At 41.1% G+C, this 53866-nt stretch overlaps 4 protein-coding genes across 6 annotated transcripts; 1 reads left to right on the top strand and 3 right to left on the bottom strand.

Moving 5' to 3' along the window:
* Window positions 1-12820: 12820 nt before the first annotated feature.
* aqp10a (aquaporin 10a) lies at window positions 12821-19589 on the bottom strand. Its single transcript, XM_086311756.1, has 6 exons — window positions 19407-19589; window positions 17676-17802; window positions 17162-17299; window positions 16961-17079; window positions 16665-16882; window positions 12821-15053 (listed from the first exon to the last, which is right to left on the bottom strand). Exons 1-6 carry the CDS (start codon window positions 19488-19490, stop codon window positions 14888-14890), a joined length of 852 nt encoding a protein of 283 aa, XP_086167882.1. The 5' UTR covers window positions 19491-19589; the 3' UTR covers window positions 12821-14887.
* Window positions 19590-20664: 1075 nt separating this feature from the next.
* LOC147319275 (uncharacterized) lies at window positions 20665-32479 on the bottom strand. 3 transcript variants are annotated; one of them, XM_086311753.1, is made up of 7 exons: window positions 31363-32479; window positions 27556-30334; window positions 27263-27458; window positions 26886-26984; window positions 26537-26783; window positions 26320-26436; window positions 20665-21364 (listed from the first exon to the last, which is right to left on the bottom strand). In XM_086311753.1, the coding sequence occupies exons 2-7, from the start codon at window positions 29976-29978 to the stop codon at window positions 21201-21203; spliced, it is 3246 nt and encodes a 1081-aa protein (XP_086167879.1). In that variant the 5' UTR covers window positions 29979-30334; window positions 31363-32479; the 3' UTR covers window positions 20665-21200. The 3 variants fall into 3 exon arrangements, with proteins under 3 accessions (XP_086167879.1, XP_086167880.1, XP_086167877.1); XM_086311754.1 differs by having other exon boundaries at window positions 32233-32479; XM_086311751.1 differs by having other exon boundaries at window positions 27556-32479.
* A 777-nt stretch (window positions 32480-33256) lies between these two features.
* On the top strand, window positions 33257-38217 carry ltap1 (lipid transport auxiliary protein 1). Its single transcript, XM_086311750.1, has 7 exons — window positions 33257-33535; window positions 35404-35505; window positions 35585-35693; window positions 35805-35858; window positions 35954-36120; window positions 36984-37042; window positions 37155-38217. Exons 1-7 carry the CDS (start codon window positions 33473-33475, stop codon window positions 37369-37371), a joined length of 771 nt encoding a protein of 256 aa, XP_086167876.1. The 5' UTR covers window positions 33257-33472; the 3' UTR covers window positions 37372-38217.
* A 3288-nt stretch (window positions 38218-41505) lies between these two features.
* On the bottom strand, window positions 41506-51862 carry tuft1a (tuftelin 1a). Its single transcript, XM_086311749.1, has 12 exons — window positions 51674-51862; window positions 46139-46219; window positions 45181-45282; window positions 44993-45079; window positions 44677-44727; window positions 44484-44567; window positions 43695-43805; window positions 43356-43579; window positions 43139-43244; window positions 42955-43038; window positions 42687-42781; window positions 41506-42573 (listed from the first exon to the last, which is right to left on the bottom strand). The coding sequence occupies exons 1-12, from the start codon at window positions 51731-51733 to the stop codon at window positions 42501-42503; spliced, it is 1158 nt and encodes a 385-aa protein (XP_086167875.1). The 5' UTR covers window positions 51734-51862; the 3' UTR covers window positions 41506-42500.
* Between the last annotated feature and the right edge of the window lie 2004 nt (window positions 51863-53866).

The raw sequence follows: 53866 nt of genomic DNA, 5'->3' as shown, positions 1-53866 counted from the left end.
CTGAAATCCATGTCAGTGCACCTCACTGAAGGACGTCTCAGCTCCTAAAATGCATCTGGAGGACTGAGGAGAGAGGAGGCTTGCCAGGAAAGATGTATCCTTTACAGGAGCGCTTTATAAAAGCGGTGTCACACAGCTGGAATATATGCAACAAACTCTACAGTCCTTTCAGTCCATACGCCGTTCAGTTATTTAACTGTGTGATCAAACTTTCAGGCCTTCACAGTTTGTGTGGGTTTGATTAAAAATCTTTTCACATTGGGTTACGGCTCCAGAATGTCTCATTTTGTTAAAGTGCTCTCTCTCCCTTGCCTCCTCTGTTCATCTTTCTGATGGGAAGGACCAAGATGAGAGGAAATGAGAATGCAGGAAATGAGAAATGAGAAAAGGGGACAATATGACTTGTTTGGAGATCCTTTGTTAGTGTTCACTAGCTTGAACTAGTACTCTGGTTCTGTGCGGACTTAGCACATACCTGAGACACTTGGCCTTTTCCCAATTACTTTTTTGAGGTCTGAAAAGTGACTTCTCATGGCTAAAATGCCTCTCGGTGCTTGGAGCCTGAGTCAGGCATTACCATACATCTACATCAATGCCACACACACAAAAGTCAGGTTTAAGAATGTTATTCCCAAGTGTTTGTTTTTTTTAACATCTATCCAGTTCACAGAGCAGTTCAGGGTCGAGAGGCTGGGAGCCTATTCCAGCTGATGCAGGGCAAGGTATATCCTGGACAGGTTGCCAGTCTATTGCAGGGCTAACAACCATTCACACCTACAGCCATATTTATAACCCCACAGTAACCAAACTAGAACATTACTACGATAGATTCTTTATTGTCATTGTGCAGCTTGTACAATGAAAGTCTTTTCGATGGCAGTCTTTCTCACAGCAGCGTATAGAACAAATAAAATTACTAGACAACAAGACAATAAATACCAGGAGAGAGTCCGTACTGGTACAGCGATAACATGCGAAGTCCACACACAAAGCAACCAATGTGCTGCCCCACCGGGTTTAAGAGCAATCAGTAAGCTATAAATAACTTATATAGTTAATTTAGTAATAATTTGGAAACCTCCTTTGTTTTATTAACCACAGAAGCATTCAATGATACTGTCAAACGATGTAAAACAAGTTGTGGCAGATGGATCCCCCAATCTGAGCCTGGTTCTGCTGCAGGTTTCTTCCTGTTTAAAGGGAGTTTTTCCTTCCCACTCTCTCCAAGTACTTACTCAGAAGGGGTTGTCTGACTGTTGGGATTTCTCTCTATTATTTTAGGGTCTTTACCTTACAATATAAAGTCATTTGAGTCAACTGTTATTGTGATTTGGTGAAATATAAACAAAATTGAATTGAACTGAAGGCTAAAGCTGTGTTCGGCCAGTGTTTGTAAAAACTTCTATCTTTCAGACATTTCCATCTGGCTGTTTTAGAGCCCCCACCCTCCCCTCCAGAGAACTGGTGTCATAATACATTGTCTGTCTGGGAATCTGCAGATGAGCTTCAGTAATAAGTGCTGTTTAATACATTATGATAGTCTGAAATGTATTGAATGTTTGTTTTCCAGCATATTGTTTCTGCCTGTAGATAAATATGTGAATGCATTCTTGCTATCGAGCAGCATGCATCACACCTTCCATGTCTACGTTGTCATTTGGTTAACTGCATTTCTCATTGTCAAGCCACACTGGATGAAACTAGTTTAACTGCAGATGTGATTAATGTACTGACCTGGGGGAGGCCTCTTTCTGAACATCTCCACTCTGCTGGCGTCCTTCTGCTCTGGCCCATGGGACTGTCTGCCAAGGGAAAGAAGGGAGGTGGGTGAGACTGAGGAGGATACAGGGGAGACTACAGAGCTGACCGTCTACAGAGCACGAGCAGGAAAAAAAAGTGAAATGGGAGCCATAAAAATGTGATTGTGCGTGGAAGGGAAATAGCTTTTTCAGTTTCAAGCCAAACCACGGCCAGGTGATGCAACCTACTTACTGTAATGTTTCTTTTTTTTTTCTTTTCACAGCTTTGCCCTCCCATTTAGACAGTGAAAATCAGTCGAGCATTAAAACCACTGCACAACACGACACACACACACACACACACACACACACACACACACACACACACACACACACACACACACACACACACACACACCAGGCTCTCTCTGGTCTCTTTTGAGCCATAACGAGGATGTGACATTCAACAGAGAGCTGCATCTGTCTCTGTAGCACACTGTCTCTGGTGGCTGGGGCCAGATCCACTGTCAGCCTCTCCCTATAGTGGATCAAAGAGAGTAATGGAGCAGCATTTTTTGCATGCATAGCACAGTTAAGCATCTTCTCTTCTCTCCTGTCATCATTTATGCTGACCTATTAATATCACACACCTCACTGCTTTTATTCACTCTTTTGCCACAGCTAAGTACATAGGCTAAAAGGCATGACAGGTGAGGCATTATAATCTTTGCCTTGCCTTTGTTGTGGATACTACAAGATACACACAATATGACAGTCAGGGGTAGCTGACTGGGAGCCAGGATCTAATCAATACTCCTGAGAAAGAGCTGCTTTGTTTTTCTCCATGTGAGCTGAGCTGATCAGTTTTCAGCTAGAGTTCCCAACATTATCTCTCAGCCTGACGTACAGTCCCCTTTTTCCATGTCCTCTGCTCACTTTCCACCCTATATATACCACCCATTTATAATTCTAACAGGTACTAATGAGTGAGAGTGTTTGCCATGTTCTTGCACATCTCTCCACAAACATGCACACACACACACTCTCCATCTGTGAGTGGCATCTTCTATAACCCACAGGACCCAAGAAATGCCATTATGAAATAACGCTGGCAGCCAGGGGAGTGAGGGCACAGTAAATATCCAAACACCTTTCTTGGCCTCTGAGCAGAATTCCTTTCTTTGCTCCTGCTGGATTTAGGCTGATGTATTAGAGGATTTGAAGCTCGGAAATTCATTATTACGCTATTTTACAGTGTTGTTAATCACCTAAAAAGCTAAAACTTGAGATACAGCAGGATAATAACTCAGCCTGCTGGGATGTAATTAGGGAAATGGTCAGAAGGGACCTGCTAGGTTCAATTTGATCCATGCTATAGAACAGATTTTACAGTTCTTTTCAATAATGTATTGCAATCACTTATTTTTCTATAGCTGCATGCAAGCCTGCTGAAATAAATCTCAAGAGCACCACTTTCACGTCACAACTTTCGTAAGGAAGCCCAGAACATGAAACCGAAACAGCAAAAGATTAAAAGATAACTAACAAAGTTAGGTTATTATGCAATGAGCCTGCTAACAGACCAGGCTATATATTTCCTGAGGCAAAATTAAATGACTTGGTTTTTCCTCGTGTCTTGTAGGCGGTGCATCGCTTTGAAATGATCTGCTCCCAGTATGTGCTATAGTCCCCGTGCCTCCTCTACACATGGTCACATCAAAGCATTCTGCAGGCAAAGCACTGGCACCGCTATAGCACACCTTACGCACATGAAATCTGCATTATGTTCTATCACAGTAATGTTACAAACACCACAAAGCTGCCTTTTATTAACAATGTCATCAGGAAGCCAACAAAGTGGAACACTTTCAGAGTTAAACCAGCATACACTTGATGTTCTGATAACAGGCTGTGCAGGCTGTAACCTTCTTTTACACAATGCCTGTCTGATTCAACACCATTATAAGACTAATCTGTTTGATACCATAATAAATACTAACTTGCTAATAACATGTTGCGCTGTCTACTGACAATGCAATCTGTTCAAAGAAAAAGCAACAACACTGCTGTATGCCACTGAGGCAACTTCCAGAAGGAATAAAAAGCACAGCATTGGTTTAATATCCTCCACTGTATGCTTACGCACTCAGGACATTATCTGTGTGCTTTAGGATATTTGCTCCTCTCCACAAGTATGTAAATAAACACTGATGTAGCTTTAAGTATAGCTGCACAGCATCCCATTAAAAATAATGCTATCATAGGTAAAAGCCATCAGGCTCTGCCTTGGATGTAGTCGTTTATTAAGTAAGCTTAGTGTACCACAAAGCTCACGGCCCTGGTTTAAGTAACCTTAAGAGCGAATGCTTTCAGTCTAGTGATGCTCGCCACAGTGGCGGGACTGAGTTTCACTTTGAGTTTGGAAATGTTATTATGACTAATACCGACATACAGGAACTCTACTGCAGAGGTGTGAGGGTGAAACTAGCCGTACCTACTGTACAGGATGAGCCTGGTCACACTGGAGCAGCAATGAGAGCTGAACGCTTCACAAGAAAAGCGAGACTCGCGTCAATATTTGCAGAGGATAAAGAGACTGCATAGCAAATCCTCATGACCATGTTAGAAGAAGAAGATGATGATAGGGAGCAGCTACCCAAAGCTAAGAGAGACCAGCATAGGGATCTTACCTTGGCAACTTTGCGTTATAAACAGGGTTTTGGAGACGTCCTCGCTGCTCCTGTCGCTGAGGTCATGATGAGGTCTGGGGGATGAAGAGGCGACGCTATGTGATATATGATAAAGGCCAGTGAGGTGGGAGGGGGGAGACAGGCACCGTGCAGAGGTAAGGGAGGGTTTGGCTTCAGCTGCCGGAGAGGAGAAGAAGGAGCAGGAGGAGGGGTTGCACCTCCTTCACTTTCTCCTCTCTCTGAACTTCCTGCAATCAGGAAGCCAACATCACACCGGACAACCCATAGGTGTTTTACTTCTGTATTTAATGTGGCAGCACAGTCTTGCGGCATTTCACTCATGCTGTTTGCACGTGCTGACGGCACGCTACCCGTTTTTAACACTTTAAACTTGATAAACAGTCGCTCCTTCCCTCAGCAGCCTGAACACACCTCATCGCCTTTCAAGCGTTTTATTTGGTCTCTGTGTTATATCGCCCTCTACAGGTCTGTCAGCGCCATCTCCTCCAACATCTTTGTAAGCCTCCACTCATTCATACTACCAGGTGTGGGAAGTCGGATTTTCTGATGAATTATTTATAGTGAAGATTTGTGGCTGCTTTGCTACAAGTTGCTCCAACTTATTTTGGAAAACTCTGGTCAACATTACTGAGACTTTGCCTCGGGTTTAATCATTTAAGGGTTCAGCCTAAAAGTGGTGCATTACATTGAAACGTATAACTATTCATTCTGAATTATTCTTGGACACTTTTGAAGTTAACATTGTAATGTGTGCCCGACTCAGTTGAGCTTCACAAAGGCGAAAAGAACAGCATATTCCATTAAGTTGGCTCATTTTTGCCTATGAGGTCTAAAACTTCTGCTTACATTTAAACATGAATGTACTACTACTTTCTACTTAGTACCCGAGTAATCCAGCAGAACAGCTCCAAGATGGTGGTGGTGTAAAGGCAGCCCTCTCTATGATATAGAGGAAATATATTTCATTTGAGGGTCAAATATTACAAGCTCCATTTAAAACAAACAGCACTATCAAAATACCAGGAAAAACTTAATTGCCTTTATAAAAAACAATGTGTGCAGACCAGCTTTAATTGTGGACAAATTGAAATTCAAACTTCAGTCAGGTATAAATATACCCAAACGGTATATTTTTTTTCTTCTTTCCACCAAAGTAAATATGATTCAATAGATTTTTGTAATTCCACGAAAAATCACCTTGCCCGGTGGGCCAATGGCCAGTCCAGCTATGGTCATTACGAGGGAAATTTCTTTTGCAGTTTGTCTGAAAAGATGGACTTGCGCTTCGGGATCCTTTAAACATCATCAGGCGCGTTGCTACGCGCTGTCTGTCCTGTCTGTGAGCTCACAAAGCAGCAGTACGGGGATGAATGACGTCACACACATGGATCCTCTGTCGGAATATAGTAAAACCGAGGACGGTTGGTTAGTTGGCTTAGTCCTCCTTTGATCGAATCAAAGGATCAAAGGATCGAAGAGAGCTGACGTCATGGCTGACGTCACGGTCGCTGCCAGAAAAATCTATAAATAGACCCCAGTTTCTTTAACTCGGCATTTCAAGAAACACCTTGTTGTTTTCACAAGCCAGGAATCCTTGGGAAAGAGAACAGTTTAACACTGAAATTATTCAGTTAGCGGTTTTGTTTTGTTTTTTGCGAAACTTTTATAGAAATGTCACAGGAACCGTCCAGCAATTCAGTGTCTCACAGAGAAACGAGAGAGGAAGGACCGTCCAACTCAGGGGAGAGAGGAATAGTCCAGGGCATGGAGCCCAAAAAGAAAATTCGCATAAGCGAGATAGAGGGGGTGCCCGTAAAGATAACACTGCAGATTGGAGCACTTGAGCAAAATGTGCATGAACTTGAGGAAACGCAAGAGTTTCTCCTTGAACAGAACAACACCATTGTTGTTCAGCTGTCCAAGGCTGAAAGCGAGAGAAATGAACTAAAGAAACGGAATGCAGATCTCGAGAAAGCTTTGAAAACTATTCAGTGTCAAGTGGAAGAATTACAGTTTTCAAAAACCAAAAATGCTGCTGAACCTGAGGGACTTGAGACTCCTGTTGCTCAACCACCTCAGGATGAGGTTCAGGGTACTGGTATGTGGCATCGTGGTGCCAAATGCCTACTTAAAGTAGGTTTAGGTCTTGCCACAGCGGCCCTTATTGTTCCTGCAGCTTTCTGGGTCTTCTCAAAGATGTCCACCTGACGTGAATGACCCAGCTGCTCCCTGTGGCATTGTGTTTATAACTGATGCGCACCTGCGGACCACTTATGTGCACCCCTGTTTATAATCTTGTGAAAGACGCACGACAGACCTGACCATATAGGCATGATTGCAGATTGGCGCTCAGGTGCGTCCACCTCCCCTGCTTTCCAACCACGGTCCACCAACTACACCAACCTCCGATAACTATGCAGTGCTCTCCTTTAAGTTTTATTTTGCCCCTCACCCCCCAACCAGTCGCAGCAGATGACTGCCCCTTCTTGAACCTGGTTCTGCCTCAGGTTTCTTCCTGTGAAAGGGAGTTTTTCCTGGCCACCGTTGCCCAGTGCTTGTTCATAGGGGATCATTTGATTGTTGGGGTTTATTCTTTAAAATGTCATTTTATTTAAATTATTTCAGGTGAGGGGTTCACTTGATAGGGAGCACAAAAAGCTGCAAATAAAAAAAATTAAAAAAAAAAGGTGTATTTAGCTGCAAATCAAAAATAAAAAAAAACCAAATATTAAATTTCCCTACTGCTTCGTTTATTTACTTAAAAGAACAGCTTTAAATTTTGTGTGATAGTGTCATGGCCCTTGGTCAAGTGATCCAGGGTTTATCTTTTGGACTGTGTGAATCTGGTTTAATTTGTGTCCTTTGATTTAATAGTATTCATGGTTCTGTTTCTCGTCTCCCATGTGTCCATGTTGCTTTTGTATGTCGTGTCTCTTTAGCCGCCGCAGCAGTGGGCGGGCACATCCACATCATCCACGTCGCCGCCAACATACGTTGTATGTTTTGACCATTTATATCATTTGACATCCACAGGACATAGAGGTTCGAAAGACACTGAGTCATGCAATACCTTTAATGAGAATACTGTCAGTGAACACTGATGAGCTTCTGCTTCTTTAATGAGCCATAATTCTCATTAAAGAAGCAGGTTGGCTCATAAAGTGCTCTGTAGTTATCTAATGCAACTGCCATTTGTTTCAGGACATAACCACAATCTGTAATCAACACAGGGTTTATTGAACTGTCGGCTGTGCAGACAACATGGCACGCATGAAAAATGGGTAAGGACATTTTGTGAACACTCATAGTTGATGTCTTAATTATGGGAATAGCTACTATGTAATTGATGCTTCCTATTCTATCAGATAAGGTGCACCTTGTGTGGAAGTTAAGTTGGCTCATTTTTGCCTATGAGGTCTAAAACTTCTGCTTACATTTCAACATGAATGTACTACTACTTTCTACTTAGTACCCGAGTAATCCAGCAGAACAGCTCCAAGATGGTGGTGGTGTAAAGGCAGCCCTCTCTATGATATAGAGGAAATATATTTCATTTGAGGGTCAAATATTACAAGCTCCATTTAAAACAAACAGCACTATCAAAATACCAGGAAAAACGTAATTGCCTTTAAAAAAAAACAATGTGTGCAGACCAGCTTTAATTGTGGACAAATTGAAATTCAAACTTCAGTCAGGTATAAATATACCCAAACGGTATATTTTTTTTTCTTTCCACCAAAGTAAATATGATTCAATAGATTTTTGTAATTCCACGAAAAATCACCTTGCCCGGTGGGCCGATGGCCAGTCCAGCTATGGTCATTACGAGGGAAATTTCTTTTGCAGTTTGTCTGAAAAGATGGACTTGCGCTTCGGGATCCTTTAAACATCATCAGGCGCGTTGCTACGCGCTGTCTGTCCTGTCTGTGAGCTCACAAAGCAGCAGTACGGGGATGAATGACGTCACACACATGGATCCTCTGTCGGAATATAGTAAAACCGAGGACGGTTGGTTAGTTGGCTTAGTCCTCCTTTGATCGAATCAAAGGATCAAAGGATCGAAGAGAGCTGACGTCATGGCTGACGTCACGGTCGCTGCCAGAAAAATCTATAAATAGACCCCAGTTTCTTTAACTCGGCATTTCAAGAAACACCTAGTTGTTTTCGCAAGCCAGGAATCCTTGGGAAAGAGAACAGTTTAACACTGAAATTATTCAGTTAGCGGTTTTGTTTTGTTTTTTGCGAAACTTTTATAGAAATGTCACAGGAACTGTCCAGCAATTCAGTGTCTCACAGAGAAACGAGAGAGGAAGGACCGTCCAACTCAGGGGAGAGAGGAATAGTCCAGGGCATGGAGCCCAAAAAGAAAATTCGCATAAGCGAGATAGAGGGGGTGCCCGTAAAGATAACACTGCAGATTGGAGCACTTGAGCAAAATGTGCATGAACTTGAGGAAACGCAAGAGTTTCTCCTTGAACAGAACAACACCATTGTTGTTCAGCTGTCCAAGGCTGAAAGCGAGAGAAATGAACTAAAGAAACGGAATGCAGATCTCGAGAAAGCTTTGAAAACTATTCAGTGTCAAGTGGAAGAATTACAGTTTTCAAAAACCAAAAATGCTGCTGAACCTGAGGGACTTGAGACTCCTGTTGCTCAACCACCTCAGGATGAGGTTCAGGGTACTGGTATGTGGCATCGTGGTGCCAAATGCCTACTTAAAGTAGGTTTAGGTCTTGCCACAGCGGCCCTTATTGTTCCTGCAGCTTTCTGGGTCTTCTCAAAGATGTCCACCTGACGTGAATGACCCAGCTGCTCCCTGTGGCATTGTGTTTATAACTGATGCGCACCTGCGGACCACTTATGTGCACCCCTGTTTATAATCTTGTGAAAGACGCACGACAGACCTGACCATATACTCGTGTTTTTCATCATCTACTTTTATTACTACAGGTTTACCACTACAGATGGCTGCAGCTTTGCAGCTCACAGCCACACACAGAAGCAACAACAACACAGCAGGACCTAGTTCAGCCTTTAAACCAGCAAGGCATGATTGCAGATTGGCGCTCAGGTGCGTCCACCTCCCCTGCTTTCCAACCACGGTCCACCAACTACACCAACCTCCGATAACTATGCAGTGCTCTCCTTTAAGTTTTATTTTGCCCCTCACCCCCCAACCAGTCGCGGCAGATGACTGCCCCTTCTTGAACCTGGTTCTGCCTCAGGTTTCTTCCTGTGAAAGGGAGTTTTTCCTGGCCACCGTTGCCCAGTGCTTGTTCATAGGGGATCATTTGATTGTTGGGGTTTATTCTTTAAAATGTCATTTTATTTAAATTATTTCAGGTGAGGGGTTCACTTGATAGGGAGCACAAAAAGCTGCAAATAAAAAAAATTTAAAAAAAGGTGTATTTAGCTGCAAATCAAAAATAAAAAAAAACAAATATTAAATTTCCCTACTGCTTCGTTTATTTACTTAAAAGAACAGCTTTAAATTTTGTGTGATAGTGTCATGGCCCTTGGTCAAGTGATCCAGGGTTTATCTTTTGGACTGTGTGAATCTGGTTTAATTTGTGTCCTTTGATTCAGAGGTGGGACCAAGTCATTGTTTTGCAAGTCTCAAGTAAGTCTCAAGTCTTTATCCTCAAGTCTCAAGTCAAGTCTCAAGTAATGTCAGGCAAGTCAGAGTCGAGTCTCAAGTCACTGGTGTAAAAGTCCGAGTCAAGTCACAAGTCTGAAATTTTGAATTTCAAGTCCTTTCGAGTCTTAAAAAAAAAAAACGAAAAAAATAATGTTGCAGTTATATGCTAAATGTAAATATTAGACCATGTAATTTTTAAATCTGTGTTTTTCTCAACACATGACAAAATAGTGAACTTAGAAAATATACACAAATTGTGAAATTGCACCTCTTTAAAATGCAGCTCAATTAAACCTAGCTCCAAGAATAATTTTCACCGACAGTTCTGAGATAAGCTGCATGTTATTCTTGGATGCGGTTGTAGGACTGGCTTTAAAATCGCATGACAAAAATATCATACATAAATAAATGATATTTTTTTTAAAATATCATTAAAAAAAAAACTGCATCACCAACGTAGCCTGGAAAACATTTGCTAGTTAGATGAAGTCAGCTATGTATCATAAGTTTACCAGTCTCACAAATCGTCTTCATAAATACACATTAGTTAACCGTTTATTAATATAACCTTTGAGCTCAATGGTAATTAATTAGCAGTGGAAATAATTTCTGGTAGCATCACAGAAATGTAGCAGTGACAATAATACTGTATGCTGTAATCGTACTGGACAATTAGTGATACAAAACAACTGTTTTATCCTGTGAATAAAAGTATATGTTTTTGTCAATGTACCATAATAACAGAAGCGAAACGCAATATTGTGTCAGGACAATTCACTATTTATGCACAATAAACACAATAAATAAAGGAGCATAGCGCGACCATTTCTGTTCAGCGCCAGACTTGCTTGTAACCTATATCACCAATTATGTTAAGAAAAATGACGTATTAACTACAACAGCAGACTGACCTTTGTGTAAATGCTTGGAGCATTAACCTGTGAGCTGGAGTGTTCTGGGACGTTATATTTGCTCTTTGAATGGCTGCAATCCAGTCGCCTCTTTGTTACTTCGGAAACATGGCTCGAACAATTTCTCTTCAACGACGTAATCCGATAACAACCGATCTCTTTACCCGTCGGCTTCCCGTGGCTGTCATGCGACCGGCTATTGCAGTTAATAATACAACAGCTTCTTGACATTTTTGTGTTTCTTTTTATCGCTGTATAACTGATTTTAATTGAAAGCCTGCATGCGCTAGTACCGCTTGCCATGGGTTCCCAGAATCCTTTGCGGTTCTACCCGTGAATGACGTCACATTTTCAATCTCTATATAATATGCATGTTAAATTTTATATTTGGGGTAAAATATCAAGTCTTTTCAAGTAAACCGGTTCAAGTCCAATTCAAGTCCCAAGTCATTGGTGTAAAAGTCCAAGTCAAGTCACAAGTCTTAGAACATTTTTTCAAGTCAAGTCTAAAGTCATAAAATTAATGACTCGAGTCTGACTCGAGTCCAAGTCATGTGACTCGAGTCCACACCTCTGCTTTGATTTAATAGTATTCATGGTTCTGTTTCTCGTCTCCCATGTGTCCATGTTGCTTTTGTATGTCGTGTCTCTTTAGCCGCCGCAGCAGTGGGCGGGCACATCCACATCATCCACGTCGCCGCCAACATACGTTGTATGTTTAGACCATTTATATCATTTGACATCCACAGGACATAGAGGTTCGAAAGACACTGAGTCATGCAATACCTTTAATGAGAATACTGTCAGTGAACACTGATGAGCTTCTGCTTCTTTAATGAGCCATAATTCTCATTAAAGAAGCAGGTTGGCTCATAAAGTGCTCTGTAGTTATCTAATGCAACTGCCATTTGTTTCAGGACATAACCACAATCTGTAATCAACACAGGGTTTATTGAACTGTCGGCTGTGCAGACAACATGGCACGCATGAAAAATGGGTAAGGACATTTTGTGAACACTCATAGTTGATGTCTTAATATCATTGCAAGGCGTGAAATATTACAGAACAAAGTCTGCAGAGGTGTGAGGCTGTTTGATCCCAGAATCCCTCTCTGCTGATCACAGAACAGCTTTACCCTTTGCCCGAGTCCTCTTTAAATGAGCTTTGGCCCAAAGAACATGCTGGATCACGTTCAGACAGCTTCTTTGCAGTTATTGAGCTGTAACCTGCACTTGTGGACAGGAGGTTGAACTGTGTTCACAGACAGCGATTTTTGGAAGTGTTCCTGAGACCCTGCAGGGATTGTCATGACAAAAAAATATCACACCCAAAAGGGCCTGAAGATTACAGTCATCTAGTACTGAGCTTCACACTGTCACGATCCTGCGTCTCTGACCCAGCGTGTTCAGTTTGAGTTCTTAAGTTATCCCTTTATATGTTGAGTAAATCTGATTATCTTTTGGTTGCCTTTAGTTTATGTTTCACTTAGGTCTTCTGCGTTAGTCTGTCATGTTTCTTGTCTTCTTGTCCATGTTGTGAAATTGTATTGTCATGTCTGCTTTCCATTCTGTTTGCTTTATTTTGAAGGTCTGCATCCTATGTCAGTGTAGCCAGCTTTGCTTCCTTTGTGTTATGTCAGACTAGTGTCAGCTGTTTCCCCATGTGTTTCCACTTCCCCTAATCACTCTTGTGGGTATTTAGTCTTTGTGTTTCTCTTCATTCTTTGTCAGGTTGTTTGTCCTTTGTGCCACATTGTGTTTCATGCTCCAGATTCCAGGTATCTTTGTATCCACATCAGGTTTTATGTTTTGTTTTTTAATGTTTTTTTTTTTTAAGTTTCCCCAGTTTATTTTTTAGCTTCATCGCCACCTTTTGTTTCGTGTAGTTTTCACCAGCCTTAATAAACGGCTCACTTTCTGTTAACATTCAAGTTTTGTCCACGTTCCTTGATGTCTGCATTTTGGGTCCTCTTCGCAAATTCATACAGTGTGCTGCCGCATACTGTGACACACTCTCAGGCAGAGGTTTCTCTGGATTTTTTGATATTACAAATAAAAACCTGAAGTGGAGCATTATTCTGAAATTGTTCCACAAATTAATTTTTTTGCAGGTTGGTAAATCTCTGACCAACTTTGCTCCTAAGAAATTCTCCAAGATGCTCTTTTTATATATCACTCAAGTTACTGACCTCTTTCCATTTAAACCAATTAGTTACATGAGGTCGTAAGCATTATTGTGAGTCCACTGAACTAAATTAAAACCAAATTATTTTAAAAGTGACATTTACTTCAAATAAACGCCCGCAAAAAACAAACAAACCATCTACTCCGATGAGATCCCGCCCCCCAGAAAAGAAAAAACAAAACAAAAACGACACCCTCCAAAATAAGTTAAAACATCCCACCGCACTGCTGCCAATAGTCAGTTTAATTCATTCACCTGTGGGTACATACACTGCAAGCAAGTTGGGTCTCAGTCCTGCCAAGAATTAAAGATATGAGTCACCTGTAGCAGATTTAGGGAAAGACAAGTGTCAGAGAAAAAAGTTGATTTGTCTTCACAATTAGCAATCCAAGTTTTTTGTAGTACAACTCAAAAAAGAAAGAAAATTAAAAAGACAAGTCACTTCAATGAGCTCCGCAAAACATGTTTGAAAAAAAACACTTGAAACGGACGTCAGTTTAATTTTTTAAATCTTAACAAACAACCAAACCCTTAATCTCACCACCCAAATGCCCAAAGACACATGTTAAAAAATAAATAAACACTTGTCATCATTTGATCCAGCTCTAAAAGTCCTTTACTGTAGCACAAACTCACTCATGCCAGAGCGAGTCCATCGTCTCGGAGCTTCCACAGATGAGAGCTGCCTTGCCCTCCTCAGTGTGCTTTCAAGACTTCTCTGCCAATCACACGACAGAGAGCAGCAAACTTCCAGGTGGCACTCATTACAAGATTTACAAATCATTGCACTCTATTCATTTTGCACAGAATCCCAACATGTCTTGGGAGTGAGGGTTGTTTTTAATGCCATCAGCAAAAAACACTGAGGTAGCATAATTAATACACAACAGAATAAAGTGAAATGGAGAAGCAACGCAGACCTTGAAGGTCATGCTTTTTCCTCTAATGTCCTCCTAGATCCCTCAGTAGTTTGAAATGAGAATAATTTGTTCAATTTACATAAAATAATGTATATATATGTTTATTCTCTCTCTCTCTCTCTCTATAGATAGATATCTCCTTTATGAGAGCACAGAAACCTAAAAACACTGAAAAAAAACTTATCTACAGTGTCCCTCAAATACTACATGCATCTTTTGACAGACTAATGTATAAAATTCATAATTATCATCAAGGGGAAACAAGACACGGGTTAAACAAAAAAAAAACAAAAAAAAAACAAAAACATAAAACAGGGGAATAAAACATAACGGAAAAAAAATAAAAGTAAAACCTTTTCACAAATATTAAGTCATAGCTAAGTATGAATTTTTGGTGTTGTTTTCTATAAAAGTGAAATATTTGCAGGCTGAAATGCCAGAATGTGAATGCGTTAAAACAGCAGAGGGGAGTACAATAGACCAGCCAGTGGACTAAGATGGATTTCACTGTTTAAATCTACACAGTCCTCTATATCTGATTTACAACGAGGTGAACATGCTAGCAGTTTTCCCAGCTACAAAGTCAAAAAAGGACACACAGTGATTATTATACTAAACACACATTTCATTGTAAACAAACAGCTTTATCTTATGACTGACACACACCTCTGCTGGCTGTGTTTAAGGAGCAAACAGCTACATCATTTGAAAGAAGATATTCCTTTTTGTTTTTTCTAACAGTAGAAAAGTAGTTTCAGCGTTAAACTTTAAAAATTCACAGCCTTTAACTCATCTCCTTTTTTGCAAGTTTTTCACTGATGGTGGAAATCCTCTCAAGTTGGTCTGGGTCAGGCAGCTGCCAGTCGATAAAGATGAGATACATCAAACTACCGAAAACGCCTCCAACAAGCGGAGCCACCAATGGTACCCAGAACCAGTAGTTGTAACATCTGCAGAACAAAGAGCAGCAGGACATCACGGTTAAAGAGTGCAGATTCATTATTTTTAACAGGTTTTACTTCGATAGAAGAATTTATCACAGTGAAAAACCCCCAGAGAGTAGCATATTAAATATTTAAATATCAAACTTCACTCAGAGCTCTTTAGTCTAAGATCAGCAGTTTTTGTTTTGTAGGTCGACACCTTCCATCATGATCATTTCCATAGAAAACCAGGTCCGATTAATCTGTCTGCAGCCATCAGCAGTGTTGTTCAAGTTACTTGAAAAAGTAATTAGGGATTACTTCTCCAAAAAAGTAATCCCGTTACTTTAATGATTACTTCTTTTCAGAATTAATTAGTTACTTTTTAAAAAACATGATAAGGAACCTGAAAAAGTAATAAAGCAATAGGCCTTTCAGCCCAATTCTAGTTTTTTCTGCAGACTCCATCATATAAAATGTAATCAAATGAAAGTCTCTTTATAAAAATTGTTTTAATCTTTTAACTTTATGCACATTGCATCTAGCAAAAAAAAATTATATGCAACAGTCTTTGACTTGAAGAAATTTGTTTAACATTTAAACCTATTTTCTGCATATTCCAACATATAAATAAAACTATTTTTTGTGTTTACACTCACTCTTTCAAAGAGATGCAAGTAAAACATAGCAGAAAATAAATAAAATCAAAGACTACGTCGTCCTGTTGCTCTTAAATCTATTTAAACCTGTTTAGCAGGAGCGGAGCAGGCGGGGGTTTGCCCGGTGGCGTAGCGGTCATGCCAGTGGGAGGATCCGGGGGTTTCTCTGTGAATTTCACATTCCCGTGGCAGCGTGCTAGGGTACTTGCTCAGAAGTTTAGAGAGTTTTTTTCGCTGTAAAAAGAAGTTTTCTTCCCACGCATCATACAGCGTACGCTAATGTTTTTGTCACTTTTTACATAATCAAACTCAAAGTAATGTCAGTGCTTCCACCCTCTATATATTATCCATGGTTGATCATTGATCTGCACACGTCCGTTACCACGAACATCGCACGCGCTTACATCATTGTCATGAGACACTCTCGGAAAAAAAAAAAAAAAATCACGGTCTAGTAACGCAGCGTGCTTATGGGAAAGTAACAGTAATCTAATTCCTTTTTTGCAATAGTAATCCCTTCCTTTACTCGTTACTTGAAAGGGTAATCGCGTTACTGCGATCAGTAACAAAAACAATCTGTTATTTCGAATACAGCTGAACAATAAGCTGAAAGGCCTGATAATAATTAATCAAGAAGCTATAAACTCAACTCAGATGAGATGAATTCCTCTTTGTCTATTTAATAAAAGCCTTACATGTTGATCTTGTGTTAAATTTGTGTTTCTCTTGGCCTGTTTTGCTGTTTTTCTGCCCATAGTGTTATAACGCAGCTTTAAGTGTTTAAGACACTGTGCACTGAGCATTTGTGGAACCACACGTCTCAGATGATCATAAGATTATAAAGAGAAAACAGCTTTTTCATGGAAAAACCCTCAGGATAACCCTTCCATTGTCCAACAATCTTTGACATACTTTTGTGAAATTAAGACATAAACAAAGTTTCAATAAAACCAATAACTTAAGCAGATAAGATACTTACGTGAAGACCTCAGTCCCCCAGCCTGCAGCTAGGGTAAAGAGGCGAGGCCCCAGGTCCCGAGCAGGATTTATGGCAGCACCACAGTTAGCCGACATTGAAATGGAGATCCCCAGAACGACAGCTGCCACTACAACAGGAACCAGCTCAGAGGGAGCCGGGGTGTTCCTCTTTTCCTCCAAACCCAGGATACACAACAGCAACATGCCGGTGCCCACTACCTAATGAAATGTCAACTCATTACGTTGGGTACGGGAGCAGCTGCTAAAAGATCCAATCCTGTTAATAATTATACTCACTTGGTCAAAGAAACTTCTGCCCACAGAAAGGTAGTCAGAGGGGTATGTGGCAAATATTGAGGCAGTCTCATTCCTGCCGTACACAGTCAACACTCCTCCACTAAAAGTCATTAAGGCATCTGCGACCAAAACAGAGGTGTTGCAGGAAACAAAACAAACTAATTTTTTTATTTATATGTCACAAAAATTAAAAAGACAAACCATAGTAGACGAGATAGACAACCCCCGACGCCACGAAAGCCCCCACCACCTGGGAGAGGGAATAGGGCACGAGCCTCGACCAGGACACCTTCCCCAAAACACAGAAACTCAGGGTCACCGCTGGGTTCAGATGGGCACCTGCAGGGATGTAGGGTACATATTTGGAGAAGGATACAGGAAGGTGAAAGTTAAAAATGAAGGTAATTAGACACACTGGCAGGTGATCGTGTCTCTGATTATCTGTGTTATCATATAACAGTGGATTGTCATAGGTATGAGCCAAAGCAAACACTTTGCAAAAGAAAGTAGATAATTTATTATTATCTATTATCTTATTTGTAAAGAGCTCTGGTGATAAATTTTGTGTACTCATTTAATAACTGCAATAAAAGTCATAATTACCTGAGGGATTTTAGACTGTGCAGAGCATATTGTAATGAGTTTAAATGTAATACTATGTAAAAAAAAAAAAAGGAAATGTTAGTGCCCATTATGGATATCTTTTAATTTTTACCTGAGATGCCCTTGGTGAGATACATGGCTGACATAACTCCCACAGAGAAGGCCATGTTGCCAGATAGAAACTGGCCTTTAGTCTCATTGCTGGTTTTTACTTGTGCAGCAGCAGCACAGCCAAAGAGCTTTGTTGCAGATAAAGAGGACAGAGAAGGTGGAAGGTGCATGAGAAGTCAGAAGTTACTGCAAAACTCAGGTGAACAAAGAAACGAGATTTTCCACAGCTAAAAATCCCGACATCAAAACTAACTTAAATAGACGTAGAGGAAAGCACATGAGCAAATTTCAGTATATCTTTCTTGACTAACTAATTGATAAACAGAGACAAATTTGTTCTTGTTAAAGTGTAATTTAATGCCCTCCTCTTTAGACTTTGTAATGACCCGTGTTATCTGAATGACCATGTAAGGGACAGTATGGCTGTTACATTGTGATCTCACCACAGATGAGAAGATTTATGTAGAAAATTACGTAAGCTGCAAATATAACTTCTTTTTAATATTTTTTTGATCTTTTTCTTCATTTTAATCTTTTTAATATTTGATATACAAGCATAAATTATTGTAATCTGTTCTAACTCCAAGCAAAGTTCCCAATAAAATCTCAGTAGAGATTCTGCAGTCAGGTGAAAACTGTTTTAGACATGTGGCACAATTAAGGGTTTCAATTTCAACTCATATGGATTGTGCTTTCTTTAAATGCATTACATCAATTTATGTATCTAACTTCATACGCCTGCATTTTTCAGATTAGTTCATTTATGTCTTGCAGAGCTGACTTTGATTCCTACAGAAAACAAACATGCTTGAGAGAGATAAGACTGAGAACACCTTATAAATCCCATTCTAGGAAGCAATTTTTTATTTTATTTTTAAGAAAATTACCTTCACCTGGCTTCAGCCTTAGTTTTAGTGATAGATGTAAAGTCATGTGACAAGTTTTCACAAAACAGGTTCTGCAGTACTGTTTAAAACTGAAAGCTCCCAGTCTTTCAGTAGCTTGTGAGCCAGCTTTATCAGCAATAACTTGAAGTAATAATTTTCCATGACTATTAGTCATCAGTTTATGAGTCTCCCACATCATTGTGGAGGATTTTTTCCCCCAGCCTTTAAAATATTGCTTCAGCTCATTGTGGGTATTTTTTTATGCACAGCTCTCTTAAGGTCTCGCAACAGCTTGAGGTCTGCACTTTGACTTGAAATTGCAGCATGTTGATCATTTTGATTTTCAGTCATTCTGCTGTAGATTTGCTGCTGTGCTGGGATCATTGCCCTTTTGCTTGAACTGTTGAGCAGGTGGCCTCACATTTGACTCTAGAATACTTTGGTATACACAGGACCTTGTGATCTACTCAATGACTGTAGGTGTTCAGGTCCTGTGCCTGCAAAATAACCCAAATCATCCGATACAGTGGGAAAAACAATTTTAATCTGATGCTATTATGTAGTTTCATTTTTTTTTCGAGAGCTGTTTGATTCCGTAAACATTCAGTCAATGTGAGGGTATGAAATCAAACTCAAGCTACTTACACGTTTTATGCATAAATTTAGAAAATTAAAAAATAATAAACCTGAAAAATTAAAGGATAATTGTCCAGGGTTTGGGATATGCATATACACATTTCAACTCCTCTTTCTCTAAACTGTTTTCCAGCTTTGATTTTTTTTTTTTTTTTTAAAAACCCGTTTGATTGATTTTGAAAATTACAATCCAACTCAAAGTCACTCACCATTAAGACGAAAGTTCCCAAAAATTCGGCCATGCACTCTCGCACGAGGGGACACCTCACCCTCATTGCGCGTAGCTTCAACATAGCCGGAGTGAAATGAAAGGCCTCCACTTATCTCACCCCGCTGAGCACAGTGGCAACTGAGTGCTTCTGTCACTGTATCCCACCGCCCCCCTACCCTCTACCTACTGCTCTCTATTCACAGCTGGACAAACACTACTCGTTTACTCGGTCGTCTCACCTCACGATTGGCCAGCGCAGTGAGCGTGATTGGCCCAGCTAAAGACTGATACATAAACAGACACCATAAAGCCAAGAGATATTACTTAATACAGATACCTGTTGACTACTCGGAAGAAGCCGCCGAGATAGTTTTATGACAAAGTGTGTGTGTGAGAATAGTGTTTTATGCATTTCCCTAACAAAGGAAAGCTCCTCGAGGCTCGACTCTTCGCTTAATTTGGTCGCTTTATTCAGGTTGAATAAAGCTGCCCGCTGTGGCGACTCCACGTGAATAAGGGAGCAGATAAAAGTCGCTTCTGTGCAGGTGTACTGAAGCACTGCTTTAATTTGGCTTTTAACCTTTAGAAATACCATACAAATCAAAAACAAACAAAAAATATAAATATGCTTTGTGCACGAACGTAAAGTAATGAGGAATATTCTTTTGGAGAAGAAAGCTTCGTGTTTACATGCAGCTAAAGCAAGTTTCTAAGTGTGTTGATATACAAGAAAACCAAGTATCGTTAAAGGGAACATTATCAGTTAGCATGAAATGACGGCTAAATATTTTTTATTTATTTATTTGTTTTGAAAAATCGGTCTCCAAAATATGTCAAATGGTTATTTAGCAGGATTGGGAATGGATTGTCAAATCTATTAAATTAGTCTATCACGGATTTCCACAATAAAAGCACAAATTGCTGACGATAGAAGCCCCTCTCATCATCGCTGCGATGCATGTCACTGTAACCTGTGTCACTGAACTCTGGACTCTCAGAAGATTATGTAAGCTAAATATTTGCTGTATTACTGCTGATAATATCCAGAGTGATCAAGGCAGTAACATGGGATGAGGATTTGATACTATATAAAACATATAACTGCCATGAGAGATTATTGTGTTAACTTTTTCTTATCAAATTATCTGAGAAATCTCTCCAAAACAGAAACCTTGACTTTGTGATGGAAGGCTGTAAAAGTCACATAGGGATTAGGTATTATCATGTGTTCACTTTTATTAATGTTTAAAAGGAAAGAAACCTTTAACCCCGATCTAAATGAAGACGAATTACTCCCTCTGCTGGTTGTAATAATAACAAACATCAATTTGTTAGCTTTTATTAAAAACAAATATAAAGTCTCAATGGAAAAGTTATTAACTATTAACAGTATAGTACAACATAGTTTTTCACTTACAGGTACCAAATGATCTGTTTTGAACTGATCAATCTATCTGTTACAAATGTTGGTTGATTTGATGCATGTAGGAGCCACAATTACTCAATGATTCGGCTGATAAAAAGGTTTGCCAGGCCTTGAGGTAGATGTAATCCTGTTAAAAAAGAGCATGTAAGAAAAATATACACCCTTGACCTGGTCTCCAAGCTTATTTTTCTTTTTCTTTAGGATATTATAGTTATTATACTGCCTGTACATAAACGCATTTTTAACTATATCATGTCCAGATTTCAAGTTCTTGCCCACTGAAGGAGATACAGCCTCTCATAGATAGCGTTTATGTTTTTGGTCCATCCCTTTAATCTTACAAGGAGTAAACTGCTTCCTTAATCTTCATGTTTCTGGATGCTTATGGGAGCGACGTAGCACCACATCCACAGGCCCAGGAGGAAGTGCTCTGATCAAAGTCCAGGCTTCTAAGCGCCTCATCCCCACCACGCTTGTCCCTTGGACTTCTAGGACCTCATCACCGGGATATACCATGTCAACAGGACCTCCTGAGGGTGGAAAGAGGGAAAACAAGTAATCAATAATGGTTTCTCTGAATGGGAACATTCTCCCTCCCATCATCTCCAACCAGGCAGATATCTGCCTCTCCCTGACACCTGTTCTGCTGGAGGTTTCTTCCTGTTAAAAGGAAGTTTTTCTTTCCGGCTGTCCCCAAGTACTTGCTCATAGAAGGTTGTCTGCTATCTGTTTCTCTGTATTATTGTAAAATGTTTAACTTACAATGTATAACAAGGATCTTAAGATGAGTGTTATTGTGATTTGGCCGTATATTACGGTGGCCCCTAGAGACAAAGCACGTACAAACTCCAAAACACGTACAAACTCCAAAACACATGCAAATTCCAAAACACATACAAACTAAAAAACACTTGCAAACTAAAAAACACATGCAAACTCCAAAACACGTACAAACTCCAAAACGCTTGCAAAATCCAAAACACTTGCAAACTAAAAAACACATGCAAACTCCAAAACACGTACAAACTCCAAAACGCTTGCAAAATCCAAAACACTTGCAAACTAAAAAACACTTGCAAACTAAAAAACACATGCAAACTCCAAAACGCTTGCAAACTCCAAAACGGTTGCAAAATCCAAAACACTTGCAAACTAAAAAACACATGCAAACTCCAAAACACGTACAAACTCCAAAACGCTTGCAAAATCCAAAACACTTGCAAACTAAAAAACACTTGCAAACTAAAAAACACTTGCAAACTAAAAAACACATGCAAACTCCAAAACACGTACAAACTCCAAAACGCTTGCAAAATCCAAAACACTTGCAAACTAAAAAACACATGCAAACTCCAAAACACGTACAAACTCCAAAACGCTTGCAAAATCCAAAACACTTGCAAACTAAAAAACACTTGCAAACTAAAAAACACATGCAAACTCCAAAACACGTACAAACTAAAAAACACTTGCAAACTAAAAAACACATGCAAACTCCAAAACGCTTGCAAAATCCAAAACACTTGCAAAATCCAAAACACTTGCAAACTCAAAAACACTTGCAAACTCAAAAACACTTGCAAACTCAAAAACACATGCAAATTCCAAAACACAACGGAAGTGCTCCAGGACGCTAGGGGCAGTGTTGAGCTTTTGTTACCTAGTAACTACACAAGCCAGGAGGTACCAATGACCGGATTTGGGGTTTGCAGCCTTAAAGGCCGCATTTTAAGGCCGATTACCTCACAGCGACAAGAGAAGGCTTTCCCAATTCAAAGGCTGCCCGAAATGCGGCCCTGAAAGTGTCCTTAATTTCCCTGAATTTTAAGGATGGGTCGGTGTAGCCTTCATGGCCCAACATATCCCAGACTTCATAGTGCGGTGGTGGTGTGGATAATTTTGCCGAAAAAAAACGGTGGAAGCGGAGCGGAGGAAGTGTAAACTTTCAGAAGTAAGTACTGAATATTATGTCACTTATTTATGCGCAAATATTTTTTTAATGAAGAACATTAAACCATTATTGTTGGCCACATGTCGGGAAAGTTGACATTAGCGATGTCTGTACTTTCAGAATTAACTTGGTTTTAAAGCCTTTACTTTAATAAATATATATATAGTCGACCTTAATCTTACAGAGATTGTGATGATTTTGTGGATAATTAAAGTCAGTCATATATCCACAAACACAACAAGCTGAAAGTCAGTGATGCTGCTCGGTTTGCAGTCCTGAATATCACAGCACAAGCAGGATTCACTGCACTGTTAATGTTAGCTGTGTTATATTGCTGCCTCTGTTCGGTGGTGTCGAGCCAAACGGACTTTAACGTGTGTTTGAACGAGCTGACGGTTCACTCGTTAAGCTGAAAGAAAGATGCTTTAATCACAGCAGTCACACATGTGTCCACTGCACCATCTGGGAACTCTTCTTGTTTCGTAATAACACAAACTAAATCCTCCTTCTTTTGTGCTGTTTTGTAGCAGGTATACACCTGAGACTGTCACCTGTCTGTCTGTCCTGCACTCTCTCTGTTTCTTTCTCTCTGATTGTGGAATAAAAGTATGAGCATGTGTTTATAAGTTACACTTGTGTTTGAATCCTGCAGCTTATCACACATTTGATTTCCATGTGTGACAACTGCAAGTGTCCAGAGTGAGGACAGACTGAGGGACCCACTGCTGCACATCATCTGTGAGGCTTTGCACCCCTGATGATCCACCAGGACAAACTCAACAGTGTGTGAGGAAGAGGAGGAGGAAGAGCCAGCAGCAGCTGACAGATGGAGAGAATAGACAGACTGTTCCCTGTTTGTGAAGGACTGCTAGGAAAGTTTAACATAACTGTCTGTGCTGAATCAGTCTTATTAGGTAATGTTCAAATAATGTGATCATCCCAGTGTTTTCAGTGTGGGAGAAAGTACTCAGGGCCTTCAAGTTACACACTATGAAAGGCAGCAACAAGTTTAATGTTCAGAAACCTAAAGTCTGTATCAGCAGCAGAATGGAGCTAAAAATAAATGTTTGTTTCAGTTCTATGAAGCTTTGAGTATTTTGGATTAGTAGCACTGCTGTGTTTGTTGCATCATTTTGCTGTAATTGTTTATATGCTTTATATATTCTGAGCTAAGTTGATCTATAGTGTTACATCATATTTTATAAGGATGTTATGTGTTTGTATACTTTCTGCCCAGTTTGACCCATTTAGCAGAAGTCAGCCTGTTTAAGGCTCTGATATCTATTCTTTATGACTTAAAGCAGTTATGACATGGTCTGATTTTCTCACCCAATAAAGGAATATTTCATATATCAGTCTACTCTTCATTCTATCAGAAACAGTTATCACAGCTTGTACATTTTCTTTTTATAAATAGATGTAAGCAATGAGCCAAATTTAGTAATGCCAACATACTGAAGTAACAACATTTGTCTCTTATATATGATACACCTATATATACACTGTCAAAGATACTTGTCTTTGAGTGAAGATTTAAGGTGATAAGACATATAAATAACTGCAACTTGAATCTGTACTGAAGCTCAGTATTTGACACAGAGTTCATGTTCACTGCTGTAATAGCTAATAATGATTAATATAATAACTATAATATTGGCCATATTATATTTACATTACCAAAGTGATATGACTTTAGTCTCATGAACAACATCAGCTAATCTTGAAATGACTGTTCAGTACAGAAATGAAGCCCAAAAATCACGTTTTACTGTCCTGTGGTCTCAGCCTCAGATACTTATCAAATCACACAAAGCTCTTGTAGAAACAAACAAACAAATGAACAAAATATATTCTCCCTCATTTCTGTCAAACCAAGTTGTATGACACGTTTCCAGCGGTTAGTATCATGGTTGCTAGGCAACCTGGGAAGCGCGACAGAGACTAGACCATCCCATACAGACAAACTTGCCGTTTATTTTGCAAATAGAGCTCAACACTGCCCCTAGTGTCCTGGAGCACTTCCGTTGTGTTTTGGAATTTGCATGTGTTTTGGAATTTGCATGTGTTTTGGAGTTTGTGCGTGTTTTGGAGTTTGCATGTGTTTTTTAGTTTGCAAGTGTTTTGGATTTTGCAAGCGTTTTGGAGTTTGTACGTGTTTTGGAGTTTGCATGTGTTTTTTAGTTTGCATGTGTTTTTTAGTTTGCAAGTGTTTTGGATTTTGCAAGCGTTTTGGAGTTTGTACGTGTTTTGGAGTTTGCATGTGTTTTTTAGTTTGCATGTGTTTTTTAGTTTGCAAGTGTTTTTTAGTTTGCAAGTGTTTTGGATTTTGCAAGCGTTTTGGAGTTTGTACGTGTTTTGGAGTTTGTACGTGTTTTTTAGTTTGCATGTGTTTTTTAGTTTGCAAGTGTTTTTTAGTTTGCAAGTGTTTTGGATTTTGCAAGCGTTTTGGAGTTTGTACGTGTTTTGGAGTTTGCATGTGTTTTTTAGTTTGCAAGTGTTTTTTAGTTTGCATGTGTTTTGGAATTTGCATGTGTTTTGGAGTTTGTACGTGTTTTGGAGTTTGTACGTGCTTTGTCTCTAGGGGCCACCGTAGTTATATAAATAAAAACGAATTGAATTAAATAAATAGCCGAAAATCTACATTAATGTCAAATTTTAACTTTATGCTGCCATAAAAGTTCATATAGTAAACATATAATATTTAGGACTGAATCTTAGATGGTTCTTTATGATGCTGTTTTCTTTAGTTATGAAGAAATAATGCTCCACATCAGATCACCAAGAGTGACTCAAGACTCAAGTGGCTCAAGAGTTGGGCGTTCGCCTTGTAATCGGAAGGTTGCCGGTTCGAGCCCGGCTTGGACAGTCTCGGTCGTTGTGTCCTTGGACAAGACACTTCACCCATTGTAGGTGGTCAGAGGGCCCAGCGGCGCCAGTGTTTGGCAGCCTCGCCTCTGTCAGTGCGCCCCAGGGCAGCTGTGGCTACAATGTAGCTTGCCATCACCAGTGTGTGAATGAATGGGTGAATGACTGGATGTGTAAAGCGCTTTAGGGACTAGTAAAGCGCTATATAAATACAGGCCATTTACTGTATAACTTTAAGGTATTTCTGTATTGTTTTCATTTGTTGTATTTATTCTACAACTCATGTCAAGAGGAAATACTGCATTTCTTACACTAATGTAAAAAAAAAAATATTATTTTGACTTTAAATACAAAATACATGACAATTCAGTAAATTAGTTAGTTAATTCTAATATGAACAGCCAAAGTTTTAACAGTCAAATTGTGTAACAATATAACCCTATATATGGTCATGCTCTATTGCGAGTGCTTTTCTTCTGCTGGAGTTGGACCTTCTCCCTCCTGTCACAAGGCAAGAGATGGGGTAGACCCTGCACAGGTTGCCAGTCAGTCTAACACACAGTGATAACTATCATTACCTATGATCAATTTTTGAAGGCCAATAACCCTAACATGCATGACTTGGGGCAGAGTTTCATGCATGACTTTGGGCAGAAGTTTGGTTTTTACCTTGGAAGATTTTCTGGACGGTGAGTGGTCTGTTCCCCAGACTTGAGCCTTCACCTCCCTCCAGACTGAAGCCCAGATCCCGGCTGTTTTTCTGCAGTTGCACAGACACTGTTTGACCTAAGAGGAGGGGAAAACACAAATAAAGTATCTCATTTTCAGTTCAAGATTAGGAACGTCATTATCAGATCTTTGTTAGAGCATTACCTCTAATACTGACCTGTCTCATACTGTTCCGGTGTTTGTCCCCGACTATTTCCCTCTTCTCCTTTCTTAGAGCTGTCTATGATGTCCCCCCTCCTCACCACCACAACTACCATATCCTTTGCCTTTGCCCTTCTTAAAACCCTCAAGGCTTCCCAGTGGGCACTCCCAGATAGTGCTGTGCCATTGATGGATAAAACCTGGTCACCTTCCTTTATAGAGCCTTGCTTGGCTGCAACACCTGAGTGAAATACTTTGTGAACCTGAGCAGAGGACAAAAGAAAAGAAGAAGAAAAAACATAAAAATACTGCAGACACACATTTGAATATTTGCCAAGTCGAAGCAGGAAGTAGAATTTTCTCACAGTGATGGGCTTGTTTTGGTCCACGCCTCCTGCCAAACTGAAGCCTAGTCCAACTCCCACATCTTTATGGAGAACCACTACCTGCACATCATCATAGTCCTGAGGGAAACAAAAGGATGTCAAAATACACAAAATGTTCAGGTGCTCAGAGTTGAACATTTTTTGTCCTTTTTTAAACTCAATTCAGTCGGTACATGACCTGGTCAGCTGCAACAGCTGTAGCAATATTAACATTACATGTAAAGTGCCTAGGGAAAGCCTTATCTAGATGGAGGTTACTGGACCAGTGAACTGACCACCGCAACCACAGCCGCAAAAATATCAAACAACTGATCATTAAAACCATTCGAAAGGTTTTAACTTCATGCTGTTTTTACCTGCAGGGCATCGTCCCCCAGGTTCCTCACTTCCTCTACAAGCTTGTCGAGCTCCTCAGCGGGCATCACAGACACACAGGAAAACGCTGACATATCTGAGCTCATTGAAGCGGTACGCCGGTTTGTTGACTGCCAGTCATCGCTGTCATTCTCTGAATCGTAGTCAGCTCCAGCAAAGTTACACAGGTCCGAAAGACTACAAGAAGGAAAATAAAATGTTTTAGGGGTAAAACTAATTATCTGCTTCAATGAGCAACTCCATTAAACCAGAAATAAACAAGCACGGTACGCACGTGACAGAGAAGCTCCTGCGATCTGACTGACTCATATTGCTGGTGATGGTAACTGAGGACTCCCCTGAGTCTGAATCATAGTTTGAATCATCATCTTTTTGGGTGCTTTCATCATCATCAACATCCTCATCATCACTAAAGACTTTCAAATCTGGGTTCAAACCAGCTATCCAAGCATTCAGGTCCAATAACCGTTTCTTGCCTTTCTGGGGTGTTGTTTGGATGTCTGGGGAGATGACATCTTGAAGGTTGTTGTTAGAAGATGTGGGAAGGGCACGAGGAGAAGAGTCTGGATCTTTTGCTGGACATGTGAAGACGGGAGGGCTTTTGTTGTCACTGTCGGCAGTGGGAGTGACATCCCCCAGCTGTGCCACAGGTGAAGTAGTCAGTAAATAGCTAGGGCTGTTTGTTGGAGTCTGTTCATCATCACTAACTGGTGAAGTAATATCAGAGTGTGACCTTTCCTTGTGTGAAGGGTCACAGGGTGGTAGTGGGGTTGGTGTACTGCTGCCTGTCACGTCTCTCTCACTTGCCTCTTCAGGGCTTGAGGCTTTGGAGAACTCTATCTCATCTGTGCCAAGCTTTCCACTTACAGCTCTGTCACTTTCGTGAGGCATTTCTTGGGTAGTCTTGAGTCTGGAAAATTTTAAATCGTCAGTAGAGTCTATTTTTCTTTTCTGATCCAAGTCATTTAGTCCTGTCTGTTCCTTCTTTATTCTTAGTCCAATTTCATCCACTGATAAATTTCTGTCAGGCCAAACCTTGTTTACTGTTCCCATCATTTTGTCTTCACTTTTATCTTGTGCCTCCCCTTCTTCTTGGAGTCCTGCCCACTTTTTCCTTAGCTCATTTATTTCTTTTGCAGACCCGCTCTTCTTCACTCCTTCATGTCCCCTGCTGGCTTGTGCTGGTACAGAAAAGGTACGTCTGGGTATTTGGACTTGGCCTGTTGCAAAACTCTGAGTTCGCTGTGTCAGAGCCTCAAACTGGTTGATCTTCTTTCTAACACTGGCTGCTGAGGAGACAGACAGAGCCTTCTTTCTCTCTGCTGTTTTCACATTGGTTTTCTGTGGATTCGTCTCAAATACATCCTCATAAGCATTGCCACCCTTCAATTCCGTTATTTGATCTGGTCCATCAACACTTCTAGTCCTGTCTCTCAACATCCCACTTATTACATTAGTTTTTCTGTTTTCCTCTCCGTTGTTTGCAGAGCTATCGTCTTTGCTTTTGTCTCTGAATTCAGATGACTCTCTGAAAGAATCTGGTGTCTCTTCTAACAAAGTTTTTGGCTGTGCGTTTGCCCTTGCAGATCTAATCTGTGCAGCTATACTGGACCTACTCCTGGCTCTATCCAGGGACCTTGTACCTGTTTCCATAAAACCCTTGCCCCAATTAACTCCACTTTCCTCTGAATACCTTCCCTGCATCCACCCTCCTGGTGAGCTATCTCTTATGCTTGCCCCAGATGAAAATGAAGTCTCAAACCCTGAGGCATTGGCATCTTTTTGTGTCCAGAGTGAAAGTCCACTTTTCACTGCACTATTGCTGTCCTTCGAGAAGAAACTCATAGGGAAGGTGCCCCCTGCTGTCTTCTCATGAGGCTTTTGCTGCTGTGAAATGAGGGATTCTGTTGATGATTCAGAGTTATTAGAGGAATCCCTATTTTTGTAGTCATCCGTTTTACCAAAACCAGTAGGTCCAAAGAGTTTCTCTATCCGCTCCATTATACTTTGGCCACTTTTGGGCCCCAATGAAGCAGATGTCTCTGTGTAACTATAGTTAGATCCAGACAGGGATCTTAACCTGGTAGGGAGAGTCTTACCCCTACTGCCCCTTTCCAAAAGCTCGCTTCTCTCTTGAAGATTACTTACACCTACAGAATTAAAGGCCGGTAGTGATGAAATCCTGTCCATGACGCTGCCTTCAATTTGTGTCCTCCTTCCCTCCAAAGCTCCAGCATATTTACTGGTGTCCCCCTTATTGTTGTTGGACAGCTGAGAAAAGTCAGCTATGGTATTGGGATCAGGTTTTCTAGCGCCTGTTTCGAAATCTAAACTCTTACTTCTGCTTGTAAGGTTGGATCCCCTCCACGCCGATCTTCCCTGGCTTTCAAATGCAGGGTTTTCTCTTCTGTCAGTGCCAAACTCTGGGATCGTTCTGTTTGTGCTGACACTGCTGCCACTCCTAGTCCTGGTTTCACATCCAGTGACTGTGTCGTCATCCTTATTTGTACCGTTTGTGTTGGTGTGTTTCCTATATCGTTCTCTTTCTGCAACTTCTCCTATGCCCTCCCGTTTCCTGACACCTGAGCTGCGAGAGAGACTGTATGTGGGAGAGTTAGCTGAGCGGACGGTGAATTTCACCCCTGTCCTCTGCTTGCCATACTCATTCTGTGAAGCGGGCAGCAGAGACGAGTCCATTGTCTGAGAGTAAACAAAGTTAATGACCTCCTGTCAAATGCCAGATCCCAAAAAAAGAGCGGAAGAGTGAACTAGATATTTTCTGGGAGTCCAAGCGACTGTCTTTTAGATTGCACTCTGGAAGTGGTTCATCTAGGAGGCTCGCGTTTTGGGCGTGTAAAAAACAAATAGTGTCACAGTTACAATCCTCTCATTAGATTCTTCCACAGACAGACATCCTCAGTGCAGTAGTTTGATATTCCTAATTGTGCTCTGGTTTGCGGCCTGGAAGTGGTGACTCCACTGGCTCTTCTTCTTGTTTTGACCACAGGAGACTCCAGTTCCCCAGCTCGACCTCACTGAACAGCTCCCATTGCCTGCCAAGCATAAAAATGCACAAAATTTTATTCTCAGAATGGATTGGACTGGAATGTAGAGATGTGGATTGTGGTCACTTTGGCCACTTGGAATGGTCAACAATATCTCACAGTGTTATAGGACAGGAAACATAAAATGTGGAGACTGATTCGGGTAGAAAGTATTAACAAATGTTAAGAAATTAGATCAAAACTAAACAACAACTCACTTAAAAACCTCTGCCACCAAGCTCACTTTGCAACATGTTCTTGCTGTCCTCTCCCTGACTCACCGAACAGTATGACTCAGATAGTGTTCTCTGCTGTACACACGTATGAGACACCATGTTTACATAGGCAACATACTTGAAGTTACCTGTCAGCATCAGCTAAACCTGAACCAAAAACTGGTAAAACTCACCTAACAGCAATCCATTCAGCAAAAGCAATGTATCAAGTGCCAATCTCTGCAGCAGGTATCAGTCTCGTGGTCAAAGAGAGACAGCAGCTTGTTCAAATCAAACGGTCATAAGAGCACAGATTTACTTTGATTTAAATACAGCCTGCAGATAACATCACTGAGGGGTAATGACTCATCATGGTTATCTGTGTGTACAGCCAATGAAAACAATGATAACCATCTTTAATCGCTAATCAAGTCTGAATGAAGATCTAATCATTCATAATGTCATTAAGGATAAATTCTGCAAGCTGATGGTTTCCTGTAATTATATATCATAAGAGTAGATTTACAGTATGCAGTGCTTTGTTTAGTTTAGGCTAAAGCATGGCACTTCCAGACAGTCACTGGAGGTGCTTTCCAGTGCAGATGAGCCTGAGAGTCAGTTTACAGAAACACCTGTTATATTTTGCCCCATCTGCGTAAGCAGGGCAACACATAGTCATTCACTTTAAACTCCCCTTTGAATCGCAAGAAGGAAACAATTGCACCCTCACATCAAATGAAAATACACACATTTACTCAATTACACAGTTACAAATTAGCCAACTAAAAGTCCGCTCCTATATTCACAAAAAAGGTATCTTACCTCCTTTAAGTGTGTTTTCTGTACTCGTCCTGGGTCATTGTGTTAACTCGGATTCGTAATGAAGACATTGCCATGTAATGACATCAGCTCCTCGCTCCTGACTGCCCTTCTCTCACTCTTTGTCTGCTTCTCTTTACATCAGCTTTGCATGATAGAGTGTGTACAGTGACGCAAACCTGCCACACTGGTTTGTCCTCTCTCCTTTTCTTCCTCCCTGTGTCTCTCTGTCTTTCTCTCTCCTCCCCCTCCTATTGTTGTTCTCTCCCTCTTTTCCTTACTCTCACAGGGTAACATTCCTGACTGAGGTTCAATGTGTCACCCTTCAAACGCCTCGATAGGGAATGCACACACACACGTTTACCCACGTTTAAACACACACCCCACTAATCATTTGATATGAACATCTTTTATAGCTTCAGGGAGATAAGATACAATTTCGATATTGTGTGAAACGGTACAAGCATGACATTTCCTAAAACAAGGCCCGTAATGTCACCCCACCTCAGGCAAACCCGGGTCCAATCATCTGGGCTGAGCAGGTATCAAAATACATAATAACAGAGCACCTTTAATTGGGTCCAGAGATTACAAAGAGCCAGGAATACTAGCAGGGATAAATATTGCCATAAGAACACATCTCATATGTCAACTGTTCAACAAAACAGAGCTTCACTCCACACACACACACTTGGTGAGAGTCAGTGGGTTTGTAATGCTGACTAAAGGGAAAAATATCTGCGATTGCTGATCATTTTTGTTCTCACTGAACAAGCTGTTTGTGGGAACAAAAAGCCTTTTTATTACAAATTTTAAAACAAAGGGAAGCACACATAAATGGATAAAATAATTTTAAAAAATGCAGCTACTTACAGTTTTGTTTTTCATGAAGAGGCTATCTACTTACTGCCGCCTTTTTGCATGCACCTGTGACTGTTACTTGTCTTCCGTTGAGACAGAGGAAACTGTGGTTACCACGCTAGCTTGCTGCACAACTAAATAAGAGAAGTCTTGATGTTTATGTGTGCCTGCTGAAATAAATAACTTACATACACAGACCCTGGGATAAGAATTAGGACCATAATGATCCAATCAATTACCAGCCTTCCGGACAGAGGGCTGGTAGTTTGCATAGTGCCTCTCAGGACAAAGATAAGTGTGTGAGTAGGGGTAAATAGCCCCATGCAACTGCACAGACACCCACCCTTGTTCCACACAGAAGAATAGCACCCACTGTCTCTGCAGGATGGATGCAAATAACAGTTCAGCTCACACAGGCACACACTAGTGCTTGAAATTCATTCTTTAGGGTGTAGGACTGACAGACTGTGTGTTGCAGAAGCATTGTGGGAAAGGACAGTGTATTTTAAGTAGGGCATATGACGTTTAGAGTCAGGGAAGATAGAAATGTAATATGAAGAAGGAGAAAAATCTAGAAGCTGAAAGCTGGAGATGGAGATGACTTGAATTGACAAAGCATTTCAGTTTTTATTTTTATTTTTATGATTTGTCTGATATTGAGTTCCTTTCAAAAGAGTAAATTTTAGTGAAGAAATAATGAAGGTAACAAAGAAGAGGGTATTTTTTCAAACAGGAGAGGACAGAGAAAAAGGGGAGAAGATGAAAATAAAGACTTTAAATATCCAGTCTTATAAGTTTTTGTTTTTGAGGAAGAAAAATAGAAACACATTGCTGAACCTCCTTTATTATAAAACAAGAACTTGGGCGGTTTTTTCTCCTATTTACATGTGTGAAGCAATGACTCTGTTATACGGTCATTGCAGTAAAGTAGCATCCGTAAATATATAGTTAAAATAAATAAATACATGCACACAGGGGCAGCGTCAGACCTGACGTCACCCCTGTCCGTACCGGTCACGTGACTACCGCGGAAGTCAACAAATCAGGCAGCGAAATGTAGCAACAAGCACTTTAGTCCGCTCAACTTCCCCGTTTTTGTCTTTTGTTCCTTTAATGTTGGCTGCTTGCGGTTTGAAAACGCCTTCTTAAATGAGACACGTACCGGGCACAGGACGCACTTTGAATCGACATTTATCCAGTTAGTTCAGTTAAAATAACAACAAAGTAAAAAGAAAACCGGCAGATCTTCAAAATGTTTAACGACTCGCTTCCTTCGAGAATTAACGTGGTGCTTGTGATGGCCTATGGCAGTCTGGTGAGTTTGTTTAACGTTGTTTGTGCTGGTTTAATCCAAACCGGGTTACAGAGGTAATCGCGATGCTTGGACAGGTGCCTCATTCCTCATCAGAGGCTTGTAGTGGTTGATACTTTATCCAAAGACTCATTTCTACTTGATAATCTGCTATTAAACGCAAATAAAGCTGTTATTACAAGTTTGAACACCTGGATCCCTCAACTATGGTGTACTCCACTGAAAGGTACTAATAGTGTGTAAAATCTGTTTAATAAATATCACTGCAGCCCAATTTCTCCTCTGGTGCCTGTAGTTGGGCGATTAATCATAATAACATTCATAATTATTGTAATGTTTACAAAATGTCGACACTACACTGTGTGATTTAAGGATTTAGAGTGATGAATGACAACTTTTACCCTTTGGAGGTGTCACAACCTGGCTCAGGGACTGTGGCAAAGAAATGAAGACAACAAAAAACAAACAAAACAATTTATTTATAAAACCACAATTAACCAATGGAGCATACTGCAGGGCCCAGGCATGACTCATGTTGATGGAATTTAATTTATATAGCATGTTTAAGTTAAACATAAAAACATATGTCGGTTTAAGATGTCTTAAGGCAGTGAAAACAGCAAAATAAACGTTTACAATGAAGTAAAATACAAGTTAATGTACATGTGCATGCACACACTCACACACACAACAGACACAAAAAGATTTTGTGTCTGTTGTTGACTGTATGCACGGATGTCATTCACCTCAGATCAGCAGGCAGCTTGTTCCAAAGAACAGCGTGGTAGTAACTGAAAGTACCCTCATGTTCTCAGCACACTTAGATCTAATTCTGGGGACATTTAAAAGATATGCACCTGATGACCTGAGAGGTCTTTTTTTTTAACCGATTTTATTTGAAAAGGCACCATGTACAATATTAACATACATGTTACCATGTGATGCATTGTTCCAGAAATATCTTAAAGCTAATCTGCATCAGCTGTCCCTTCAGTGGTTTAGTGACTGTTTCCCAAGCTTGTTTCTAACATATAGTTTAACATATGACAAAGAATCATGGCATGCATGAAGGTCTTACCAGCTTCTACTGAGAGGCAGACTCTAATGTCCCTCAGGCTTTATCAGATTATATGTAATAGTTTTGATCAATTGCTTTATATTAGACTTAAAACTGAAATTTAAATCATACCCAGATATTCAAACTCACTCACAATTTCAATCTTCTAACCCTTAGTGAAAGTTTCTGGTCTGAAAAGACCTTCCTTTATTCTTACTTGTATTAAGAGTAAGACAGGACTTGTCAAACCCCTCCATGAGCATTGCAATTGTCAATTTACTCGCCAAAAGCTTTGCCGTTTTTGATGAGCCACTTGTAGAAGGTCACTGATGTAGAGGTTAAGATAAAAACCAGTACAAACCATATCCACGCTGCAGACTGTGCCATTATTGTCCTCTTCAAACGCATGAAATGAAATCACCTGATTGCAGCACAAGTGCAAGTGGAACCGGTAAGAGGGAGTGATAGGCAGGCAGACTAACAATTTCAAGGAGTTGGACTACTGGGTCATTAATCGAGAACGGGTTATTGTAGAAAACTGGTTCTTGATATTGATATTCTCGATATTGGTCCAAACCAAATATTTCGGTCTTATTTCTGTTTAGTTCTAAAGAATATGCTGCCATTTACCCTCATTTTAGCCGCTACACAACAAAACAATGAAACAAAGACACATTTAACCCTAGGACTTGCATTTATTTACACTATATGGACAAAAAAACAGTGCCACCTACAGGAGCTGCTTGGCCATGGAAATAATGTTTTTAAAAAAAGGGAAACTCAGACATCCATCTAGCATTTAACTTTCTTTCAGATTTTTGTCTTGCTGTTCATCTTTGTCAAAAGACAAATTATGCGACTTGCCATGAAGTCTCGAAGAGGACCACATGTACTCCTTGGCCACAACGCACCAAAGGTTAAACGCACACTATTATAATGCAAGTGTGTTCTGATGTTTTTTGTGTTTGTGCTGAAGAATTGTGTCTTTGTTCCAGGAGCTGAGACAAGAAATTGATGCCAAGCTGAACCTGGTCCAGAAAATCCACTTTGAGCCTCGTCTGCTGTCTCCAGATGATGACCGGTTAATGCAGAGAGAACAGTCTGGTAAGAGGAGCAAACAAACACACACATAACACGCACCACTCCTGAAGCTATTCATATAAATAGTTTCCATGCCCGTGCACTAAGTAGTCTGTGTGTGTGCACATGTTCCAGGTTCCTGTGACTATTTGTATAGAATGAAAGCACTTGATGCCATCAGAGATGCCGGTAAGCTTTTCTGTTACAGTTTGTTTTGTTTTGCCATGAATCCAGATTAAATCCTCCTGACTGCTACAGCAACATCTTCAACTGTTTGTCATTAGATTTTCCTTTTCGTGAACTTGGAGGAACGTCCACCGCTGTTACTGGAAAAAGATTTCGGACCTGGCTTCTGCAGCTACGAAATTCCCACTGCATATTCAGAGAAAACCAGAGCTCTGTCATCGACACGGTGCTAGATGGCTACAATAAAGCTCGTCATGGGGCAGAGGTCAGCATTTTCTCAGACGGTCCACAGCTCAGTCCTCTCTTATTTACTCACTGACTCAAGTACCAGGTTGGACCCCCTTTGTCTTCAGAACTGCATCATTAGTTCTTTATGGCTCAGATTCAACAAGGTGCTGGAAACATTCCTCAGGCAACATTTCATGTTCTGTTTTCCGATATTAATGAGCATGTGGGAGTTGTAGTCTCAGTTTCCTGTTCTTAGCTGACAGCAGGGAGACCCAATCCGGTTTTCTGCTTGACAGTTCAACGTGTTTTGCTTTCAGAGATGCTTCTCTGCATACTTTGGCTTGTAACAACAGCTTATTTGAGTTCTCCTCTGACATAATTTGCTCAGAGAACTGCCGCTCTCTAGATATTTTCTCTTTTTCAGACGATTCTCTGTAAAACCTACAGATAGTCATGTGGGTACATAATTAGAGTTTCTGCCATGTAATTTGATGATGAGAGTTGTGTTGACATGTAGCTGAATGGATGTACCCAATAAACTGCCTGGTGAGTGTATATCATCATCATCATCATCATCATCACATGAACAAACAGTTCCATATTGACCTTCCAGTGGGCTCCCAGTTTGTGTTGTAGTTCCGATGCACTTGATGTCATTTTGTTTGCTAATTCTTGTGCTTTTTCTGAAATAAAAAATGTATGGGGTCTTTAATAGTAGTGCTTTTTGTAACATACTGTGTAGCCCAAGGTATAAAGCTATATTATCCATATGATTTAAGTTTTCTCCGTATTGCCCAGCACAGCAGTAAAAATTTGACAAATCTTTAGGGCACTTAAAGATTTTATTCTGGTTTCAGTAACAAATCACTGATCTTGATGTTTTCCTGCTTTTATCTTCAGGCTTTTGGTGAAGCAGAATTCTTGAAGTACCAGGAAGCCCTAACAAAACTGGCCTCCATGTAAGAAAACACAGCCAATCCTCACGCTGCTCCCTTACAGCTTTTCCTTTAATCCCAGCATGGAATGTTAATAAGGCAGCGGGAACAATTGGTTTTCCTTGTATTGTTTCAGAGTGAAGTCTCAGAGCAGCAGCACTTTAAATCAGCACCATCAGTCTGCAGCCAGAGACCTGACCGGCACCACAGAACCTGCAAGCACCTCCTCTCCCTCTCCGACCCAACCCACCTACCTCTCATCTACAATGCAGCAGCGCAGCAAGAGGTCCAGACACTTCCTGGAGCTGAAGAACTTCAAAGACAACTACAACACTTTAGACAGTACACTCTGAAAATGAGCCCGTCCAACAGAAAGTCAAGGACAAGGCAGCGCTGCCAGTGATTACGGAGCCTGAAGTCTCAGAGTGAAAAGACAAAAACACTGCCTTCATACTCTAACATGTATTGCCTTGTTTACACTGTAGTGCATATCAGATTACTGTTACAGTGCCCTTTACCTAAGTGTAGCTTATGCATATTATTGCATGTATGTATTATTGCATGTATGCGTGCTATATGCGTGGGTAGAATGACTCTAACCGACTATAGTAAGTAGGTTTGATTTGACCAAAACAAATCCAGAGCTATTAGGCTATGCAACAGCATAAGACAATCAGTATTTATTGCACAATGTAAACACCTATGCAGACTTGCTGAAAATAACCAACTGTTTTAAAATGTTAATAGTTACATTTTCAGAGAAAACCAGCATTAATTGTTGCTTAGTGAGAAAGAAATCTGCTGTTGATGTCACTTATGTTTACACGTACATCTTTGCTGTCTTTTGTTGCAGTGAATTTGACAACTTGTTTTGTTGATTTGTTTTTTTTAAGTCTTGATCATTTTTTTTTACAGAAGCCATAGTGCTACTTGTTTTCAGGAACTGTGATTAATAAGTGCATTTTAAAAAAAATCAGTTATCTCAGTGCAATGTGAATTAACAGTATTTCAGTGTATTGATGTATTTTAAATGTGGGGTATTGCATTATGGGAACTCTGTTCCTTGACTCTTAATGGTATACTGATATGAGAGCTGCGTTTCATTTTCATCTGCTTTTATGGTTTCCCAGGGAGGCATTTTAATGCCTGAATAATTTATTTTATGTGGTGCCTACTATACAATTTACCATCCAAATAAAACTGTGACATACAGTTGATTCTTGAGTCATTGGGAATTTTCTTTGACAAGAAAAACTGCAAAATCAAACTTGCAAACCTACCCACTGTGGCGACCCCTTGTGGCAAAGAGGGCAGCTGAAACTAGCTGTATTAGGCACACCGTGATAGTACTGTGTTAGACCCTCTTTCCCCTTCTGCTGCCTTTAAAGTCTTCGTGGCATAAATTCCACAAGGTGCTGGCGTCCATATTGACATGATAGTATCACACAATTGCTGCAGATTTGTTGGCTGCACACACAAAACTAATAGTTATGCTGTCGTGAATAAACAATTGGATTTCATCAGGTTATATTGACCATGCATTCACATGCCTAGATGTACTGCATTGCTAAATTATTTAAATTAAATGTATGCGTTAATGAGTAGTTGATGTACCTAATAAAGTGTATCATTATATCATTTTGTAATGCAACTAGCGTCCAGCAGAAGGAGCCCGCGTCACCTTATTTCACTTGTGCTCTCTGCGTAAGAACTGAAAGGAAACTCATTGATTTTCAGTTATTTTATTCTAAAACAAACACAGATAGCAGATTAACAGGTACTTCGTACAAAAGCTTCTCTATTAAACAATGTCTCTAGGCATTTCATTTAACATTAATAAATATAGAGGAAAAAGCTGTTAGGTAGAAATCAAAACATCAAAATCACATTGATATGTACAACAAGAAGGTGACTGTCTGCGCAGTGACTGAAATGCTTTACAAGAAATATTAAGAAAAAGGACGCCTCTCACGTGTCTGACTTCCCAAACATCAGGGTGTACACCCCACCCCTGGCATCGTTGCCCACCTCTCAATTTTAAATACACGTAGACATTGAGGGCTAGCAGGAGGGACCATACGCTTACCTGCTGCTGTCTGGCAGGTAGCTCCATGCCCTCCTGGGTTTTAAATGCACCTTAGAACACACATGCATCAACATTACAATGAGCGGGTGGAGGGAGGTTTGGAGTCTTCTCTCACCCCCGTTCTCTGCGACCTGCTGGAGCAGGGGGGCTAGGAGGAGGAGTTGGCCGTCCGACTGCGGTCTGGAGTGTGGAGCCTTCCTGCTGCTGCGGAGTCGGGGCGGTCTGCCTCCCCCCACCGCAGGGAAAAGGGAAACACCACCTGGGTCTGGGTGCAGTTCCCCCCTCCAGGGGCGAGGGCACCTAGACCCGGTTTGTAGAGTACGCTTGGGGAGTGTGATCGTGTGTACAACGTCTCTTTATGTCTGTCTCCACGTTGGTTGAGTGTGGAGTAAGTGCATATGAGAGCATGAGGGTGGGAATGGATGTTTGTATCTGTGTGTGCCTGTATGTCTGTGTCTATATGTCAGGTTGGGTGTCAGGCGCCACCTCTCTGGGGACATCTCAGGCCCTCCAAGGTTTGGAGGCCTATCTCCCCCTACCACCACTTCCCCTGCCAGTGGCGGACCCCCTCAGACATCGGTGCGTTGGTGGTTCTTTGTGTCCGGGGATGGGCGTCCAGGTACACACCGGCTCACTCCTTGGCGGCCGCTTATCGGGGCCTGGAGCCTGGGGCTCGCTCGGGCCACTTCGGAGGTGGGGTGCCCCCGGCCTCTCGGCCTGGGGCTCGGTCACTCAGGCGCAGCTGGCTGCCGGCGGAGCTCACGGGCGCGTCACTGCAACTCCCCCTGGCTTCTGCTCCGCGGCTGCTGAGTGAGCCCTCATCTGGGACTCTCCTCAGCTCTTTCCGGGACAGTGGCGCAGCTGCCCCTCTGTTGGTCTTCCTTGGTCTCTTGTGTTCTGGGGGCCTCTGGATGTCTGGAGTTTTGATCTCCTCCACACCTGCTTCACGCCCTGGAGGACGGGGCTGTGGCCCCCCCACACCCTCTAGCAGATCATTACATGAAGGAACCTTTTAAAAAAACAAAAAACAAGCGCGTCCATGCTCACAGGTGTACACACGGGTGATCACACCCACAAACTACACCCTTTTTGGCTCCTACCTCAAAGCACACTGTGTTCTGTTGATCTTATGTGCTGCACAATAATGTTTAACATTTAGTATTTACTGTCATATTCCCATATATCATTGTGATGTTGTTTATTCTATTACTCTTGTTCTCTTCTGCTTGCTTTCTTTTTTCTTTCTCAGCAGGTGATCCAGGTGATTGATATATGCATTTTTTTTCTCTGCCCGTTCTGTTGGTTTTTGTCTTTTGCCCTTCTCCCCCGTCCCTCTTCTCAGCTGTTTCTCTTTCCCTCTTTCTTTCTCCCCTTCTTTCCCCCAGTCAAGTCTGTCCCGTATTCAGTAAGTGAAAATAAAATAAACAATAAAAGGTGAATCAAATGGACCATTACGGCAAGGCTGGGATGGTCAGTTTGGTAAAGTAAATCCGTTGGGCATCTTTCTTTGCCTTTAGACAACAATTCTGAGGGCAAAAGAGCCAAACGGGACAGGCCCAAAAAAAAAAAAAAGAAAGAAAAAAAAAAAAGAAGCCATAGTGCTACTTGTTTTCAGGAACTGTGATTAATAAGTGCATTTTAAAAAAAATCTGTTATCTCAGTGCAATGTGAATTAACAGTATTTCAGTGTATTAATGTATTTTAAATGTGGGGTATTGCATTATGGGAACTCTGTTCCTTGACTCTTAATGGTATACTGATATGAGAGCTGCGTTTCATTTTCATCTGCTTTTATGGTTTCCCAGGGAGGCATTTTAATGCCTGAATAATTTATTTTATGTGGTGCCTACTATACAATTTACCATCCAAATAAAACTGTGACATACAGTTGATTCTTGAGTCATTGGGAATTTTCTTTGACAAGAAAAACTGCAAAATCAAACTTGCAAACCTACCCACTGTGGCGACCCCTTGTGGCAAAGAGGGCAGCTGAAACTAGCTGTATTAGGCACACCGTGATAGTACTGTGTTAGACCCTCTTTCCCCTTCTGCTGCCTTTAAAATCTTCGTGGCATAAATTCCACAAGGTGCTGGCGTCCATATTGACATGATAGTATCACACAATTGCTGCAGATTTGTTGGCTGCACACACAAAACTAATAGTTATGCTGTCGTGAATAAACAATTGGATTTCATCAGGTTATATTGACCATGCATTCACATGCCTAGATGTACTGCATTGCTAAATTATTTAAATTAAATGTATGCGTTAATGAGTAGTTGATGTACCTAATAAAGTGTATCATTATATCATTTTGTAATGCAACTAGCGTCCAGCAGAAGGAGCCCGCGTCACCTTATTTCACTTGTGCTCTCTGCGTAAGAACTGAAAGGAAACTCATTGATTTTCAGTTATTTTATTCTAAAACAAACACAGATAGCAGATTAACAGGTACTTCGTACAAAAGCTTCTCTATTAAACAATGTCTCTAGGCATTTCATTTAACATTAATAAATATAGAGGAAAAAGCTGTTAGGTAGAAATCAAAACATCAAAATCACATTGATATGTACAACAAGAAGGTGACTGTCTGCGCAGTGACCGAAATGCTTTACAAGAAATATTAAGAAAAAGGACGCCTCTCACGTGTCTGACTTCCCAAACATCTTCATTTTTCTTTCCTCCTCACAGTTTCATAAAGTGCCATACTTTTCGTTGGAGGCTTGACAACCATATATTTACTTACAAACAGCTCAGAGAAAAAAAATAAATAGCCCATAAAAATAATCACAGGGTGTCGCCCTTATAGAGGCTACAGTCAGTATTTACACTCTAAAGCATTACACCGCTCACACAGAAAGGGAGCGGAGTCACGGAGGAGTCAGCAACGAAGACAAAGACACAATTCAGATAAACGTGTTAATGACTCTTCACATCGTGTGTCCTGACGGTGGCGTTAGCTACAGTTTATTGGCGCTGCATTGCTGTATGTGAATTTTATAATGTTGTTAGGAATTATTACCCACTGCTCTTTGAGTTAATCATCATTAGAAACTTAAAGCAGGGCAAGCAAAAACACTTGCATACAGTTTGCAGTACTACACGTAAACTTAGACACACATCGCTCTCTCTAATGCAGCTACATTAAAGCGGACATTCTTTATGCATATTCGCAGACACGCAAGTGTGTGTGTGTGTGTGTGTGTGTGTTTGTATGTGTGCTGATAAACCCCTCCCACCCCCTTTTTTCCTTCAATATTGTTTGGTTTGGTAGTTGTGGTCTCTGATGTTCAGCACGCACATCGGAACCGTTCACTTCAGTCGACATCGAACAGGCAGTTGGTGCTTCTGAGCCCTTCTCAGCAGTAACTGATTGATTCATCTGCCCAGCTGGTTCATGACTTGATCTCGATGACTTTGATGAAAGGAAGCGGTTTGTTGGATGAGGTGGACAGCTTGATTGGTTTGCTGTAGTGATGAGAGGAGGATAAATTATTTTTTAGGTGGAAAACAGCATTTAACGCACCTAAATGTGTTGTTTATAGGTAATATATTGGAAGAGCGCTGGCAAAATAAGTCACCTGTAGACAATCTGGGCGTTGCGTTCTGATGAAAGGTAGGAATTTGACCTTTGTCCTCCCAGAAAGTAGTCCACCTGGTCGTGCATTTCTCGGTTCTGCAAACACAGGGAGATTTCAAAGGGTGCAAATTATAATCACAGAACAGACACTGGCTTCAGCTTTTCTCCTTTCGTCTTCTCTCTAATTGCAGAGGCTGGTCTACGTTTTACCCTGACCCTTCAATTTAAATTCCTCAGACATATTTTCTTACAGAAGAAGCTGTCCTCACCTCAGCCTCCAAAAATGCCACTTTCTCCTCCAGCTCTTTGATCACGCGGTCCCGCTCCTGGATCACCATGCGAGAGTTCTGGAGCTAAAGACGAGCAAACATGGAGACAGACAGTGAGCGATCCCTACGCAAAGAAGACGGAGACAATGTATTTGCTTTATAGAGCCACACATGCTCATCCCACCTGCTCGATCATGTGTCTGACTTTCCTCTGTTGGCTTTTCAGCATGTCATCCAGATGGTGGATCTTTTCTTTGAGTATGGCCACCTCCTTCTCCAACTGCTCAGTCCTAAAAACACACACAGTATGTTACAGCACGCTATTGAACACGCTATTGACAGATAATTGATAAGTGGAGAGTTTAACACTTATATGTGTGTGTGTGTGCTTATTAGCTGACCTTTCCGCCCCTTTGTGGCCCTCCTCTCTGATCTTTCGCAGTTCCCGCAGTTCATCTTCACGGTTGCGGATGGCCTCCCGCAACGTGGCGCTCTCCTGCTCCATTCCTCCCAGCAGCCTCTGAAGCTCATCGATGCGCTGGTCTTTCTTCTCATTGGCTTCTTCTGTACTCCTCAGCTTCTCCTCCTGGTCACTCAGATGCTCTCTAAGCCTGCTGCCTTCAGCCTGGATTGGTCAAAAAGTTTTGTTCTAAATATCGCTTTCATGCAAATTATATAAATATGTATGTGTTTACTTTGTATGTAATATGCACGATGAATGCAAAGCCAGTGTAGGTTACCTGCAGTCTCTCTTTCTCCTCCAGGTGTTTCTTTTCTGCTTCCTGCATCTGTGCATACAAGCGCTTACTGACTTCTCTCAGCTTGCTTCTCTCTGCTTCGTCATCCACGTCCTAACAGAAAATAAAGCGCTGGATTACCCTAATAGTACTCAGATGTTTTTAGAATGATGTAATCAATACAATGATGGCCGAGTCTCGTAAGAGCTCTGTGGGTGTTGCCGCTATAAAGAAAACAGGCGTGTCCACGTGCGTCAGTGGTGCAGCTGGAACATGACCTGCGTTTCCCTCCTATTTGTGCCTCCCACACTTAGAGCGAGTAAGGTGTCATGTGAGTCACAAATGTTGCTATAAGTGGCGCAAAAACAGTAAAAACCAAACACAACAGTGTCAGCTTCTTTGTTGTGTGTGTCTGCAAAACACTGCTGACACGCACAACAAGAGGATGCGACAAATGTCTGGCTTAGAGTCAGCGAGGATGAAGCATGCGTGGAATGAAGGGGGCCTGAAAACAATAACACACGCAGGCAGCGGTACATAGTGTGCCGGAACAGCTCTTCCGTGCATTTTCTTACACCCTGGGGTGCTGTAAACGTAGCTGCTTTTTGTCTGCCATTTTAATCCTCTTTTTCCTCCCATGATGACACCACATTCTATCTGTGAGCCTCCGGGAGGTGATCACTTTACAGGAATCTTATAGAAAACGCAAACTGACGCAGATAGCCCGTGGAAAAAACAACAACAAGACACCACAGGACTGAAGCTATGATGTGCATACGTGTGTTTGCTCACCTGCCCGTCATCTTTAGCTCCTGGTTTAGTGGATGAAGTGCTCTTTCTGAAGGGGATTCCAACCTTCCACCCATTTGTGTGCGGCTGGACAGATAAAAGGAGGAAGTGCAGATGGAAAATGTTAAAGACAGTGAGGGGAGAGCTAAAGGAAATGCCATCAAGAGCTCAGGATGCAAGGCTAACAATGGCTTACCTTGTTTTTGGCTGCCATCTGCTCCCTCAGAGTCTTCAGGCAGTATCTCACCTGTGTGACACAAACACACAAAAAAGATATTGTTATAAATTAAGATATTATCTGAACATGTATGTTTTCTACTTGAGCAAATAACCAACACAGGAAAGTCGGGAGCTGAAGGGAATCACGAGAGAAAAGAGGCGTATGAGTGAGGATGATTTTACAAGATGCAAATTCTTACATAAGTTATAAAACAGGGACGACAGACTGTAGAGTTACTGTGTGCATTTGTGTGTTAGTGAAACAGCCAGATAGATGCTGTCCAGACACTGACCTCCTGTATCTGTGAAACTTCATCTGACAGCATCTTCAGGCTCTCTTGGTGTTTCTGCTGCTCTTTTTTGCGGGCCTCTAGATACACCTGAAACAAGGACATACATGAATGTATATACTGGTTTAAAACCAACAGAAGAAAAAAAACAAAAAAAAAAACACAAACAAAGAAAATACAAAGAAGCCTACCTTGATGATTTCTACCTGCTCCTCTGTGGATTTGACTGGTTCAGAGGTCAAAGCAGTCCTCTCGTTGGCTGGCTGCACCAGTGCAAAAGCTCGTCCGATTGGCTGGAGATTAGCAGACATAAGAGGAGTTCACAATTGGGTTTTTGCGTGAATAGATGGGTGTGATAAATTTCTAAATAAAATGTCAAACTAAATGCAGATGATCCAGAAAGGGTTTGGTCATATTTACAATCAATGCTGCAACACAGGATTCGTGAGAACTGGCAGGAATGAATCTGACTGATAATTAATACAAAGCTTTTTGCCAGGACCGTCTGCATGCTTGGTCAAATTAAACTATTAACAGGCAAAAATGAAAAATTTCTTCCTGCGTGGGTGTGAAAGACTGAGAGCCTCTGCAATCAGGAGCCAGACTTTGAGCACTAATTACTATGGAGACTAACCCATAAACATCTGGCCAAAACGCAGAGAGGGAGTGAGAGAGCGAGGGGGGGGGCATGCAGATAAAGGTGGAGACACGTTATGCAACTGTGCTGGTGGTCCCACTGGTATTGGTATAACAATGGTTGTTTTGAGACACTGAGTGTGGGAACCCCACTAATGAAAAGCTGATGGCATCTTCTTACGCGGCTGGTGTCTTTTCTTTTTCCTTTTTTGAAAGCGCAGCTGTTCTGAGCTAATTACTGAGGATCGTAGAGAAGATTAAGCAACTGTCTGAACCTTCAGATCCAAAAATGGGGTGAACAAACCTTCAGCACTTCTTTTCTCATCCGTTAACATTTTAAAATCAATTCTCTCAGTTTAGCCTAATAGGTGACAAATCTATTCAAATATCAAAGACTCGTATTTTAAAACTCTAAACTCCAAACACGCTCCATCTGCTGCTGATCTAATGCCCAGGATCTGCTCTGTTCTCCCTTCTGGTGGTCAGAAGTTATCAGGTACAGGACGTGCTTACCTTGTCCCTGTGCTGCTCTGTGCTCCGAGCCGCCGCCTGGTTCTGGTCGTGAAGTGTGAGCCGCAGCCGCCTACACCCCTCCTAAAAAAGGCAGCGAAAGTAAGAGGTTGATGAAGTGAAGCCACAAAGAGACGGTTATGTGATGGAGAGGCTGATTGGGGACTATTTTGAGGAGGAGAGGGGGAAAAAAAAAAAAAGAGGAGGAGGAGAGACTGAGTCATACTCAAAGAGTGAAACAGAGAAGGAGGGACAGTGGGGTGGGGGAGTATCCAGTAAGAAAGTGTGCTATAGGAGCATCAGAACGAAAGAAAAAGTTTTCTCCCTGCTGCACAGGGACAGATTGTTTAATTTAAACCAATTGCTACAGACGTCAGAGGGACTTAGGCGGAAACCCTCCAGATGCTCGCAGCCAACTGGAGACAGTGGCTGGATTTCTGGGAAAGTACTCAGCAAATGTAATGTCAAGCAAGACGGAATATTTCCATGGCAACATAACCTCACAGTAGCCATAAACTGTCTGGCACACTAACAATACAAGAGGGCGGAGTAAGATGGAGGCAAAACAATGCACAGAATCAACGCTCGAGCAAAACGCACAGATATTTTCTTTCAGTCACAGGATAAAAGTCCCAAGGACGGGACTCCGTGTGTGTCTTCCAGTACACGGCGGCCTCTAATAAACAGTGACCAGTCAGCGTCTGTGCTAATGCAAGTATGCGGATGTTTGGGAGGAGGTCGGAGACATTATATAACTCGTTCCAGCCAACACAACTTGTTCTGTTCATTTTCCCGTGGGTATTCACTGTGTCCTCCTCAAGTCACCGCCAAACAACTCTAAACAGAAACTAATGTATGAACGAGTAATACTTCCAATCAGATTAACTGGTGATATATTACATGTAATCAGATAATTGGTTAAATCGTAAACAAAATGAACATATCTGTGTGTGCCTGCTCTCTGGTGCGTTTGAGTGGGAGCGTCTGGTCATGTTTAGCCACTTGTACGTTAATAGTTTATTCCTTTGTGTTCTTTCGGGGCTCATCATGCACCACAACAGCCCTACCTACATTTTGTTACCTTGCTTTTCCTTTCATAGACACTGCTTTAGGCGGTGTCACAGCAATCTCGCCTAAATGTCAGTTTAATTGGCGTTACAGAACAGCGATCAAGTCGCACGATCTTCATCTGCGGATGGACTTCGCCCTGCTGTCAGTTATAGATGCATGTTGTTCTCTGAGCCTTTAATACAACTCGGTGAAAGTGCGGCTAGAATGAACATTCGTGTGCGATTTCCTTTATCAACAGCTGTTTCTGTTTTGGTCAACAACTAGAAGAGAACCCAGTGAGCCCATCCTCCACTAAGGTCAATGCCAGTTTTTAAGGCATTTTGTCTGGATTGACACTTTAATGGGTCTTTCCCTCCCAACAAGCTTCATGATCTTCAGCTTGGTAGTTTCAGCCAAAACCTTCCCTGTTCTCCCCCGTAATTATAAGGAAGTGTAGATAAATGAAATGCAAAATCACCTGTCTTCAAGTGATTTTTGAATGTAGATGAAATGCCACTTACCAAGCAACTCATTAAAAAAAAAAAAATGTATCAATGATGGATAATAAAAACAAACAAATAACCAATTCTAATCTTTCTAATCTCAGCTTCTGTCCAGAGACTCTGTCTCATGTGCAGAGTGCGTCTCGATTCTGACCAGACGAGGGGAAATGAACTCGCTCGTGTTGCGTAATGCCACCATAAAAAGCTGCTGTAAAAGAAAAGCTTTGTGTTTAGAGAAGGTCTAGGGCTAGATTAGCTGGTTATCTTTTCAGGATGCAGTGAAAGGGAAAAGGCAGACAGCGAGACGTGTGGGACTGATATTCAGGAGACATAATAATAGAAAATGAATGTAAAAAAGGAAATAGAGTAATAGTCTTGGTGGAGGTCCAACCACAATGAAGAAAACTCCCCTTTCTTTCTTCATGTTCTCCTCTCAGATTGCAAATGTCTGTAAGCTTTAACAGGGTGCATGACTGGGGGAGGACGAAAGGGGAACAGTGGGATAGTTGTTAAGAAGGAATCCATCATTACACGACTTTTCTGGACTTCCACAGACAGCCAAACAAAGAGTCCACTAATCCCAGCTCTGAGCTATTCAGTCTCTCTGCTGGTTTGCTCTTTTATGTCCGTGGACACACAAAAATGCGGTCCTTTCCACCTTCAGCAACAACCTGTAATACTACACTTCCCGGGAACACGGACAAAAGGACCAGTTGGATGAGCTTATAGACAGTGACCCACGCATGGCCACTGACACGCAGAAAAACACACATACGAGGTTAAGTGCACACTGCCTTTATAATGGCAGAAACATGACAATGAGCTTTACGCACAGAGTCCACACAGCTGGGTGCACGACAATGGACACAAAAGATCACGGGGTACCTGCAGGCAGAAAGGCTGAAAGGATACGAGGATGCTTTTCATCTCAGACTTTGGCATCAGGAGGCTGTAACTGAGGGTTGACTAGCAGTTTAGGAATGTTGCTGTTAAACATGCAGAGTTTCTGGATTTGTCCCTTAGAAATCGATCCCGCTTAAAGAGGAAAGAGTTTATATTTCCGAACAGAGGTAGGAGCAGGTATCGCGCCCTTTAATAGTAAAGCATCCCCTTGTCTCTACAAGTGTACTTCCTGCATTCCCCAAAAAGAAACATCCTCTAATGTGTGTGTGTTTGAACAAACGTCTTTGAATTAAATGACATTCCTCCTCTCTTGCACTGCTTTCCCACACGCTGCACAGGTGTCACTTTATCTTTTGTCCAACTGCATCGTAAACCTCGGCCTTTAAAACGACAGGTGCAATCCGAGCATGGCCGCCAGTGCTTCCTGTGTGCTTTCAGGTAGTTTAGTAACAATGTTCACACTGTTATTGAGTTTCAGTGTCTTTCTTGCATAAAGGAAACGGGAATATAAACACATTTGTATAGAAAACCTTTATTTCAATAGGCGTAACCCAATATACCTCTTACTGCATCACATGCTCTCTTGACACAACTGATTGTCTGAACAGCAAACACTAACACAGGGAACTATGTGATCAAAGATTAGGTAAACAAAACTACGGCTCGAAGCTTCAACACCAACTTATCGGTAATAGAAACGGGATTTTATGACCACTTTTATATTCTGCTCCACCCAGCTTTGGCAAGCACAGGGAGTTTTACACAAAACCACAGAGATGAATCAAAGTTAATCAAAATAGGACTGATGCACAGTTAAACTGGTAACTTATTTATCGTTTCAGGGTTTCTTCATGTGACTAACCTGGTGCTTGCAAACCTCCAGAGAGGCTGCTTTTCTTTGTCACATAAGAGAATAAATTAAACACCCACTTTTGGATTTTGGACTGTGCTGAGAAGCTATGATGATTGTTATTCAATTAATCATTTAATCTTAGACCATTACTGGACGATTAGGTGATAATTATAGTGCTGAGCCCTAGTTTATGCATCTGTAGCTCCTGCGGCAGTGAAAAGGTGTCACTGTCCCACTGACTCAGCAGGCTGCGCCAATTAATGGGTTAAATTAGGTTAAGTCCATTTTAAAGAGGACAGAGGAGCTGATTGTTGCGTGAAATGCCATCATGTGAGAACCTGAACAGGTGATGATAAACAAGCAGTCCAGGATCAGAGTTCACAGTGACAGAGGACACTAGAATCCCTATAATCAGTCATTTTTCTGCTCTGTGTGGCAGGTAAAAAAGGTGTTTGCGGGCATATTGCAATCATGTCGCAACACAAATGTGCCAATAAGTCATGTCTGGCCCATTCCCAGCTGGTGATGTCAGACTCTCCTGACTAAGATGACTGATGATGAGAAGAGACGCTGGGAATGTGTTCAACAACATGCAATTGTGACATCACTTCTAAACATTGCCCGAGCTGAAAATAATACCTTGATAAATCCTGCTGTGCAGGAAAGAGAAAGCGCTACAGTTTCAAACAATAGATTAAAAAACCCTGGGATTTCTGGTCACTAGTACTTAGTCACTTAGAGCACTCTTTGTTTCAGAGTCAGTGCTTCTTGTTCCTTCTATTTTATTTTTATCACATGATCCCAGTTCCCGAAAACATACTTAACAAATGAGCTGCTGAAGGCCTCTCTGTGCTACATCAGGCACATTCCTCCTCCTCTTGTATCCTTACAGACGTGTCACTGATAACTGTGTCATTAACTAATCTGTCAGCACCCTGCAGTCGTTACAGTACGCCGAGGTGAAAGTTCCTCGGCTGCTTTTTTAACTAGGAACAGCCATATCAGATGCAAATACTGCAGGTGGGTGACTATTTGACTGCTGAATTTGACTTTGTTAAAGATAAATTTATGTTCTCTGTGAAGCTGATGCAAATGTGCTATCAGCCTCATGTTCAAATGTCATGTATGATTAGATAAAACAAAGACTGGACAAACATAAAGTTTCGTATATTGCCCCATAACACATTCCTGAGAGCTGTTAAGCAGTTGTGTGTAAGTGGCCTTTGTACACGTTGACGTTTATGTCTGCTTTGTAGTTACACAACAGAAGATCTAGATCAGTGGGTCCCCAAATGGTGCGGGACTTTGTGCCAACCATAGATTTTCATCACAAATGGACAAAAAATAATGAATTTAATAGAACTTTAATACATTCATACACATCAAAGGGTCTGATTCATTGTAAGTAAAATAATTTGCCTTCCCGTCGAGCTCAGTCAGACAATATCTAATTAAATTAAGAATTTAGACGACCTTCGGGTTATTTTTAAACAAATATGAACGTGTGTGTCTTGAAAGTTTTACACGTTTCTGTAATATGATTTGATATGAGCTCAGCAGGGGAGCGCTGAGGTGGAAGGTGGAGGGTATCATGTTGCCCCGCAACCTCATAAACCACAGCGCAGGTCAACAGTTTGTTTTTTCAGGTGAGGTAAATGATTAATGCTTTTGCTGTCACGCAAGCAAATAAAGCCCATTCAAGGGATGTAAAGTATAGCTTAGAACTACTTTCTTTACAGGTTTGCAGCAAAGCACACACATAGTGAGCTGATTATTCCTGGTGATCAAACCTTCACATGGGCAGGTGGCACACATACTGCACAAGCACAGCCTTTAGTTCCTGAGCTGCCTTCACTCTCTGTAACTGTAAGCCTTTAAATGATGTGTCCAGAAGGTACTTGTGACAGACACAGATGTTATTTGGATTAATACTGAGCTGCCACCTTGTCTCTGTGGGTAAGAGGGGTTAATGCCTCAAAGCCAGGGACAGTAAATGCACCATTTAAAGCAGGTGAAGCCACATAATCAGAGGGCAGAGTACAGACAAAAAATGAAAAATTGAAGAAATAGTAAATAACGTAAATAAATTAATTACAATAAATGAACAGGAAATTATCCACCGTGATTTATTTCTGGTTGGGTCATCCATTGATTAGACCTTCTTCAGTTAAGTACAGCAAACGCACAAAGACACAGAAATCCACGTAAGCTAATGTATAAGTAACTTACCCCATATTCTTGACTTCTGATGTCCTCAAAGGTGCACAGACTTCTCGTCACTCCGTTCATCTCTCACAGAAATAAATACTCCACACACACAATAAATAAAGAATTCAAAGCTTCGTCACGGTGTCTCTCTGCTGACCGCACACAGCAGCTCAGTCACTTTATCAGTCCTCGGCCCGGTAAGTGTGTGAGGAGCTACTTCTCTCTGCACGTCACAGTGGGAGTGAGCCACAAAAGCATGCGACCCGCCCACAAGGAGACCGAAACGGCCAAATAGGGAACTAGGGGAATCGGGAATAGCTGAGAGGGGAGGGTCAGCACCGGTATGACAACTTCTGGCACAGTGACTTCTAGAAATGTTACATCCCGATTATCACACGATGTTCAGAGAGCCATGAAAAAGTAGTAAACAGAGGAATGTGATGGCCCCTTGCTGAGCAGCGGAAGGCAACACCTACTGACTGCTGTCCAGTCAGCACACTGCTCAATGAATTATTGAGCGAGCTTGAACTCCTGACCGAGCCTGTTTAAGAAGACTCTCTCCTAAGATTACAAAGCAATGGAAACCAAAAGACTGAGTTCAGTGATTTGAGGCATTTATTCTTATTATTATTGATGTTGTTGTTGAACTTTTCTCACCAAATTCGACATGTAACTGCAAACACAATTGTTAATATAATACGTCTGCCCTATGTTAACAAATCCCAGATACTGTAGAAACCCATCCAGCCACAACAGGTTGCTCTGCAAACATATCAAGGTGGAAGCAGGCTAATTAATCTTCTGCAATGCATACACACTGTTACTATGGTGATGGCCATATTCAGAATATACAAGTAATACCTGTGGCCTACAGCACACTGGACCCACCCACCTGCCATTCAAAGCTTCTGTTTACAAAGGGCAGCCAATCAGAAGGGACGAAACTTAAAGCAAGGTATTGGCCTTAAAGGGGAGTACGTATAAAAAAATAACGAAGCAGATTATCTCAATTAAACGGACAAAAAAATGCGGTAATATGGGGAAAAATAGGTACTCAGTAAGTAAAAATCTGCAATACTACAAGTTGCTATGTAAAAAGCAAAAATATAAGGCAGTAAGATTGCTCTAAAAGTAAAACAATCAAATAAAGCTAAAGAAAACAGAGTGTAATTAAAAGGAGAAAAGAAGCTGTTACAGTGAACATGTGTTACTTATTTATGTCAAAGCTACTTATTTAATGTGTTGCCATCGCCTGAATGTTTTAGTAATTGTGTTAATGTGTTTTTGACTCCATGCATGAATCTGAAGAATTGGTTTTACTGTTTTGATGTTTAATATCCTTTATAGTTATGGTTTTCGGTTGCCAGTCATATCCTTCACAGGCCGCATCCATGGCTTTCCCTTATTGTCTGTAAATGACATCAGCGTGCCAGGGACTGGGGGTGAAAATGAACGTATATGGCCAAATATAAACCCATTCCTGTGAGGTCAGCAAAGCACAGCTCATTCACGATATCACTCAACTGCAATACCAAGCTAAGCTTGTTTTCACTACCAGGTAAATGGCTGATTTACTTTAACTGAATTGTGAAATTGTTTATTCTTTGACAGCAAAGCATAACCACATGTCCTCACATAACAGTTAACAGTTCAGTTCAAAGCCTAAAAATGATTTACAGCATTTCAAAACAGAACACATGAAATATTAAAATGTTCCCTTTAATCCCTTTAATGTTGACTTTACATAAAACAGCACAATAAGCTGTCCTCCAGTCACAAAACAAATCAGTCGCGTCCAAAAGCTTGACAAAAAGGTTACTTCTTTATTTTCTTTATGTGTTTATTAATTTGTTGGTGCCAGGCAGATTTTTTCAGCAGTAATGTAAAACTCCAAAGCTTACAAAACATTTATTGTTCCTGCAGAATTCCTACTGTTGCACGACCTGGGCTGCATATTTCTACAGGCCACCCCGAAGGCACAAAGGTGACAGAACAAATGAGTAACAGAGTGAGCGTTCCTCTGCTGGCATGTAGCTGATGCAGCAGCAGCTGATCCAGCTCTGCACAGACCTCAAATTGGATAACGACTTTAGCGGCGTTTAGGAGCAAACAACAGCTCAGAGTGACACACAAAAGGATGATGTTAAGTGAATTCGAACCAGGAGCAAAAACCAGGAGCACAAAAGCAGGAAAAGCCTAACCAGGCATTAGCGA

This window comes from Aulonocara sp. 'chitande type north' Nkhata Bay, linkage group LG11 (genome assembly GCF_057382095.1).
Source record: "Aulonocara sp. 'chitande type north' Nkhata Bay isolate Kocher_YH1m ecotype deep benthic linkage group LG11, A_spYH_male_GT1.1, whole genome shotgun sequence".
Classification (NCBI taxonomy): Eukaryota; Metazoa; Chordata; class Actinopteri; order Cichliformes; family Cichlidae; genus Aulonocara; species Aulonocara sp. 'chitande type north' Nkhata Bay.
This window is presented reverse-complemented; position numbering and strand designations above follow the sequence as displayed.

What these genes read in the sequence shown, in the direction of transcription:
- tuft1a (XM_086311749.1), bottom strand. Translation starts at nt 51,733, where the DNA reads ATGAACGGAGTGACGAGAAGTCTGTGCACCTTTGAGGACATCAGAAGT. An exon ending in TCAGAAGTCAAGAATATGGG is followed by an intron (nt 46,220 to 51,673) that starts GTAAGTTACTTA and finishes TGCCTTTTTTAG; the next exon opens with GAGGGGTGTAGGCGGCTGCG. An exon ending in GGCCACAAAGGGGCGGAAAG is followed by an intron (nt 43,245 to 43,355) that starts GTCAGCTAATAA and finishes GTGTGTTTTTAG; the next exon opens with GACTGAGCAGTTGGAGAAGG.
- ltap1 (XM_086311750.1), top strand. Translation starts at nt 33,473, where the DNA reads ATGTTTAACGACTCGCTTCCTTCGAGAATTAACGTGGTGCTTGTGATG. An exon ending in TTGGCCACAACGCACCAAAG is followed by an intron (nt 35,506 to 35,584) that starts GTTAAACGCACA and finishes TCTTTGTTCCAG; the next exon opens with GAGCTGAGACAAGAAATTGA. An exon ending in CTAACAAAACTGGCCTCCAT is followed by an intron (nt 37,043 to 37,154) that starts GTAAGAAAACAC and finishes GTATTGTTTCAG; the next exon opens with AGTGAAGTCTCAGAGCAGCA.
- LOC147319275 (XM_086311751.1), bottom strand. Translation starts at nt 29,978, where the DNA reads ATGGACTCGTCTCTGCTGCCCGCTTCACAGAATGAGTATGGCAAGCAG. An exon ending in ACCGGAACAGTATGAGACAG is followed by an intron (nt 26,437 to 26,536) that starts GTCAGTATTAGA and finishes CCCTCCTCTTAG; the next exon opens with GTCAAACAGTGTCTGTGCAA. An exon ending in CGTCCAGAAAATCTTCCAAG is followed by an intron (nt 21,365 to 26,319) that starts GTAAAAACCAAA and finishes TTCCACCCTCAG; the next exon opens with GAGGTCCTGTTGACATGGTA.
- aqp10a (XM_086311756.1), bottom strand. Translation starts at nt 19,490, where the DNA reads ATGTTGAAGCTACGCGCAATGAGGGTGAGGTGTCCCCTCGTGCGAGAG. An exon ending in TCTCACCAAGGGCATCTCAG is followed by an intron (nt 17,300 to 17,675) that starts GTAAAAATTAAA and finishes ACATCCCTGCAG; the next exon opens with GTGCCCATCTGAACCCAGCG. An exon ending in GCAGAAGTTTCTTTGACCAA is followed by an intron (nt 16,883 to 16,960) that starts GTGAGTATAATT and finishes ACATTTCATTAG; the next exon opens with GTAGTGGGCACCGGCATGTT.